This window comes from Rutidosis leptorrhynchoides, chromosome 3 (genome assembly GCF_046630445.1).
Source record: "Rutidosis leptorrhynchoides isolate AG116_Rl617_1_P2 chromosome 3, CSIRO_AGI_Rlap_v1, whole genome shotgun sequence".
Taxonomy (NCBI): domain Eukaryota; kingdom Viridiplantae; phylum Streptophyta; class Magnoliopsida; order Asterales; family Asteraceae; genus Rutidosis; species Rutidosis leptorrhynchoides.
This window is the reverse complement of record NC_092335.1, coordinates 172342279-172414367: the sequence shown is the minus strand read 5'-3', so window position 1 is coordinate 172414367 and position 72089 is coordinate 172342279. Positions and strand designations below refer to the sequence as shown.

The window sequence follows — 72089 nt, the reverse complement described above, 5'->3', positions numbered from 1 at the left end:
TTCCAAATATGTAATTTGTTTTGTTGTAAGCTTCCTAGATCGAATTTAGATGATGATTTAGTGAATTAGGTGTTTGAGTTCAAAGATGGAAGAGAGAAAAGAGAGAAAGTGATGAGGAGGATGAATGAGTGGTGGTAGTGGTGGGTTGACTAGTTGACCTAGTCAACTAGTTTGCCCACTTGACGCCAATAGTTCCTCGAGTTTAAAAGCGGGAGCGGAAATTAACCAAACGAATATTTTAAAAACGCTTTAGTAACCGAGAGATGTTACAACCATATAACGGAAATATTATGAACGTTAGTCAACGAAAGGTACGAATTTAGATAACGGAAGATATTATCTAAAAAAAAAAGACGGTGTTAAAATAAATTTAACGGAAAAATGCGGGATGTTACAATAGAGAAATTAGCACGATTATACCTGAAAGAAGTTGTTTCTAGACATGGTATAACAATCTCTATTATCTCTGATCGTGATAGCAGATTACTTCCAGATTCTTGCAGGCATTACACGAAGCGTTGGGAACTCGTCTAGATTTAAGTACTGCCTATCATCCACAAACTGATGGGCAGAGTGAAAGGACGATTCAGACACTCGAAGACATGCTACAAGCATGTGTTATTGATTTTAGAAGTAGTTGGGATCGATATCTACCGTTAGCTGAGTTTTCCCACAACAACAGCTATCATTCTAGCATTGAGGCGACACCATTCAAGGCACTTTATGGGAGGAAGTGCAGGTCTCCAAATTGTTGGAGTGATGTGGGGGAAAAACAGATTACAGGTCCAGAAATTATCCAGGAAACTACCAACAAGGTCATTCAGATTCAGCAACGATTGAAAATAGCCAGGAGTCGGCAAAAGAGCTACGCGGATGTTAGAAGGAAACCTTTAGAGTTTGAGGAGGGTGATATGGTTATGCTTGAGGTATCACCTTAGAAAGGTGTTATTCGTTTTGGTAAGCAAGGGAAATTGAGCCTAAGATACATTGGACCATTCAAGATCGAAAAACGCATTGGGCAGGTGGCCTATCGACTTGAACTACCTCCACAATTAGAAAAGATTCACAACACCTTCCATGTTTCGAACCTGAAGAAATGCCTAGATACCGAAGATCTTATTATCCTTTTAGACGAAATTAAGATTGACGAGAAACTAAATTTCGTCGAAGAACCCGTCGAAATTATGGATCGTGAGGTCAAACGACTCAAACAAAGTAAGATACAAATCGTTAAGGTTCGGTGGAACGCTCGTAGAGGACCTGAATTCACTTGGGAACAAGAAGACTAAATGAAGCTGAAGTACCCACATTTGTTTTCCGATATCGCACGTTAACTAGGTACTATTCTAAATTTCGGGACGAAATTTAATTTAATGGGTGTGTAATGTAACGACCCGGATTTTTCCACTATATATAAGATTAATATTTACATAATTAAATTTTTCCAACACGTTAAGCAATCAAACTTGTCAAGATATATATATCTGGAATGGATTTTATGCAAATGTTTGACCACCCAGTCTGTATGACGATTCACGAACGTCATAATTTGTGATAATCATTAAATAGAATATATATTTAGATATATATATTTATGACATGTTAAAATGATATTTAAGTATTTCATTAAGTATATTAATAATTGGTTATGTATATAAAATGAGACTACTAACTTAAAGACTTCGAGACAATATACATATATATAACGTTTTTCGACGTCTTAAACCCTAATTTAAACTAAATGTATATGTATTGTATTAAGATGTATTAATACACTTTTGAAAGACTTAAATACATATATCAACATAATTATACTCAACAAAGATAGCTATACTCATAATCTCATTCAATTCTATCAAGAATTCTACTCGTATTCATTCGGTATTTATACCCGTATCATACCCAGCTTCTAAACGTATTTACTATTGGTATATACATACCAAATCATTGATCTTAGCAACCCTCAATCAGTTGTTAGACATGTATAAACATGATGGAGACTTGTGGGAACCATCCTTTGTCATTAACCATGACTTATTTGTAACAAAACAAAACTATACATATCATATATCTATATCTATATTCACATATGTATGTATGTGTATATATACACATCTCATTTCATTTACATCTTAATTTTAACTCACTCTTAAACACATACTCAAAGCATTCAGCAACATTTCATCATATATCTCATAAACCACTTCAAGAATAAGCTTAAAACATCATAACAAGAATCATTCAAGAACATATCTAGATAACCTTCCAACATGAAGAAGTTTACTTCCAATCTTTCAAGATAACTCAACAACTCTTTAGGATCACTAATTCTACTTTCTTTCCAGTAGCTTTTCATCTTATAATCAAGGTAAGAATCATATATAAGCTTTAGTTCAATTCATATACTTATAACTATCTTATTTCAAGATAGAATTCTTATTCGAACTTTTGTTCATTTCAGGATTTTACTTCAAGAATTCCAAGCCATCAAGGGTATCTTTGAACTCAAGATATTCTCCTTATTTTTCCAGAAACTTTGTTCATTTGATTTGAGGTAGTAGCCTTATTCATAATCTTATTCAATACATATTCACATAGCTATCTTATTTTGAGTTATAACTAATAACAACAAGAACATAGTTTAGATTATTTCTAAACTTGTTTACAAATAAACTTAATCCTTCTAACTTGACTTTTAAAATACTTTAGCACATGTATTATGATTATATGTCAAGCTAACATAAGGATATAAAACTTGTAAATACGAAGAACACCTTAAAATCGAATATACGCCGTCTTAGTCGAACGAGGGCTGTTTTGGGTTTAATTTTAAAAACATATCTTAAACTTTGAATTAAAAGATTTTCTTTGGTGAAAAATCTTATTTTATATGGATATGAAATATATCCAAAATCCATGGTTAAACTCTAAGTGGAAGTATGTTTTTCAAAAGGGTCATCAAGATGTCGTTCTTACGACGGATATGACTATCTTCTCTTATTTGACACCTAAGCTGTATTTTAGACTATAAACTATACTTTTTCTGTTAAGATTAATAATGTTGAGTTCGATACGAAACTATGTCAACTCGAATCACTCAAAATGGATTTGTAACGAAGAAATTATGGGTAAAACAAAATTAGATATTTTTCTTAATTTTTAGCTACGGACATGATTTATAAAAATGGATGATAACCTTATCCTAGATAACTTACCTTGTATCCTACATGTATTTATACATGTCTTGTTCCTGAACTTATGGAAATACAATTTATAATAGTCGTGATTAAGTTCTACGACAATATATTATAGTCTTAATAAAGATCGTAAGGCACCATATATATATATATGACTTGATCACCGTGGATTCGTATACAAAGTTTTGACATATCATTTTGACTTCTTCTATATATATTATTGGAACGAACTATTAGACACCATTGGCAGTAATCTCGAGTTAGCTGTGGGTCGAAGTGGATTCCAAAATATTATATACTTTGAGTTGTGATCGAGCCTGAGACATGTATACAATGGGTCGCGGATTGCTTCAGACAATATACATATTATGTGTCTTATTATATTAAGACAATATATTAAGACAAGAATATTATTATTAGGTTCATGAATTTGTCAAAAGGCCAAGTCTTATCACCATCTATTCGGAAATCATCACAAGTGAGTTATAGTCCCATTTTTACTATCTAAATTATTTTGGGATGAGAATACATGCAAAATTTATAAATGTTTTACAAAATAAGCACAAGTTCATGGAACTACATTCTACGATTATTTGTTATACCGGATATCTGTACTTATTATTTTTATGCTTGGTAACCTAAGAATTAGTGAAAAACACTAATTGACGCGAATCCTAAAGGTAGATCTACGGGCACCGACCACCCCCATTTTCAAATAGTGGAAATGCTTTAGTACTTCGAAGGGTTCTTGTCATACATTTGAATAGTGAAATGTATGATGCCAGATATCTTAAGCGCTCTATGTTAAAGTCAGTTACCAGGTGACTCATCGTATGAATGATTTTTGCAGTTGTAATGATCCTGCGCATTTAATTAAATGAAATCTTGTGGCTTATTAAATGTTATGATTATTATATAGAAATTAAACCTAAGACTCACCAACATTTTTGTTGACGTTTTAAGCATGTTTATTCTCAGGTGAATATTAAAAACGCTTCCGCTGTCGTATGCCAACCCAAGGTCAAGATTTGGAGTCGGCATAATTTTTTATGTTGTTTAAACTTGCATTCGGAGTATTTGTTGTAATATATTTGATCATATTGTAATGGGTTGTGTAAAAACTTATTTATTTGAGGAGATTTTCTTTGATAGACAATCTAAATTTTGTCATTAAGACCTTTATTCAATAATATAGGTTATGGTTGTTTTTAAAAACGAATGCAAGATTTGAAAAACGTCTCATATAGAGGTTAAAACCTCGCAAAGAAACCAATTAATATGAAACATTTATAATTAATATGAACGGGGCATTTCAATTATCACCTTAACGAACTGCCACCATGGTTTCACCATAAACCACCATCAACAAACTTGAATGATAAACAACCACTTGGATTTCGTCAATGATCTTGCTTAATCAAAAACCCAAGGTTTATGTTGCTATCTATTGACCACAACGATAGAAAAAGAGAAACAATTTCAAAGTCAAAGAATAATGAAAAGAGATATACAAGTATTAAAGCATAAAGTTAAAGCAACTTAATTTACCTTTTTCTTTGTATCTTCGATCATCAATAAAGCATACAAACAAATTTTGTCTCCCACTAGAGATGGTACAGTTTTGTTGATTAAGAAAAAGAGGTGGGTTGAAGTGTCTTGGGGACCACGAAAAATTATTTCCATATCGTCAAATAATGTGAGTGTGCTGTTGTACGTTTTCCTGTTTCCAGTATCTGCTTCGTTTTGTTGTTACAATAATGAACGAGATAATGGTCGAGGTTGATGTGTATGAAGGTTAGGATAATGATGTGTTTATTTTATTTTCTTTCTTACTGGCCGACATCATCTAAGCTGAAGTCCCACACTACCACTTGATAATTCAATAGGCAAACTCTACTGGATTCCATGAATTGTATACCAATGAACACCGTTACCAAATGTGACTTAATTGAACTTGGGCTATTGGGCCAAATTATTATGTTTTTTTCAAAAGAACCGGTTAGGCTTATGCTTGTGGGCCGTGATCTAAGTTTTGTTTATGTATTGGGCTGCTGTGATAATTAATAAACGAGAATGGTGAGCTAAGAGGTTATTAGCGGGATTAGTTATTTATTACTCATGCAAGGTATTATTATTATTATCTGTGGGTAACCAGTTTGTTATGATTATTAACATGGTAATGATGATGATGGTACAGTTAAGATGAATGATATAAATGGTATACGAACACCATGATGATAAGGGTTTGATAATGATGTATAAAGGCGAAAACATTTATGGTTATGATGTAGATGATGTTAATGAGATAACCGAATGATGATGATCATGGTTCATTGGTTTAGGGTGAGTTTGGTTAAGCGAGAGGTCGTGGGTTCGAGTCCTGACTGAGGCATTTTTATTTTTTTGGGAAGCTTATACTCTTAAGGTAGTATTTATTAATAATAATAATAATAATAATAATAATAATAATAATAATAATAATAATAATAATAATAATAATAATAATAATAATAATAATAATATTATTATTATTATTATTATTATTATTATTATTATTATTATTATTATTAAAACGATTAAGAAGATTATTGTTAATATTATTACTAACACTAGTATTAGAATTTACATTATTATTATCATTAATATTATTATTATTATCATTATTAACATAGGTATAATTATCACTATTAGTATTGTTATTATTAAAAATTATTATCGTTATTATCAAGTTTACAAAAATTATCAATTTTATTATTATTTTTATCATTTGTATTAGAATTATCATTATTAGTATAAGTATAATTTTTAACATTATTATCACTACTGATATCATTAAAATTTTCATTATTATTAAAATTATCACGTTTAGAATTATTATTATTATCATTATTATTATTACTAGTATTAACAATATTTTATTTTAACATTATATTTATTATTATTATCCTTATTTTAGGATTAATATAATTATTATTTTAAAACAAATGATATTATATAAAAATATACTTAATACATATAATACAACTATATTTATATTTTTATTTAAATGAGTACATGAAACATATAAGTTATTAATGTAAAATGATATAACTAATAAATTTAGATATATATAAATTTGTTCGATTACATTTATGTGTGTTAATATATATATATATATATATATATATATATATATATATATATATATATATATATATATATATATATATATATATATATATATATGATATAGGTTCGTGAATCAGATGCCAACCTTGCATTGTTCAGTTTCGTCGTATGCATATTTTTACTACAAAATATCGTATCGTGAGTTTCATTTGCTCCCTTTTTAAATGCTTTTGCAATATATATTTTTGGGACTGAGAATACATGCGCTGCTTTTATAAATGCTTTACGAAATAGACATGTGATCGAAACTACATTCTATGGTTGGATTATCAAACCGAATATGCCCCTTTTTAGCTTGGTAGCCTAAGAATTGGTGTTTATTATAATTGCCACCAATTGACGCGAATCCTAAAGATAGATCTATGGGCACTAACAAGCCCCAGTAAGAGAATTTGAACTGCTTTAGTACTTCGATTTATCATGTCCGATGTGAGTCCCGGAATGATGGGGATATTCTATATGCATCCTATTAAGGTCGGTTACCAGGTGTTCAGCATATGAATGAATTTTAATTCGCGAGTTACGCGTGTCAATATATGAAATCTTGTGGCCTATTAAAATGATGGAAATGAATGATTATGATAAATTAATGAACTCACCAACATTTTGGTTGACACTTTAAAGCATGTTTATTCTCAGGTATTAAAGAAATCTTCCGCTATGCATTTGCTCATTTTAGAGATATTACTTGGAGTCATTCATGACATATTTTAAAAGACGTTGCATTCAAGTTGTTGAGTTCAACAAGACTATTATTAAGTCATTATAGTTGGATATATTATGAAATGGTATGCATGCCGTCAACTTTCGATGTAATGAAAGTTTATCTTTTTAAAAACGAATGTAATGTTTGTAAAATGTATCATATAGAGGTCAAGTACCTCGCGATGTAACCAAATGTAATGTATTCATCCAGATGGATTAGAACGGGTCTTTACAATAAGATATAGATAACTCATCAAAAGATCCCAGAAAAGTGAACCAAAGGAACAAATCACTGTTTATTTTTTAAGTCCTTTATTGCTGAGCTTTGTATTTGCTTTTCATGCTACATGTTTTGTCATCATCAAATAGGGGGAGATTGTTGAGTCTCCAAGATAATTAAGAATTTAATTATGACAAAACATGATTATTAACATTAATTGTAATGTGCAGCTAATATAGGTTCACTCAAATTATTTCAAGTCTGTAATTAACATTATATGTTGTGATTTAGTGTTTTATTATGCTGCCTTTTCTATCAGCACAAGATAATTGAAGATTAATGGGAACTTCAAAACCAGCAGACGGATGATGCTGACTCAGCAGTAGATAAAAGAAGAACCACCAGAAGAAGAACTAACATAGAACACTTAAACAAATTATGTTTATCAAAGACATAATTTTTTCATGTACTTTCTACATCAAACGTGTTATTCAAATGACATCGAGGACTAAGTTGAAGAGAAAAGGACACAAGTTGGCGGCTGACAAGTGACCTTACAAGACAAAAGTGGAATGCAGAAGTATAACTCATGCGTAGTTCATGGTTATACTTTGTCAATTCCTTGGGAACATAACATTATATTTGTTTATTTAAATATTGTGCCCACCCATTTTGGGTTGTTCCTGAATTAGCTTCAGACTAAAAGAAGACCACGTGACTTCTGAATTATCTGTCTGCTAAAGTACTAGCATCCAAATATCCAGTGGATAATAGAACCATTACATGGTTAATAGGCTCATTATAAATAGACAAGTCCACCAATTTAATATTTAGGAGTGTGAGATTTAAACTATCGAGTCTGTAAAATCTTGTATATGCTTTCAATGTGTCTAAGTTATCAAGGCGTAATCTACATCATCCTATTGTCTATTTTGCTCTAAGATAATAGTGATTCTTTGAGATTATAAAATAAAAAGAATAAGTTGAAAATTACTTGGACTCGTGTGTGTGTGTTTAAATAGTTTGCTTATTGTTAAAACACTTTAATTAGTAAAAGAATAGTATTCACCCCCTCTACAATACTTCTTGTCGTTAACTGAGACCACCAAACAATTTATCCTGTTAAAATAATCATATACACAAAGTGAACACTTACAAATGAAATGAAATAAATATACACAATTTAGCAATTGTAAGAATAAAATATAAACATTCGTTACAAATTATATTGTTATATGTTGTGTTATACTACCTACGTTTCATTACAAATATTCAATTACTTTTTGCTCACAATTTTAAAAAATCTCACCAACTCATTTTTCCAACAATCCGAAATCTTCTTTCTCCAAAATAACTTCTTTTGATTGGTGATAATACAAAGTGAACACTTGAAATGGGACATCCAAAATAGTAATAAGGACACTTGTGGGGGACAGAGGGAAAACTAATTAGTTGACACTAAGGGTGAATTTGTTTACTTCTTAATTGAATGGTTCAGCGTTAAATATTGAATTGTTTCGCATTCATCGTGTTTGTTTCTGATCTCTAAATGATATATGATGATGAATGGTTCAACATTCAATTTTGAACCAATCACAGTTGAAATACTCTCTTAACCATTAAAACAACTGAATTTTTTGTAATATTATACATACTCAAATCATATCCAAAACACCTGACAAACAAATATATTGATTTTTATATTCATGTAAAACGTTAATTAGGTAATTTTCTCCAATTCATAACGTTCATTCAAAATGATTATCAGATAGTTTATTTTCATTCATAACCAAGTTTATTTAGAGACTTTAAAACATTCAGATTACGAGTCATTCAGTGTTAAATCATTCAGTCTTATCAAATATAACCTAACATTAATTAAATAGTTTTAAAACAAATGTAATTACACAAATTGAATTTACGTCTGGAAGGAAACAAATACTTACGTCAACCACCAAGCTATGTAGCTTCATTTACTTATTATTTGCACATTAATTGTTTACCTGTAATTAATCTGGGGAAAAAAGGTTAGTGGACGTTGACGTTATGCTGACAATATATTGGTAATATTACACACTATTCTTAAATAAGTTTTAGACTTAAATTAACTACTTGCCTTTTTATCTATTAATCATTTTGAACATTTGTATTATTTTGTGTACACAAGATTTAACCGATAAATTGATGAACAAACTACGTTCACATTCAATATGTTATGTTAATAATTTGCTTTTGCAGTTTTATTAGTTATTATTTAAACTTTTCAAATAATTAAGATTAATGTATGAACACGATGGCACGTGATATGAACTTGAATGTTAAACATATTATTTTTACAATATACAGTTTGGAATCTTGTTGAATTATAGTTGCGTTAGTTGGGACTTATATTTGTTAGATTGAAAGATGTCTGGTATTATTTTCGAATGAATAGCAAACCATAATACATGAATTTTTAAAGAGCTAAACCCTAACAATATAAATGGGCTAGGCCCAATCAGTAAATTCATGGACAAATATATAATGGCTAACATCCCCCCGTAGTTTGAGCTGGAGTACGTCGAACGCTCAAACTAGATCTGAACTCATCGAATAGAGCAAATGGAAGGCCTTTGGTGAAGATGTCTGCAAACTGATATCTGGATGGAACATGTAGAACCCGAACCTGTCCCTGAGCAACTAAATCTCTGACAAAATGAATGTCTATCTCAATATGTTTCGTCCGCTGATGTTGGACTGGATTAGATGCAAGGTAGACGGAGCTAACATTATCACAGTAAACTAGAGTAGCATAAGTGAGTGGGCAGTGAAGTTCACGAAGAAGATTATGTATCCAACATGTCTCAGCAACAGCATTGGCAACTCCTCGATATTCTACCTCGGCACTTGAGCGAGAAGGAGTAAGTTGCCGCTTCGAAGACCAAGAGAGTAGATTATTGCTAAGGAACACACAATACCCAGAAGTAGATCGTCTGGTGGTAGGGCAACCGGCACAGTCAGTGTCAGAGTAAGCAACCAAAGTGGTAGGGGACGATGCATATAACTGTAATCCTATGTCTAGAGTCCCCTGAACATAACGAACATCCGCTTAAGAGCATGTAAGTGTTGCTCCTGTGGGTCGTGCATTAAAATACAAATCTGCTGAACTGCATAGGAGATGTCTAGACGAGTGAAGGTGAGATACTGTAATGCACCTGCAAGGCTACGATATAAAGTCGGGTCCTGCACAGAAGGACCATAGGCAGTGAGCTTGGCACCTGGCTCAACGAGGGTCCTGCACGGTTGACAAGAAGTCATACCGGCTCGCTCAAGAAGCTCTATGGCATACTGCTTCTGAGACAAGAACATACCAGTGGCATTACGTGATGCTGAGATGCCAAGAAAATAATTCAAGGGTCCTAAGTCAGTCATGGCAAATTTCCTATGTAAAGACTGAATAATCTGATGAAGCAAGCTAGTGAAGGATGGTATCAACACAATGTCATCCACATACAAGAGGAGATAAGCAATGTCAGATCCATGTTGATAAATAAATAAAGAAGTGTCACATCGGTTGTGGTGGAATCCAAGGCGCTGTGCATATCCTGCAAAGCGCTAAAACCATGTGTGTGGGGCCTGTTTAAGGCCATATAAAGATTTATGCAGTAAGCAGACATGGTCAGGATACCTGGGATCCCGAAAGCCCAGAGGCTGATGCATGTAAACCGTCTCAGACAGTGACCATGAAGAAATGCATTCTTGACATCTAGCTGATGAAGAGGCCAATTCAAAAAATTGCTAAGCTGAGAACTGTGCGTATAGTTGCCGGTTTGACAACCGGACTGAATGTCTCATCACAATCAACACCAATCTGCTAGCTTCGACTATTAGCAACAAGTCGCGCCCTATACCTGCTTAAGTTACCATTTGCATTAAACTTACGCTTAAATAACCACATGGAGTGAACAATGTCCATGTCCGATGGGCGAGGCACAAGTTTCTAAGTACTATTATTAATTAAAACATGATATTTGTCAGTCATAGCTTGTTTCCAGTTGGGGTCATAGAGTGCGTCAGGGTAAGAACCGGGAATAGGAGATATAACAGATGTGTGAAGATTAAGTCGTTGGACCGGTTTCGTAGTACCAAGGCGAGTAGGGGTAATCATAGGGTGAGTAGACTCGAAGGTAATAGAGGTGGTAGCCTCAGTGGGAGGAGGCTGTGTCTCCAAAAGAGAGGTAGTAGTTAGTAGCCACATTTGGAGGAGGCTGTGTCTTCGAAAGAGAGGTAGAAATGGGTTGCGTATTATTAGTAGCCTCATTTGGAGGAGGCTGTGTCTCTGAAGCAGGAGGGGAGTCAGAGAGATGGAAGGAGCTGGAGAAGAGATTGGGGGAGTATCAAGAAAGTCGTAAGAGGGAGGCTAAGTTGGTGTCATAGAGCTAAAAGGGAAAGATGTCTCGTCGAAGGTGACATGGCGAGACAAAATGATTTTATTTGTAGTTAAGTCAAGGCAACGGTAGCCCTGATGGTTTGACGGATAGCCGAGAAAGATACAAGGAGTGGATCGAGGCGCGAGTTTATTTGTGGTGTTAAGGTGGGGATAGCAAAGGCACCCGAAAACGTGGAGATTGGTGTAGGTGGGTTTTTGTTGGTAGAGACGAGTATGTGGTGTTTCATGATTAATGGCGGAAGAATGGAGAATATTAAGAAGATGAGCGGCCATGTGGAGAGCTTCCACCTAATAGATTGGCAGAAGATGAGCTTGAAATAGAAGAGTGCGGATGAGGTTATTAATGGTGTGGAGCATGCGTTTGGACTTACCGTTTTGTTGAGATGTATGAGGATAAGATAATCGGAATTGAATGTCGTGGGTTTTAGGTGTTGATGGAAGGCGTTGTTATCAAATTCGCCGCCGTTGTCACATTGGAAGGCTTTTATCTCTAGATAAAACTGAGTTTGTACAAAGGTGTGGAATTGGATAAATTTAGTTACTGCTTCAGATTTATTTCGTAAAGGAAAAACCCATACATAATGCGTATAATGATCAAGAAAAATAATATAATATTTTAAACCACTAATGCTAGAAACAGGAGAAGTCCATAAATCATAATGAATAGTATCAAAAGGCGCAGTAACATTAGTGCTAGAATGTAACACCTCGTTTTTCTAAACATGACGCTCGGGGCGTCATATGGAGTCCAAGAATGAGTATTTAATAGTTTGGATGTAATTAGTTGACCACATTTGACTTTGTTGTTCTTAAAAGTGGAATTGGGTCGAATCAGGTCAGTTATCGCGTTTTAACATGGTATATCGCGTTTGGGGACGTCGCGATACGCGACATACAGGATCAAAACGCGATGGCCAATCTTCCTCAATCCCTGATCACATTGTCGCGTTTCATGTGTGTGTATCACGTTTGAGTGTGTCGCAAAACGCGACAGGTTGTCGCGAAACGCGACACGTTGACAGAACTATATTCTAACTCGTTTTTAAGGGTATTTTGGGGGTGTTTTGGTAATTTCACATATGGACGGTTTTAGAGCCATAAGACTGATTCAAGGGTCAATCTTATCCTCATTTTCACACACTTCACCTCCTTCATCAAACCCTAGAGTGAGAAACCCATTTTAGTGAGAGAAATCTCCATTTGGAGAAGAAGAAGGTGGATTCGGGTTAAAGCTCAAGTGTTAAAGTTGTTCATCTCGTCAACGACATCCTTTTGGTGGTATTGGTAAGTCTCAACTCCGAATTTCTTTCTTGTGATTTGATATTCAAGTTTAGGGTTTTGAGCTAGTTTGTTGTAAAACCTATTTAGGAGGTGAAATGGGTAATTGTAACTTGTTATTGTTGTTACTTGGCGGGTTTTGGGTTGCTTGATGATTTAGCCATGATTAGGGCTTTAGATTGAGTATGATCACTATGATTAGTGATTTTATTGTTGAAAGAACCCAAATGGGTGTTGTTGGAAACTTGACTTTTGAAATGGGTCAAATTAGGGTTAAGGTGTCATATTGGGCAAGATTGGTATTTAACGCCTATGCTTGGGTTTAATTGGTATATTAGGACCATTGTCACTTGTGTTAGTGATCATTGGCTAGTTTTGGTGCGGTTTGAGCTTGTAAGTACATTTGGGTCGAAATTACACTATTTGACAATTTGGGTCGATTTGTAAATCCACCCTAATTGTGTTGTTGTACTTGTGTTAATGGAATAGGTACTTTCCATTGGCGTGTTGTGGATTACTTGGTTGCATTCATCAAGGCTTAAGGTAAGTGTTAATATCCTATGTGCATATGTATGTGTAGGATGAGTGCGGGTCGGGTGAAGTGGTTCTCGGTTATAGAGCTCACTTCACATATAGGTGGATTTGATGGACTTGGGTACATGTCAAATTGGCACGGTTGTGCGTTTTGGTTGACCACCTTTGGCGAGGTGCACACTTCGTGTGTACATTATCACATGGGCTTGTGAGCAGAATAATTATATGTGTATGTATATAATTTATTTACTTGTGGGGTGTGGGTTTAAAGTTCGATGTTGACGATACCAAACCCTAGAGTATATTGTGTTGTTGGTGAGGGTTTAAAGTTCGATGTTGACGATACCTCACATATGGAGTTAAAGTTCGATGTTGACGATACCATACGACTATTGTAGTGACGTTGATGAGGATTTAAAGTTCGTTGTTGACGATACCTCATATGTGGGTTTTAAGTTCGATGTTGATGATACCACATTAATTCATTCGATGAGGGTTTTAAGTTCGATGTTGACGATACCTCATACGTGGGTTTTAAGTTCGATGTTGACAATACCACGTTAATTGGTACGAATGGGAATTAAGTTTGATGTTGACGATACCATTCGTAGAGCTAGCCTTGAGATCTTGAATACATTTGGATGTTGTGAACATCGATGTTTGTCGTATTATTGTTATATATAATTATATATTGTTGTATTGACGTGATGTAGCTTCCCCTCCGGGTGTAGCTTCTTGGCGTTGTTCACATCGTCGTTGGTGAACTTATGTTTGTTGATGCATATTTAGTTTGTTGCTTAGTGATCGTACGGTATGCTTAGAGTAGCTTGCCTTTATGCTTGGATGCTCCGGTATGCGGTATTTGATTAATTGTGTGGCGTGTCTATTTTATGCATATATATGTATGTAGTATATTATCACTCACTAAGCGTTAGCTTACCCTCTCGTTGTTGATATTTTTATAGGTTCGGATGCTTGGCGGCTCGGGTAAGCTTGAGGATTAGAGATTGTGGCTAAGTCGCTTTAGAAGATCTTGCTTTTGGACTCGATTAGGATTTGGGTAGCGTAGTCCCAAATCACCATGCTCGGTTTTGTGTAAACATAACTAGTCGGGTCATAATGATTATAACCGGTTTATGATTTAATTAATGAACTATTGTATTAGGGAGTTTAAATTATTAACGTATGTTTTAAGTTCGTTGAACTAACTTTGGTAACAAATATGTTTTGGAAATTGTGTAATGGGACCTAAAGTATTATTTAACGCGTATTAAAAGGAAAAAATTTTATGGGCCGGTTTTAATACGGGTTGGGTTGTTACAAGTGGTATCAGAGCATGGTCTAAGGGATTTAGGTGACTTGAGATAGGTGCCTAGACTTAGACTTTTGTGTGTGCTTAATTTGTTGCGAGACTTGTAGGTGAACGGGTCCGAACGGGTTATAGTTAGTGCCTTGTTTGTAGGTGGACTAACTAGGATTTTTGGCTTGTGTTGTGATGTTATTCCCTTGCGTGTGTTTATATCGCGTGGAATTGTCGTGGTGTTGGTTATATCATCGAGCGAGGCGGTCATTGTACTAACGAGTCGATACGGCGTGTGTGCGTAATAAGGACTTGCAAACCTTATTACGGGTGCAAATCGTGTCTAGCAAGTGATGTACGACGAGTGTTTAGCAAGATGGGGCGGTATTGTGTGTGTGCTTTATACCTTCTTGATCTAATCGCTTTGCATTCCTTAGAATGGCGACGGGAAACGGGATTGAGACGAACAATTTGGAGTTTAACGCTAGAGTTGCGGCCGCCGTTACAGAGCAAATGGGTGCGTTGGAAGAAAGAATTGATAGGAGGTATTCCGAGTTTTGGAGTAGTAGTGAAATGGAGCGTTGTCTTAAGAGCTTCATAAGGACTTAACCTCCGATGTACGATGGGAAACCGGATCCTTTGATAAGCGCAACTTGGATTTCGGATGTCGAAAGGTGTTTTCGTACTATTGAATGCCCTCCCGAGAAAAAGACGAGACTCGCTACTAGTTTGTTGTGGGGTAGGGCGAGGGATTGGTTGGATGGTAAGATTGACCTTGTCGGTGGTGAAACGTTTACGGCTTTGTCGTGGAACAAATTTAAGGAGGAATTCTTCAAGGAGTTCCGGACTTCAGCCGATTTGTGGGAGTTACGTAATGAGTTGCGAAATTTGCGACAAGGATCGATGGATTTGAATACTCTCAAGACGACCTTTATAGCGAAGGCTCGTTTTTGCCCGGAGTATTTGGGGAATGATCGTTTGTTGATGGGGGATTTCTATCGGACCTTGAATGATGACTTGAAGAATAAGATTAGCTGGGGTCAACCGAAATCGTTTGCGGAGTTATTCGCCTTGGCTAGAGGTTTCGAGTCTTATTCGCGATCGAAGGTTGGTGAACCCTCAAGTGAGAGAAGGGTTGTTTCTTATGGTGCTCCAAGTAAGAAAACTAAGGGCGCGAGTGCGAGTATGGGTAACGTGGAGAAAGGTTCGACGAGTTCTCATGCGCCTAGGTGTTACAATTGTGGCGTGAGGGGTCACAAGTCTTGGGAATATTCGGTGCCAAATGGTGATGGCATGGTGTGCTTCATTTGCCAAGAAGAAGGACATCGTAAGTCAGAATGTCCCAAGTTAACGGGGACGGGTGCGGCAAGGAGACGTTAAGGTACGTTTCATTTTAATAAATATGTCCTTTGATTATTTATTAAGTGCCGTTTGAATTTGAGTTGTTAAATGCCTTGTGTTGTGCATATTGTTGTTATGGGTGACGTCCCTAATGGAAGTACCCTATGGTGACGTTTGATTGTCGAACGAAGGGCGTAAGACTTGGTGCAACCAAGCATTCCTTAGTATTTGGGAAATGTTTCTACCAAGCCATGGAAATGGGTTTTGGTGTTCAGTTGTTAAGCGTGTGTTCGCTTTATGAGGAAGTTGATGAACCATGAGGTTCGACGGGTAGGATGAAACCCTAGAGATCGAGTGTTTAAAGTCTCGATGTATGTTGGTAAAGGAGTCTACGTGACGCGACATTAGGTGCATCTTTTATACCTACTAGCGTGGTGTTCAACTCCAATTATGTTGTGGTTACATTGTACTTAGGGTACCGGAGTGAAACCCTTAGAGGTACATAAGTGACCGGGTGAAATTTGACAAACTAAATCAATTGGATGATTGCGAGGGTATAGTTCGTGTAATTTGTGGTACACTTTTCGTTCGAAGTATTTAAGGAGTGATTGAAATCCTTCGTGTGCTCAAGGTTGGATCAAGATGTGTGATGGGTCGTGCGAACCCAATTGTTGGTAAAAGTCTACCTTTGGTAGCATTGTACGGTAGTACAAGTTGTGGATATGGAACGTAGTTCCAAGTGGGGGAGTTACACTCCTGCACGAGGAGACCTTAGGGTGAGAATTCGGATAATGCTTATGGTAGGTCCAAAACTTGTGTTGGGACCTAGTTTTAGTCAATTTGTAGTAGAGTACAATTTTGGTTAAATTGTACTTATGAATTTGGATTTGAAATATCACCGGGGTGGTAATGTGGTGAATCTCGTTGGGAGATAATGGGCGTATTTGACGAGCAAGGTGAAATCCCTCGGTTAAGGGATGTGTGTGTCGGGTTCTCTTCCAAGAGAAATATTGTTTTGTACCTATGGGCATGATATGTGGTTCTTGCTCGATCTTGTTAGCAATGTTTTATGCCTACATATGGTTCGTGTGCGGGAGATTCCAAGTTGAGTGGAATGATTCTATGTATGCGTATATACTTAGTTTGCTTGTTGTATTGTGGCAAGTGCTATCCAATGGCGAGGATTCACTTTTCGTTGACCACGGTTGGAATGTGATAAGTAGTAAGTGTTATCCGTTAGGATTCGCTTTTCGTTGGCTACTTATTGGTATGTGGAATGCGTTTTCCGTTAGGAATCGCTTTGGTTTGGCCATGTGTGAGGCATGTGACGAGTGATTAATGTTTGACTTATCGCTCTTCGTCGGTCACATGTAGGTAGTTAGTTATGTGGTGAGTGATTAACGTTTGACCTATCGCTCTTCGTCGGCCACATGTGTGATTGAGGTAAGTGTTAATGTCTCGGTGGCACTTTTCGTCGGCCTCATCGGTCACGTGTGCGTTGCGATGGTTGGTGAGTGGTTAACGTATTTGACCTACCGCTCTTCGTCGACCAACATCGAGTCGAATTTTGACATTGCGTATTGTTGTTGATGTGTGATCTATTGGGTGTTTTATACGCCAATGGTGGGTTTGTGAGGACCATGTTGTGTGATTAGTGATACGATAGCCGTGTTTCGCTCACATGTTGTTACAGGTGTGATAATAGTCGATTTTGTACACCTTAGGATTAGCGTTGCCATAGTCGTTTTGAGCGCTCTTGGTTTTAGCCGTTTCTATGATGTTAGGATAGTGGCGTATTGGTTGTATTGCGCACTACAAGGGATGTTAAGTGGTAAGTGTTATCCGTAAGGATTCGTTTGGTTCGGTCTTCATCGTTCGGGTTGTTGACCTTAGGTTAAGACTTGGTTGTTTTTAGCATTGTACTCGGTAAGGGTACGCTAAGGGATTGATATCTCGGTTCGAGATTGGTTGAGTTTTCCCGATGCGAGGGATTGAGCAAGTTTTGTGCTCGGAATAGTGGATTCGATAAATCGCGGGTGACGATATAGTTGTTAAAGGTGACTCTTTGAGAAGAATCGCCTAGAGGATTAGAGGAATACATGGTGATTTCGCATATTCTAGGTGATCGTTATAGACTTTGGATGATTTGTGTGTTGTATGTCTCATAATGCGTGCAAGTGTGTATTTAGTTGAGGACCATAGCGTGTAGGTTCGAATTGGTTAAGTGACTAGGATCACGAGGACGTGATCGAATTTAAGTGGGGGAGAGTTGTAACACCCGTTTTTCTAAACATGATGCTCGGGGCGTTATATGGAGTCCAAGAATGAGTATTTAATAGTTTGGATGTAATGAGTTGACCACATTTGACTTTGTTGTTCTTAAAAGTGGAATTGGGTCGAATCAGGTCAGTTATCGCGTTTTAACATGGTATATCGCGTTTGGGGATGTCGCGATACGCGACATACAGGATCAAAACGCGATGGCTAATCTTCCTCAATCCCTGATCACATTGTCGCATTTCAGGTGTGTGTATCGCGTTTGAGTGTGTCGCGAAACGCGACACGTTGACAGAACTGGTATCTAACTCGTTTTTAAGGGTATTTTAGGGGTGTTTTGGTAATTTCACATATGGACGGTTTTAGAGCCATAAGACTGATTCAAGGGTCAATCTTATCCTCATTTTCACACACTTTACCTCCTTCATCAAACCCTAGAGTGAGAAACCCATTTTAGTGAGAGAAATCTCCATTTGGAGAAGAAGAAGGTGGATTCGGGTTAAAGCTCAAGTGTTAAAGTTGTTCATCTCGTCAATGGCATTCTTTTAGTGGTATTGGTAAGTCTCAACTCCGAATTTCTTTCTTGTGATTTGATATTCAAGTTTAGGGTTTTGAGCTAGTTTGTTGTAAAACCTATTTAGGAGGTGAAATGGGTAATTGTAACTTGTTATTGTTGTTACTTGGCGGGTTTTGGGTTGGTTGATGATTTAGCCATGATTAGGGCTTTAGATTGAGTATGATCACTATGATTAGTGATTTTATTGTTGAAAGAACCCAAATGGGTGTTGTTGGAAACTTGACTTTTGAAATGGGTCAAATTAGGGTTAAGGTGTCATATTGGGCAAGATTGGTATTTAACGCCTATGCTTGGGTTTAATTGGTATATTAGGACCATTGTCACTTGTGTTAGTGATCATTGGCTAGTTTTGGTGCGGTTTGAGCTTGGAAGTACATTTGGGTCGAAATTGCACTATTTGACAATTTGGGTCGATTTGTAAATCCACCCTAATTGTGTTGTTGTACTTGTGTTAATGGAATAGGTACTTTCCATTGGCATGTTGCGGATTACTTGGTTGCATTCATCAAGGCTTAAGGTGAGTGTTAATATCCTATGTGCAAATGTATGTGTAGGATGGGTGCGGGTCGGGTGAAGTGGTTCTCGGTTATAGAACTCACTTCACATATAGGTGGATTTGATGGACTTGGGTACATGTCCAATTGGAACGGTTGTGCGTTTTGGTTGACCACCTTTGGTGAGGTGCACACTTCGTGTGTACATTATCACATGGGCTTGTGAGTGGAATAATTATATGTGTATGTATATAATTTATTTACTTGTGGGGTGTGGGTTTAAAGTTAGATGTTGATGATACCAAACCCTAGAGTATATTGTGTTGTTGGTGAGGGTTTAAAGTTCGATGTTGACGATACCTCACGTATGGAGTTAAAGTTCGATGTTGACGATGCCATACGACTGTTGTAGTGACGTTGATGAGAGTTTAAAGTTCGTTGTTGACGATACCTCATATGTGGGTTTTAAGTTCGATGTTGACGATACCAAATTAATTCATTCGATGAGGGTTTTAAGTTCGATGTTGACGATACCTCATACGTGGGTTTTAAGTTCGATGTTGATGATACCACGTTAATTGGGACGAATGGGAATTAAGTTCGATGTTGACGATACCATTCGTAGAGCTAGCCTTGAGATCTTGAATACATTTGGATGTTGTGAACATCGATGTTTGTCGTATTATTGTTATATATAATTATATATTATTGCATTGACGTGATGTAGCTAACCCTCCGGGTGTAGCTTCTTGGCGTTGTTCACATCGTCATTGGTGAACTTATGTTTGTTGATGCATATTTAGCTTGTTACTTAGTGATCGTACGGTATGCTTAGAGTAGCTTGCCTTTATGCTTGGATGCTCCGGTATGCGGTATTTGATTATTTGTGTGGCGTGTCCATTTTATGCATATATATGTATGTAGTACATTATCACTCACTAAGCTGTCCATTTTATGCATATATATGTATGTAGTACATTATCACTCACTAAGCATTAGCTTACCCTCTCGTTGTTGATATTTTTATAGGTTCGCATGCTTGGCGGCTCGGGTAAGCTTGAGGATTAGAAATTGTGGTAGGTTGCTTTAGAAGATCTTGCTTTTGGACTTGATTAGGATTTGGGTAGCGTAGTCCCAAATCACCATGCTCGGTTTTGTGTAAACATAACTAGTCTGGTCATAATGATTATAACCGGTTTATGATTTAATTAATGAACCATTGTATTAGGGAGTTTAAATTATTAACGTATGTTTTAAGTTCGTTGAACTTACTTTGGTAAAAATATGTTTTGAAAATTGTGTAATGGGACCTAAAGTATTATTTAACGCGTATTAAAAGGAAAAAAATTTATGGGCCGGTTTTAATACGGGTTGGGTTGTTACATAGAAACAGTAAAAGGAAGACGGACTTGTTTGCCAAGTTGACAAGCACGACACAAAACAGAGGACATCGTTTTATTACAAATAATATCTTTATTGGAAAGAAGTTTGCGAAAAACATCATGCCCTGGATGACCAAGGCGTTGATGCCAGATAACCGGACTAATAGTGAGAGCATGTTGAGGAGATGGTGGGGTGACATGGTAGAGATCCCCGGTGCTGTCACATCGGAGAAGAAGACGGCGCGTCAGATAATCCTTTACAGCAAAACCAAAGGGATCAAATTTAACAGAGACAATATTATCATGGGTAAATTGACGAACGAAAATGAGATTTTTTACAATATTTGGGGTAACGAGAACATTATGTAAGTGTAAGGGTCGGTGAACATTAGGTAACAAGCTATGGCCGGTGTTGGTAACGGGAATAGTGTTACCGTTACCTACAGCGACTGACAGATATTTGTAATTATTAAAAATAGTACTAAGATTATTAATGCAAGAGGTAAGATGAGTGGACGCACCAGTATCCATGTGCCACCCAGCTGCCTCGTAATCCTGAAGAGTCATTGTGTTAAATGCACTAGGAAGTATGGTCTCGTGAGTTTGCGACTGTGGATCAACCGTGAATGTACCAGTGGTCGGGTGAGGGGCCGTGTAATAGGCCGCAGGTCCAGTGGGCTGCGCAAATAAATGTGTGCCATAGGTATTGGGCTGAAAGTGTTGAGCCATTTGATATTGAGCTATAAGTTGTGCTTGAGAATTAATAATATGCATCAAGTGCTCACGCGACATTGAGGTAAGGATTTGATTGTTTGTAACATCTACCATGATGAATTAAAATAATAAAGTGTGAAAATAAATAAATGAAGGGATGGGATAAATTTTAACGCGAAGAAAACCAATCGGGCGCTAAATTTTAACCAGAAGAAAACAAATAGGGCGCTAGAATAATCGTTCTCTGAATAATTGTTCTCCTATTTGACACATAACACTCAAATCAAAATAGTAGTATGTTTGCTTTTGACAGAAATCAACAAAGTTTATTTGTGATTTTTGAGAAACGGAAATCAAGAAAGCACCAGATAGGATTTAAGTTTAATTGTGACTTTTGTACGTTAAAGGTGGAGAGGATGAAGATACTTGAAACAATAGGATTTTGGTCAACAGTTCCGGCTGAGCTGAGATATGAATTTTAACGGAGACGTTTGATAGCAGCGGTGGTGATGGCTTTAGTGTGCAGCGGCAAATTTTTTTATTTATTTATTTATTTTTTTTTTTACCTAAGCTCTGATTACCGTGTTAGATTGAAAGATGTCTGGTATTATTTCTGAATGAATAGCAAAGCATAATACATGAATTTATAAAGAGCTAAACCCTAACAAAATGGGCTAGGCCCAATCACTAACTACATGGACAAATATATAATGGCTAACAATATTTACGTATAATTTGGTACTATATTTTAATTGGTATTCTTTCTTCTTTGCGGATCTAAATCGGAATTTGCGTTTCTGAATTTATTAATGTGATGCTTCAGTTAAAGTTTGTATTATTTGTTTGTCAATATCGGTTTTGGTTAACTGAATAAAGATTAAAAATATTATTGAAATTTTAGTAATTCTCACTTTCTTTAACAATTATCTACACGACACCTCTTTATGAACGCATTCAAGTAATATAGTTAATTTGTTTTTTTTTCGAATAAATGAACTAGCATAAAACAAAGTGGTCTTTTATCAAATGATAAAAAAAACCCAATAATACAAGTCACTAACGAAACGAAAACAAAACAAATAAAGCCTCAAGGGCACAAGAATAAAAACAACCGAAAAAAACCAAACTGCTCGGACTAAGGGAAAAAACAATAACTCCAAATTGCCTAACACAAAAAATAACCGGAAAGGGAAGGAGGAAATAGCAAAGCCTTTTTCTAAAGAATCGATGATTTATTCTCTCTGAATGTTAATTGCTTTCTGTCTATTTTATTTTTAGGTGTAATTAAGGATTGAATATTTGTCCAAAAGAATATACTCTGTGGTAAACTAGCAGTTTTGTCTTGTACGTAAAAAGCAAACAGTGCGATCAACTAACAATAATATGACTTTATTTATATTATATAGAGTATATAGTATAAAGTATACATAGTTACACTTGTTACACTTGAAAAGAATGAGACAAATAAATCAAAGAACGTATTATATGAAGAACAGCAAACAACTAAGGAAGAGCACCACAAATTCTCCTTATGACTCCTTCCTGGCCCATTAATGGCTTAATTTCACTCATCTTGATCATTGCAGATGCAAAATCAGAATTGAACTTGTTACGATTGTTGCTATATTCCGTAACGATGCTATCAGTTGATCCACCACTGAAAAGCACTTGATCTGATTCAAGTAGACCCTTCTTTTGTATCAAATTCTTGAAGTAGTTTTTGTCAAACGAATTCGGTGTCACCAAGTATAGTGCTGCTAGATTTGTATTCCCATCGATTATAGGGCAACGAAATCAACAAGTGCTAGCAAATCCAGCATCAATATTTGATCCATTGCTATATATCCTGTCGCGAAATGTAAAGCATTGAGCTTGTCCTAAAGTATGAGCTCCTGCATTGTCAATATCAATATATTATTAATTGTTTGCTAATTAATACTCTATTCATCGCAAGATAAGTCTCCACTTTAAATAATATGAGTAGAAATTTAACCTCTTTACCATTAACTATACTTTTACACGAATTCTATGTCTAAAGTAAGGGATAAAGTGAGTTTAGACTCTTAATTTTACGTAAAAGACACCAAAGACATTTAATTTGAGACGGGGAGAAACATTTAGTAAATCATAATGTTTTTTTTCCTTAAAAACAATTACTAAGTCATAATGTTTTTATAAGTTGTTGGAGGTTTTATTAAATTCTCGTGTAGGGTAAAATAATCGACAGCCGGATAAATCACTGAATCATAATATCACTTTCCGAAAGTAATTATTCGACCCTTATTGCCTGGGTTACACGAATATCACTTTGGGATAAGACAGAGATTAGTTCTTGTTATTGGCAGTAAACAAGAACTCTTTTGCATAAGAGTATTAAGGTGTTTGTGTGTATTTTTTCTCATGAAGGATAGTCCTTATTTATAGGCACCCAAAAACAAGTATTATTCCACGATGGAGATGTTTCACCTACTCCACGATAGAGACATTTCACTAACTCCGCGATGGAGACGTTTCACTAACTCCACGATGGAGACGTTTCACTAACTCCACGATGGAGACGTTTCACTAACTCCACGATGGAGAAATTTCACTAACTCCATGATAGAGACGTTTCACTAACTCCACGATTGAGACGTTTCACTAACTCCACGATAGAGACGTTTCACTAACTCCACGATGGAGACATTTCACTAACTCCACGATAGAGACGTTTCACTAACTCCACGATGGAGATGTTTCACGATGGAGACGTTTCACCTAGTGCAGGAATAATACTTCCGTAATCACTCAAATTTGTGATAATGGAAAACCACTTTCGGGTCCGGGTAATCTATCACTTAATGGGTGTACACTCCGTATCTCCTAACCCATTTACAAGTGTAGATTAAATCCCTCAATTACACTAAATTTTCAATAATCCTCCCCAATTTAGTGCAATTCGTTTCATGAGAATTAAACAAATTAAAACAAAAACTCATGCATAAATGAAAATATCTTAAAGATTGAATTTTCACCTTAGTACATTACACATTCCAAATATTCGAGAATCGGGGTGTTCTAAGAATTGAACCCTTCAACCCATTTGAATAACTGAAAATAATATACACATAAGTTTTCAAATACTCTAAAGCTATCCTGACACTTTACAAGCCATGTGTCCATATCCTTTCATGAATGTATCCAAAACTAAAAGTCTAAGCTTTGTTGAAGTGGCAAAACTTCACATTCACATAGGTAGTTCACTTCAGTCATGCACCTGCTCTTGCACTTTTTCAAATGAACTATTAAGAAGCTAGAATTCAACCTCACCTTCAGCAGGTCTGAGTACATACCTTATCTTGGGATGATATAAAATTTATGTACTCCAAATTTCTAAGTATAAGCCTTCCGCATTGAATTCAACTTCTAATTTTCATCAGAAGGGAATTGGGTATCTTATAACTAGAAATTTATGTGGACTTTAAACCCATCCCCACAGCAGACTTGTCAACCAAGTCTCTTACCAATCCCTTTGTCAAGTGATCAGCTAAATTCTGTTGTGACCTCACGAACACTATAGAAATCTTCCCATTCATGATGAGTTCACGAATCATGCTATATCTAACACCTAAGTGTCTAGACTTTCCATTATACATCTGGCTATAAGCCTTTGCCAATGTCACAGCACTATCACAATGGATAGACATGGGTGCTATAGGTTTAGGCCATAATGGTATCTCATGGATCAAGTTTCTAAGCCATTCTGCTTCTTTACCAGCAGCAGCTAAAGCAACAAACTCAGGTTCCATCGTTGAGTTGGTAATACATGTCTACTTCTTAGAAGCCCATGAAATAGCACCTCCCTCAAGCAAGAACACCCAACCACTCGTTGAAGAATGATCTTCAATATTGGTTATCCAACTCGCATCAGAATATCCTTCTATTACCGAAGGAAACCCATTATAAGATAAACTATAGTCCATAGTTTTCTTCAAGTACTTCAGTACCCGCCTAATTGCTTGCTAGTGATGAGTACTAGGATTACTAGTATATCTACTCAGTTTTCCCACAGCAAAAGCAATATCCGGCCTTGTACAAGTCATGGCGTACATCAAACAGCCAATCACCTAAGAATACTCAAGTTGTGATACAGCTTCACCTTGATTAGGCATAAGCTTCTCACTTGGATCAATAGGGGTACTCACAGGAGTACATTCAAAGCAATTGAATTTTTTCAACACCTTCTCAATATAATGAGATTGACAAATCGAAATTCCTTTACTTTCACGTTTGATCCTAATGCCAAGGATAACGTCAGCCTCCCCCATATCTTTCATGGAGAATTTTGATGACGAAAATTCTTTTGTTAAATCAACCTGACTTTGGTCAGTCCCAAAGATTAACATGTCATCAACATATAGACAAATTATAACTCCTTTACCAGAATCATCAAATTTGCTATATACACATTTATCTGCTTGGTTTAATTTAAAATCACTAGATAAAACCACTTCATCAAATTTCTGATGCCATTGCTTAGGTGCTTGTTTCAAACCATATAAGGACTTCACAAGTTTGCACACCTTGCCTTCATTACCTGGCATGACAAAGCCTTGAGGTTGGTTCATATAAACCTCCTCATCCAATTCACCATTCAAGAATGCTGTCTTCACATCCATCTGGTGAATGACCAGATTGTGAATTGTAGCCAAAGCAATCAACAGTCTAATGGTAGTGATACACGCCACGGGAGCATAAGTATCAAAATAGTCAATTCCAGACTTTTGTCTAAAGCCTTGAATGACTAACCTTGCCTTGAACTTTCCAATAGTTCCATCCACCTTCATCTTCTTTTTGAAGATCCATTTGCAACCCAAAGGTTTGCAACCAGGAGGTAGATCAGCTAACCAGGAGGTAGATCAGCTAACACCCAAGTGTTATTGCCCATGATAGAATCCATCTCATCATTAATTGCCTCTTTCCAGAATGCAACATCCTGAGACCTCATTGCTTCATCATATGTTTTGGGATCATCATCAATATTGAAACAATACGAATATTGGGTAGAAATATCATCCCTGGAACCTTCAACTAAGTATAGTTGAAAATCTGGTCCAAATGATTTAGGTTTCCTTTCTCTTTTGCTTTTTCAAAGCTCAAGTGACTGATCAACAGCCTTTTTAGATACTTCATCATTACAATCCTTGCTGATTCCATTGTTACTTGGAATCATATTATTTGGTCTATTTATAGATGAAAATCGATTTTCATTAAAGATTGCATCCCTTGAATCAATCACGGAATTGATTGAGACAAACTCATTAGGCTCTACTACATAGGACCTATATGCCTTGGAATGTTCAACATATCCAACAAATATGCAATCTATACCTCTTTCACCTAAACTTTTCTTCTTGGGATCAGGTAGTCTTACGACCGCCCTACAACCCCATACCCGAAGATAATTCAAGTTAGGTTTCCTTTTATTCCAAAGTTCATAAGGTGTAATCTTGTTTCTTTTGTTAGGAACTCTATTAAGCAAATAACAAGCTGTTAACATAGCTTCTCCCCAAAATCCTTCACTTAAACCTGAATAGGATAACATGGAATTAACCATTTCCTTAAGGACCCTATTCTTTCTTTCAGATATACCATTTTGTTGTGGAGTATAAGGAGCTGTGGTCTCATGGATAATACCAACGGATTGGAAATACGATTGGTCAATATATTCACCTCCCCTATCTGTTCTAAGTCTTTTAATCAAAGCCTTTTATTGTAATTCTACTTCAGTTTTAAATATTTTAAATTTATCTAATGCTTCATCCTTAGTATGTAACAAATAAACATAGCAAAACCTAGAAGCATCATCAATAAAAGTCACAAAATATTTCTTGTTCCCTAAAGTAGGAGTAGCATGCAAATCACATAAATCACTATGTATTAATTCCAAAATTTCAGTATCACGATGTACATTTTGAAATGGTTTCTTAGTGATCTTTGTTAACATACACGTTTTACACTTTTCATTGTTCATGTCAAAGGTCGGTATTAATCCATCTTTAGACATATCTTGCATTCTTTTAAAGTGTACATGTCCTAGTCTAGCATGCCAAAGAATAGAATTATTTATGCTAGTAGTAGACATACAAGCAATATCAACACTTACATGTTTAATGTTTAGTCTAAACATTCCATTACTTAGATAACCAAATCCAACAAATAAACCATTTTTAGATAGAACAAACTTGTCAGATTCAATAACTTGCTTGTAGCCACAATTATTCAACATACTACTTGAAACCAAATTTTTCCTAATTTGTGGTACATGCAAAACATTAAACAAAGAAACAATCTTTCCATAACTAAAACTTAAATCCACACGACCACGTCTATGAATAGAGGCTGTTGACTCATTTCCCATATGAAGAATTGATCCATCAGTCACCGATTCGTAAGTCTTGAACCAACATCTATCCTTACATACATGAATAGTAGCTCCAGAGTCAACCCACCACGCAACATCATCATCCTGCACAAAATAAATCTCAGATATATACGAAACATAATAATTCTTAATTGAATTATTAAATATATTCTGACCTTTCGGGGCTTGGTTGTTCGAACCATTGCCCGAACCATTTGTGCTAGATCCCTTAGCATTGTTAGTGCCAAAAATAACCTTGCAATCTCTCTTCAAGTGTCCAGATTTACCACACTTCCAATAAGTCAATTTAGACTTCTTATTAGGATCAACTTTGTTATTACCTTGATGTTTACATTTTTCCTTTTTGTCATTATTACTAGTGAACTTTTTATGTTCCACCATATTGACAACAGACGTACCAGCAACTTCGTTGCTCTTTGGCTTGTCATTATCCTGCAACCTGAGGGATTCCTCAATATGCAGATGACTACCCAACTCAACAAGAGTTAACTCCTCCTTATGTTTCAAAGAATGTTTAAATTCTTTCCAAGATGGAGGTAGTTTATCAATTATGCTTGAGACTTGAATAGACTCATCCATGTTCATCTTATGTTGTGTGAATTGACCAAGTATACGAATGAGCTCATTGTATTGTTCCAAGACCGGTCTAGAATCGACCATCTTGTAATTATTAAAATTACTCACAAGGAACTTTTTACTAGAAGCATCCTCAGACATATACTTGGTTTCTAAACAGTCCCATAGTTCTTTAGCAGGTTCAACATTTAGGTAAATATCAAAAAGGGAATCAGCCATACCATTGAGGATTAAACCTCTAGCGATGTAGTCATCGTTCTCCCACTTGCACCTTTTCCGAATTTGTTCAACAGTGGCATCATCACCATGATCTTCAGGAATTGGTGTGCTGATTACGTACACCATACTCATACTGCTTAGAAAGAAGTGCATCTTCTTTTGCCATCTCCTAAAATCAATTCCCTCAAACTTATCAAGTTTGGAGAAATTCCCCGTCATGTGTTTCATCGTAGCCGCCATCGATTATAACAAATAATTACTTTCGATTGTTGGAGGTTTTATTAAATTCTCGTGTAGGGTAAAATAATCGATAGCCGGATAAATCACCGAATTGTGGTATCACTTTCCGAAAGTAATTATTCGACCCTTATTGCCTGGGTTACACGAATATCACTTTGGGATAAGACAGAGATTAGTTCTTGTTATTGGCAGTAAACCAGAACTCTTTTGCATAAGAGTATTAAGGTGTTTGTGTGTATTTTTTCTCATGAAGGATAGTCCTTATTTATAGGCACCCAAAAACAAGTATTATTCCACGATGGAGATGTTTCACCTACTCCACGATAGAGACGTTTCACTAACTCCACGTTGGAGACCTTTCACTAACTCCACGATGGAGACGTTTCACTAACTCCACGATGGATACATTTCACTAACTCCATGATAGAGACTGATAATGCTAAAAACGAACATATATTTCATAGCATTATTCCTCAAGAAAGACAAGCTTTTAGTTGCAATTGTTCTATTTACAAGTGATATTCGTTTAAATAATATAAGGTGAAGACAAAAGACAGATTCGACGAATTGAAGATGCAAACGACCAAAAAGCTCAAAAGAACAAAAGACAATCAAAGAGGTTCCAATTATTAATAAGAAACGTCTCGAAATTACAAGAGTACAAGATTCAAAACGCAAAGTACAAAATATAAAATTGTACGCAAGGACGTTCGAAAATCCGGAACTGGGACCAGAGTCAACTCTTAACGCTCGACGCAACGGACTAAAAATTACAAGTTAACTATGTATATAAATATAATATAATATATAATTAATTATATTAATTATATATATATTATATTTATAAATAAAAACCGTCGGCAGAGAAAGACTCCAAAGTTGTGAGCTGGAATTTCAAACTCCGCGACTCGCGGAGTTTGAAGGCAAAATATGCCGCGAGTCGCGGAGCCCCAAATTGAAAAACTGCCTATAAAGCCAACCGAATTCTGATCATTTTAAAATAATCTTTTTCTTCTTCTCTCATATATACGTAAAATATATATATATAATTTATATTTTAATTTTAATTTTAATTATAATTCTAATAATAAAGGTATGTTAGCGAATGTTGTAAGGGTGTAAGTCGAAATTCTGTCCATGTAACGCTACGCTATTTTTAATCATTGTAAGTTATGTTCAACCTTTTTATATTAATGTCTCGTAGCTAAGTTATTATTATGCTTATTTAAAACGAAGTAATCATGATGTTGGGCTAATTACTAAAATTGGGTAATTGGGCTTTGTACCATAATTGGGGTTTGGACAAAAGAACAACACTTGTGGAAATTAGACTATGGGCTATTAATGGGTTTTATATTTTTTTAACTAAATGATAGTTTGTTAATGTTAATATAAAGATTTACAATTGGGCGTCCCTATAAATTACCATATACACTCGATCGGACACGATGGGCGGGGTATTTATATGTACGAATAATCGTTCATTTAACCGGACACGGGAATGGATTAATAGCCACTAGAATAATTAAAACAAGGGTGAAATTACATTCAAGGGTAATTGGTGTAATTGCTAACAAAGTAGTAAAACCTTGGTTTACACGCAGTTGATAACCTGGTGTATTCATTAAACAAAGTATTAAAACCTTGTTACAATTCGAATCCCCAATTAGTTGGAATATTTAACTTCGGGTATAAGAATAATTTGACGAGGACACTCGCACTTTATATTTATGACTGATGGACTGTTATGGACAAAAACTAGACGGATATATTAAATAATCCAGGACAAAGGACAATTAACCAATGAGCATAAAACTAAAATCAACACGTCAAACATCATGATTACGGAAGTTTAAATAAGCATAATTCTTTATTTCATATTTAATTTCCTTTATTTTATATTTAATTGCACTTCTAATTATCGCACTTTTATTTATTGTTATTTAATCGCACTTTTAATTATCGTACTTTTTAATTATCGCAATTTTATTTTATCGCACTTTTATTGCAATTTCATTATCGTTATTTATTTTACGCTTTAAATTAAGTCTTTTATTTATTTAATATTTTACATTAGGTTTTAACTGCGACTAAAGTTTTAAAATCGACAAACCGGTCATTAAACGGTAAAAACCCCCCCTTTATAATAATAATATTACTTATATATATGTTTGTATTTTTATAAAAGTAAACTAATATAGCGTTGAGCTTTGTTTAAAAAAGATTCCCTGTGGAACGAACCGGACTTACTAAAAACTACACTACTGTACGATTAGGTACACTGTCTATAAGTGTTGTAGCAAGGTTTAAGTATATCCGTTCTCTAAATAAATAAATATCTTGTGTAAAAATGTATCGTATTTAATAGTATTTCCTGCAAAAATTTAATACTATTTTGTATACACCCCCTACGACATCAAGTATTTTTGGCGCCGCTGCCGGGGAACTCTCTTAAAAGCCGGAAGCGCAACGCTAATATAAAAAAAAACGTTTTAAATATTCAAAAATATAAAAAGAAAAACAAAAATATAAATATTTTTAGGAGTTTGATAAATATTTAAGTTTTATAAAGTTTCTTTGTTTTTATTTTATAAAAACATAAGTTTTATTTAAGTATTTTGTTTTTATTTAAAAACATAAGAAAAATATATATATATATATATAAATCTATTTTTTTATTGTTATAAAGTATTTTATTTTTATCTTAGTTATTAAAGATAAGTTTTATTTAGATTACATAAATATTTTAATAAGATAATATAAACAGAAAAATTAAAATCAAAAAAAAAAACAAAAAAAAAACGCGTAAATTTTAAACTGTTTCAGATCTGAATTTCTGAACCCCGCGACTCGCGGGGTTTGAAGCTTTAAATACCGCAAGTCGCGGAGGGGACCTGACACACGGACAGGAAGCCCTAATCCTGCATTTATTACGGATTATTATTAATTATTATTATTATTAACCCTAATTATTATTATTATTATAATTAAGTTTATTTTTAATTTAAGTTTTATTTAATTTATATTTTAGTTAAATTAGTTTAATTAAATTGTAAAATTAATAGTTTTATTAAATAAATAATATAAAAATAATATTTTTATAAAAATTGTAATTTTTACAACTTTTTGTATATTTTTATATTTTGTCCCTTTTTAATCATTGTAGCGTAATATTTGTATTTTTCGCTCATATTTAATTTTAAACTTAGTTTTTGCCATAGTCATTTTTACTCCTACATTTTTTGGCTTTGCCGTAGAATTCCTTAAGTGCTTTTTTTTAGACTAAGATTTAGGTACTTTAGAATTTTGCGACGCCTTTTTAAGTTTTAGTTTCTTTTTAAGTTATTTCCATTTGGGATTTAGTTTTTCCTGTAAGCTTTAATATTTTTAGACGACTTTTACCTATGTATCAATTATCATTCCAATTAGTAATTTCAATTTGCGATTATAATTTTAAGTTAGTTGTAGTAATAAGGTTAGGTTAGTCAAGTATTTTTAAGTTTTATAAGTTTCTTTTATTTTTTCGTCACCTTTTATTTTTCAACCATTTTTTCTTTTTCGACCTTTTTCGACGAACTCTTTTTCTTTCTTATTTCTCGCTATTCTAGTTTTAGGACATAGATTTTTATTCTACTTCTTATCTAAATTTCTTAAAATTACGAAAATTTATTTTAAGTGGTTAAATTAATAGACATCAAAATTTTCTGGTTCGTAGTAATAGTTGGATTTGTACGTGGACCGGGTTATTTGGCTATTCGAAACGTGGGCAAAATCAGAAAAGTCTATTGATTGGATAACTTATTATAATTTTTCTTTCCTTTTTAAAACTAATAGGATATTCAGTGAATGCACCGAGCAAGACGTTCAACACCTTTTGTACGTTCACCACCTGTAACTAGATCAAGACATTTAGCAAATATTACCGTCGTTGATTTTTCTTTAGAATCGTCATCCAGTCGACCAAGTACTTCAATTCAAATTTCCGATAATCCATTTTTTGAACCCGACCTCACAATTGAGAATCCGGAGAATATTCAGGAACGGTTCGTAGATCCTGAACCATTAAACTTTCCTCCGGAGCCACCAATCATTCAAACAGAGATTGTTGAGGAACGAACCATTAAATCAGAATCATCTAGTGATACCGATTCAATAAATTCAATTATGGAGAATCTGGAACCTTTAAGTATGGAAGACCGAATGAGAGCTAAACGCACTGGCCAAGGTCACGCAATTACTCATCCAGACATTAATGCACCAGATTATGAAATCAAAGGAAAAATTCTACACATGGTGACTAATCAATGCCAATTTAGTGGTGCGCCGAAGGAAGATCCAAATGAACATCTACGTACCTTTAATAGGATCTGCACACTATTTAAAATCCGAGAAGTGGAGGATGAACAGATATATCTCATGTTATTTCCCTGGACTTTAAAGGGAGAAGCCAAAGATTGGTTAGAATCGTTACCTGAAGGGGCGATTGATACATGGGATGTTTTAGTTGACAAATTTCTTAAACAATTCTTTCCTGCATCTAAAGCCGTAAGACTTCAAGCAGAAATTGTTACGTTCACACAGAAGCCAAATGAAACTCTATATGAGGCATGGACAAGATATGGAAAGTTGTTAATAGGATGTCCGCAACACGGTTTAGACACCTGTCAAATAGTACAAATATTCTACCAAGGATGCGACATCACTACAAGAAAAGACATAGATATAGCAGCTGGTGGTTCTATTATGAAGAAAACCGAAACTGATGCTTACAAAATTATTGATAATACTGCTTCCCACTCACATGAGTGGCACCAAGAAAAAGATATCATTAGATCATCTAAAGCAGCTAGAGCCGATTCTAGCCATGACTTAGATTCCATTTCCGCAAAGATAGATGCTGTGGAGAGACGAATGGAAAAGATGACTAAAGATATTCACTCAATACGAATTAGTTGTGAGCAGTGTGGAGGACCACATTTGACAAAAGATTGTCTCAGTATTGAATTAACAATGGAACAAAGAGAGAATATTTCATACATAAACCAAAGGCCTGGAAATAATTATCAGAATAATTATCAACCGCCAAGACCAATTTACAATCAAAACCAGAATTATAACAGAAATATTCCATACAACAACCAACAAGGTCCTAGCAATCAACAAGTATCTAATAACAATTACAATCAGCAAAGACCTAATTTTCAAAACAAACCACCACAACAAACCGATGATAAAAAGCCGAATTTAGAAGATATGATGACGAAGCTAGTTGAAACTCAAACGCAGTTTTTCACATCTCAGAAACAAACCAATGAACAAAATGCTCAAGCATTTAGAAATCAACAAGCTTCGATTCAAAATTTAGAACAAGAAGTAAGTAACCTAGCAAGGTTAATAGGTGAAAGAAAACTGGGAAGTCTACCTAGTGATACAAATGCTAACCCCCGGAATGAAACAGCTAAAGCTATTACCACAAGAAGTGGTACAACACTTAAACCACCTGAAATACCTGTAGCTTCTGATGAAGCCATTCCTACTCCACAAGAACCACAACCTGATCAAGATAAGGAAAAAGAACCGGTAGTTGAAAAGGTTAATGAAGATAACACAGTTAAGGATAAACCTTATGTTAAACCATATCAACCACCACTTCCTTACCCGAGTAAAATGAAGAAAGAGAAACTTGAAGCCGAGCAATCCAAATTCTTGGATATTTTTAAACAGATAAATGTAAATCTTTCTTTCATTGATGTGATTTCAGGAATGCCTAGATATGCTAAATTCTTGAAAGATCTAATTTCAAATAGAAAGAAAATGGAAGAACTCTCAGTTGTTACTATGAATGCTAATTGTTCAGCAGTGCTGTTGAATAAGATACCAGAAAAATTATCTGATCCAGGAAGTTTCACAATTCCATGTTTTCTGGGTAGTCTTAGTTCAATAGAAGCATTGGCAGACTTAGGCGCTAGTATAAATCTAATGCCGTATTCACTATACACTAAACTAGACCTTGGAGAATTGAAACCAACCAGAATAAGCATACAACTAGCCGATAGATCAATAAAATATCCTAGAGGGATAATGGAGAACATGCTAGTTAAAGTTGGTATTTTAGTATTTCCAGTAGATTTTGTTGTTCTGGACATGGAAGAAGATTCTCAAGTTCCTCTCATATTAGGAAGACCATTCTTAAACACGGCTAAAGCAATGATAGACGTGTTCGGTAAGAAATTGACCCTAAGTATAGAGGATGAGAGTGTTACCTTTTCAGTTGATAGAGCAATGCAACAACCACAATCTACAGATGATACATGTTATTATATTCAAACTATAGATGCACATGCAGAATTATTAGAAGAATTTCCAGAATTACAAGGAACAGGAGAATGTTCTTTAGGAGAAGGTAATGAACCAATTGATGAAGCTGAAATGTTAGCTACACTTATAGCTAATGGATATGAACCAACAACAGAAGAAATTCAAATGCTAAAAGAAGAAGACAGATATCGATACAAATCATCGATAGAAGAACCTCCGAAATTAGAGTTAAAGCCACTTCCAAACCATTTGGAATACGCTTATTTACATGGTGAATCTGAATTACCTGTAATAATATCATCTTCTCTTACTGAAAATGAGAAATCACAACTCATTTCTGTGTTGAAAGCTCATAAACCAGCCATTGCATGGAAGATTCATGATATTAAAGGAATAAGTCCTTCGTATTGCACACATAAAATCCTTATGGAAGAAGGTCATAAAACGTATGTGCAACGCCAACGAAGACTAAATCCTAATATGCAAGATGTAGTTAAGAAAGAGATTATTAAACTGCTAGATGCAGGTTTGATATATCCAATTTCTGATAGTCCATGGGTAAGCCCAGTTCAATGCGTGCCTAAGAAAGGTGGCATGACTGTCATTACAAATGAGAAAAATGAGCTTATTCCTACTAGGACTGTAACAGGATGGCGTGTGTGTATTGATTATAGAAAATTAAATGACGCCACCAGAAAAGATCACTTTCCCTTACCTTTCATAGATCAAATGTTGGAAAGATTAGCCGGAAATAGTTACTATTGTTTTCTAGATGGATTTTCCGGATATTTTTAAATTCCAATAGCACCCGAAGATCAAGAGAAAACCACATTCACGTGCCCTTATGGTACTTTTGCTTACAAACGCATGCCATTTGGACTTTGTAACGCCCCTGCAACCTTTCAAAGGTGTATGATGGCGATTTTTCACGACATGATAGAAGAATGCATGGAAGTATTCATGGATGACTTTTCAGTCTTCGGTGATACATTTAAATCATGTCTAGTTAATCTGGAACGAATGCTAATTAGATGCGAAAAATCAAATCTAGTACTTAATTGGGAGAAATGCCATTTCATGGTTAAAGAAGGCATCGTTCTTGGACATAAAATTTCAAAAGAAGGAATTGAAGTGGATAGAGCTAAAGTAGATGTAATTGCTAAACTTCCACATCCCACCAATGTTAGAGGAGTTCGGAGTTTTCTAGGGCATGCCGGTTTTTACCGACGTTTCATAAAAGATTTTTCTAAAATTGCCACTCCTATGAATAAACTCCTAGAAAAGGATGCTCCATTCATCTTTTCAGATGAGTGTATCAAATCTTTTAATATTCTTAAAGAGAAACTCACTAATGCGCCGATCATGATAACACCAAATTGGAATCTACCATTTGAACTAATGTGCGATGCAAGTGATTTTGCAATGGGAGCCGTTTTAGGACAAAGGATTGAAAAACGATTTCAACCTATATATTATGCTAGTAAGACGTTACAAGGAGCACAAACGAACTATACAACTACTGAAAAAGAACTCCTTGCTATTGTCTTTGCTTTTGACAAATTTCGATCATATCTCGTTCTAGCAAAAACGGTGGTCTATACCGACCATTCTGCTCTTAGATACCTATTTTCAAAACAAGATGCTAAACCAAGATTAATCCGTTGGATCTTACTCTTACAAGAGTTTGATATTGAAATCCGAGATAAAAGAGGAGCAGAAAATCTCGCCGCTGATCATCTTTCTCGTCTTGAAAATCCTGAGTTAGAAGTTCTAAATGAATCGGCCATACAAGACAACTTTCCTGATGAATATCTATTGAAGATAGATTATAATGAAATCCCATGGTTTGCAGACTATGCAAACTACTTAGTTTGTGGATTCCTTGAAAAAGGATTATCGTACCAAAGACGAAAGAAATTCTTCAGTGATATAAAACACTATTTCTGGGAAGATCCACATCTGTTTAAAAGTTGTCCCGATGGAATAATACGCCGATGTGTATTTGGAGATGAAGCTAGTAAAATATTAAACCATTGTCACACAGGACCAACAGGAGGGCATTATGGGCCTCAACTAACAGCAAGAAAAGTTTATGAAGCTGGATTCTATTGGCCTACAATTTACAAAGACGCACATCTTCTTTGCAAATCCTGTGATGCATGTCAAAGGGCCGGAAAAATAAGTCAACGTGATGAAATGCCACAAAATGTCATCCAAGTATGTGAAGTATTTGACATTTGGGGTATTGACTTTATGGGTCCATTTCCGAAATCTCATAATAATCTATATATACTCGTAGCCATTGATTATGTATCTAAATGGGCGGAAGCACAAGCTCTCCCAACTAACGATGCACGAGTTGTAGTCAACTTTTTAAAACGTCTTTTTGCAAGGTTTGGAACACCGAAAGCTTTAATAAGTGATCGGGGTACTCATTTCTGTAATAATCAACTTGAGAAAGTTCTTAAAAGATATGGAGTAACTCATAAAATCTCCACCGCATATCATCCACAAACAAGTGGACAAGTTGAAAACACCAACCGAGCTTTAAAACGTATTCTAGAGAAAACCGTAGGATCAAATCCGAAGAAAAATTGGAGGATGCACTCTGGGCTTTTAGAACAGCCTACAAAACTCCAATTAGAACCACACCTTTTAGACTTGTTTATGGAAAAGCATGTCATCTTTCAGTAGAAATTGAACACAAAGCATTTTGGGCTTTGAAGACATGTAATCTTGATTTACATGAAGCCGGACGTCTACGATTAAGTCAACTAAACGAATTAGAAGAATTAAGACATGAAGCATACGAAAATTCGTTAATCTATAAAGAAAGAACGAAGAAATGGCATGATAAAAGAATCAGAAGTTCAAAAGAATTTAAAGAAGGAGACAGAGTTCTTCTTTTCAATTCACGATTCAAGCTATTTCCTGGAAAATTGAAATCAAGATGGTCTGGACCATTCATAGTCAAAAGAGTTTTCCCATACGGAACGATAGAATTAATAAATTCAAATGGGATTGAATTTAAAGTTAATGGTCACAAAGTTAAACATTACATACATGGTCTGATGGAAGTCGACAACGAAGTTAATCACAATTTCGATACCACAGCTAACTAAGTGTGGGGAGAATCAAGTCTTTAAAGGATAATATGTATTTCTGTTAGAGTTAGATTGTCTGTTTTCATGTAGTTCTCGAAAATGGAACCCGAATGGTCTTTCCCTAGCAGACCCTAAAGAACTAGTCTTCTCCCCCCATTCTGAATTTTTATTTTTTTTAGGTTTTTACAAAATGAAGACTGCCTGTGAACTAAACCATGGTCTAATGCTACACGCTTTGATCACTAAACGTAATAATGACATACTCCCGAGTGAATTAGTATCAGTAATCAGAGAAAGAATGGACGGAGTTAGAAGAGAATCCAGATGCGAAGATAATAAGTTACAATTTGGTAAAAGAAAATCAAAATCCGCAGCAAAAAGAAGAGCACGACACCTAGAAAGATGTCACAAATGCGGAAAATGGTCACATGGAGGTAAATGTTCAAATAATCAAACCTATTCAAATACCGAATTTGTTACTTTATGCAGAGACGGACCGTTCATATGTTTAGAAGAAAAGACACTGAATGCTCGAGGTTACGCCTATGTAGCCATGGAAAACTAATTAAACCGACTATCTTATGAATGGGATAGATCATATAACTAAGAAATCTATCTCACAGGTATGTCTGTACAGTTTTTATTTTTATTTTTATTTTTAACCTTTTGATAATAAACGCTAATTTGTTCGCTAAAAAGTATTAAATTGGTATTGAATAAAATTAGGTTTGGCGACCGAAATTATTGATATCATTCAAAAATTTATTACATCACTGCGAAATTTAACGTTTATTCTTAAGGTATAAATATCTTTAATCAATCAACCCAAAATATTTTAAAAATTCGTCATGAGTTAAATTAGGTCTTGGAACCGAAATTACTTTACCGAAAAGAGGGGCGCATATTTTTGATAATATTTGATTGATTAAAGTGGGATAAAAAGACAAAAAGATTTTTAATTTTATTTTTACCATGTTTTTAAAATTAATATTTAAATCTTAAATTAATATTGTAAACTTTGTAAAAACAATATATTTAAAATTGTAAATATTTGAAAAATTAATATAAGTTTGGTGTGAATTTTTAAAGTATGAATTTTTAATTTTATGCATTTTAAGTTTGGTGTGAATTTTTAATATTAATTTTGAATTTTATATTTAAGTTGTGTGAATTTAAAAACAGAAATTTACTTTATCTTATTAAGTTAAAAATATGATTTTTAAAATTCGTCGTAAGTTGAAGACTAGGTCTTTGAACCGAAATTGCTTTACCCAAGGGAGGGACGAGAACTTTTATTATCATTGTTTTTAATCTTATTGAATTAAAGTATGCCAAAAACATTAAAAAACCCAAAAATCTTAGCTTATAAAACAATCGCTACAAAAAGACAAATTTTAAAATTTTGTCGAGGGACGGACTAGGACATCGATCCGAAACGACCTCGTCCTAAATAACAAAGGAAACAAAATTTTAAAATTAAGTAATTAATTGTTTTATAAATTAATGATTATAAAAAATATATATATATATATATATATATATATATATATATATATATATATATATATATATATATATATATATATATATATATATATATATATATATATATATATCAAACTCCGTGACTCGCGGAGTTTGAAGGGTTATTCACCGCGAGTCGCGGAGGGACCGAAAATCAGAAAAAAAATAAAAAGAGCTGAACGATCAGTTTCAGTCCACACAACCCAAAACTCAAAAACACAGCGAAATACCCACGAAAAAACCCGAAAAATACACCCCAAAATCAAAATTTTTAACCGTTAATCATCAAATCTTTTGCTAAAATCATGTTGAGAAGGATGCTATCTAAGAATTACTCAAGAAAAACGGTAAATTTCTACACCTAAACACCATTTAATCCGAAATTTGGTGTTCTTGAGTCATTTTTTTCCCAATTTGATTTTGATGCTTTTTAGTGTAATTAGGCTTAAATTGTTTATGTATTATGCTTGTATAATCTAGATTGATGCTGTTTAACATGATTAGAAGCCTTAAACTTCAAATTTTGAGTAATCTAGGGTTTGTGTTCTTGAGCAAATTTGGGGCTTTTTGATATAAACAGGTTATGGCCGATTTTTGTCATGAATTGTTGCTAAAATAAGTAGTGTAACATGTTTAGGTAGTTAAATGATCCAAACTTTGAGCCTAAATATGATTTTGAGAATTAAAGTGGACTTTTTCAAGTCTAAAATTCATGAACTTGATTTTTGAAAGATAATGCCATTTGAGACTTGTTTAATTGCTAGTAATGATTATTTTGACATGTTATTTGAGTTGAATGCTTATGAACTTGGCGAACATTTTCGTATATGCTTATTTGCAAAAGTGTAGATTTGATAAAAATGTGAAAATGAGCTTAAGTTTGATATAAATTGATCATGTCATTGTAATTATTTTGATTGATGATTTTGCTGACACTAATGCATATTTGGATGCACAAAAATTGTGTTTGATGTGTTTTGCAGACTGAAAGGGGTGAATCTTCATCCCAAGCTCGCAATGCTCCTGCTGAGAATATGGAACAACAGGAGGTAGATAACTACTACAAGCAGGATATACCTCATCCAGTCATGACCTTTTCTGATATGCACTTGGAAGAGTTGCACCCGAACCTGAGATTTGACAGACTTTGGATAGATTATCCAAAATATCAAAGGGGTTTGCATACTCTTCATTCTAAGGTTGTTGAGGTACCGAGGGTCATAGAATGGGGACCCTTAGAAGCTGTAAAATTGGCCGGGCCAATTAGGGAATTACTTGTACAGAGGTATGGTAATTCTACTTTTAATGACTGGGTACGTTTATTCACCATGCGTAGACCTGTATATAAAGTATGGTGTGAAGAATTGTTATGTAGTATAGAGTTGAATGATCGGGTAGCTAGTTTAACCGATCGTTCTTTTATTAGATTTTTGTTAGGCGGTTCGAGGCGCCACATGTCTTTACTGGACATGGCTCAGGCTTTACGTATATATACGCCTGAGGAGTTAGCATCCGCTGATTGTAGAGGGTTGATACTAAACGGTAGAAAGATAGATGAAAATTTTGATACACACGGTGTGTGGAGTCAAATGACAAGCCATCACCGTTTCAAAGGGGGAAATTACTCTTATTTGGATATAGATAGAGCCGAATTAAGAGTGATACATAGGTTTTTAGCTAATTCGATTACACAAAGGGGTAAGAACAAGGAAAAAGTAAATGAACAGGATTTGTTTTACCATATGTGTATTCGAGACCCACAAAGCGCTGTAAGTATACCATATTGTGTGGGTTATTATTTATCAGCTATGGTTCGGGGGATGCGACCGCATAGCATAATAGGAGGTGGTATTTTTATTACTTTGATTGGTGAATATCTCGGTGTGGATATAAGTCGGGGGGGATTATTAGTAGAAGAACCAGAACCCCGCGATACTATAGGTTTAAATGTATACCATGGTGTGAAAGTTTTGAAGAGGCGAAATAACGCCGCAGTACGATACCATGGTAGACATCCACAGGTGGAGAGAAACCAACAGCAAGGTAATGTAGGAGGGGGGAATGAGATGCAAGAAATGCAAAGGTTTATAGCTTCTCAGGAATACGAAAATGCTAGACAGAGAGCATTTGAAGATTGGCAAGTTCATCAGAACCAAATCATAGCTCATTTCCAACATATAGGTAGAAACTATATTCCTACACCGAAACCCATATTCCCTCCCTGGTCTATAGAGATGCAGCCACCATATCCTACGTATAACCCTGCCGAAGCATTCTATAGCACCTATGGTTATGCCTGGAACCCCTATTGGTACCAGTATCATCCCTAGTATACTTATTTTTTTTTTTTGTAATTTGTAATTATTGATACGTTTAATACTTTTGTTAATATTGTAATCATTTTTATAATTATCTAACTTTTATTCTTAGATTTTAATAATTTTTGAATGTGGGGTAATATACCAAACTTCAAAAATATGTATATATGTTTGCAGTTTATCTTATGTACACAACAGGGTAAAACAACGCATTTTCAAAGACTGGCATTAAGTTCATCAAAAGCAACTAATTTTGACGACAAGATGCAAAATATATGTGAAATAACAACAAGACGGAATGAACAAATGATGTGCACCATTTATCATTCAGCAAACAAACGCCAATATATTTGGAAACTTTGGTAAAATTTAATCATTTTCACACAAATCACCCTCAATAATTTAAATTGTTACTGATTTCTTGCAAATGAGGGCATTGCAAGATCTTAAGTGTGGGAAGGGGTTAAATTCTTTCGGATTTTAAAAATTTTTACTTTATACACTTGGTTACCATTAAAAATACTAGTAAAGCAGTAGTTGTATTAGAATCTAGTGCTCTCTGATAATAAAGAACAGCCCTGGTCTTATATACTGACTACCCAATTCTAGTAAAATTTTTCAAAATTTTCAATTAAATGAACTAAAAATCATGTTTATACATATTTATGAACGATAAAACTAGGTTTTAACACCGAAATTATTGTTACCTCAAAAAGGACATAAATTGAGAAACAAACCAAAATGTTAAAATTCATTTAAAATGGAATAGAGGACGATAAAAAGGAAAATAAAAGCCAAGTGTGGGAAAATTTACCAAGTTATCTTAAACATATGTCACATATATCTGTAACAAATAACTGAAAATACTTTTGCTTTGGACTAAACTAAACTGTTTTACCCGATGAAAGAAAAGAAGAGATGGACCTACACGATGAATCAATTCCATCATTAAAAGGAAGTAAAGTCTTCCGAAAAAGACACGCGCTTTTTTATTTAAGTCATGAAGTTGTCGTCCAGACCAGCTGTAGGTTGACGAAAAATCTAGAAAAGTCATCACTAAAATCAGCAGGAAATCCACGGACCTCAGCATTAAACAGGGTCGCCAAGTGGTCAGATTTATCCTAACCATGAGAAGGATTTATCTCGTACAATGGGGGGCACCATGCAAATTAGCCGGATAAGACTAATGAATCAGATCCCCAGAAAGGATAATCTCCTTAAAGATTAAAAATCAGCTTTTAAGACTGATATTACTCAATCATAGAGATTGACCTTAAAGATTGAGAATTCAAACTCATGGAATTCAATGATATCTAAACTCGAGCTTGAACGAGAAAATATTTTGATCAAAATTACAAACCGATTTGTTTTCTGAAAACCCTATTTTCAATGCGTTCATTACCATTGAACGTAAAATCCTAGGAATTCACCTGGAATTCATTAGGTCACCTGAACTAAATCGGGTGTCAACCGTAAGAACGGTGGTTGCATAGCATGGTCAAAGACAGGACCTTGTGCCATACCGAAAAATTATAAGGGTGAGCTTTACTATTGCTCCTACCAAGGATAGTAATTGCGTCCGACACGTTATAGACCATAATTAAAAGCATGTCAGGGGACATTGCCTTAACAGTTGCTTGTTCAACGCTTTCCTTTACAACCGGACGGTAGTTTACCGAAAGGTAATATACGGGACAAGTAAACTAGACGTGTTGCTTTCCAAATACAAGGTTAGCAAGTGGGTGACACAAAACCATAAGTTTTGAGCTAAAATATTCAAATCTGAAACCCACCAAACCCACAAAAATATTTTGCAAACACCGGTAAAGGGTTATTCCGGAAAACTTATCTAGGGTAAAAACTAGATTTCAAAAGATCAAATGTTTTCATAAAGATCCAATTTCCTTAATGGATCTAAATTTTTATAGTCATGTGGGACTGTAAACCATATCGTTACTACCATTGTTCATACCACCGTATAGAAATCACTGATGTACAAAGTGTGAAGAATAAAGAAGTGATTCTAGTATTTCAAGACGATATTGCTTGAGGACAAGCAACGCTCAAGTGTGGGAATATTTGATAATGCTAAAAACGAACATATATTTCATAGCATTATTCCTCAAGAAAGACAAGCTTTTAGTTGCAATTGTTCTATTTACAAGTGATATTCGTTTAAATAATAAAAGGTGAAGACAAAAGACAGATTCGACGAATTGAAGATGCAAACGACCAAAAAGCTCAAAAGAACAAAAGACAATCAAAGAGGTTCCAATTATTAATAAGAAACGTCTCGAAATTACAAGAGTACAAGATTCAAAACGCAAAGTACAAAATATAAAATTGTACGCAAGGACGTTCGAAAATCCGGAACCGGGACCAGAGTCAACTCTTAACGCTCGACGCAACGGACTAAAAATTACAAGTTAACTATGTATATAAATATAATATAATATATAATTAATTATATTAATTATATATATATTATATTTATAAATAAAAACCGTCGGCAGAGAAAGACTCCAAAGTTGTGAGCTGGAATTTCAAACTCCGCGACTCGCGGAGTTTGAAGGCAAAATATGCCGCGAGTCGCGGAGCCCCAAATTGAAAAACTGCCTATAAAGCCAACCGAATTCTGATCATTTTAAAATAATCTTTTTCTTCTTCTCTCATATATACGTAAAATATATATATATATATAATTTATATTTTAATTTTAATTTTAATTATAATTCTAATAATAAAGGTATGTTAGCGAATGTTGTAAGGGTGTAAGTCGAAATTCTGTCCGTGTAACGCTACGCTATTTTTAATCATTGTAAGTTATGTTCAACCTTTTTATATTAATGTCTCGTAGCTAAGTTATTATTATGCTTATTTAAAACGAAGTAATCATGATGTTGGGCTAATTACTAAAATTGGGTAATTGGGCTTTGTACCATAATTGGGGTTTGGACAAAAGAACGACACTTGTGGAAATTAGACTATGGGCTATTAATGGGTTTTATATTTGTTTAACTAAATGATAGTTTGTTAATGTTAATATAAAGATTTACAATTGGGCGTCCCTATAAATTACCATATACACTCGATCGGACACGATGGGCGGGGTATTTATATGTACGAATAATCGTTCATTTAACCGGACACGGGAATGGATTAATAGCCACTAAAATAATTAAAACAAGGGTGAAATTACATTCAAGGGTAATTGGTGTAATTGCTAACAAAGTAGTAAAACCTTGGTTTACACGCAGTTGATAACCTGGTGTATTCATTAAACAAAGTATTAAAACCTTGTTACAATTCGAATCCCCAATTAGTTGGAATATTTAACTTCGGGTATAAGAATAATTTGACGAGGACACTCGCACTTTATATTTATGACTGATGGACTGTTATGGACAAAAACCAGACGGACATATTAAATAATCCAGGACAAAGGACAATTAACCAATGAGCATAAAACTAAAATCAACACGTCAAACATCATGATTACGGAAGTTTAAATAAGCATAATTCTTTATTTCATATTTAATTTCCTTTATTTTATATTTAATTGCACTTCTAATTATCGCACTTTTATTTATTGTTATTTAATCGCACTTTTAATTATCGTACTTTTTAATTATCGCAATTTTATTTTATCGCACTTTTATTGCAATTTCATTATCGTTATTTATTTTACGCTTTAAATTAAGTCTTTTATTTATTTAATATTTTACATTAGGTTTTAACTGCGACTAAAGTTTTAAAATCGACAAACCGGTCATTAAACGGTAAAAACCCCCCCTTTATAATAATAATATTACTTATATATATGTTTGTATTTTTATAAAAGTAAACTAATATAGCGTTGGGCTTTGTTTAAAAAAGATTCCCTGTGGAACGAACCGGACTTACTAAAAACTACACTACTGTACGATTAGGTACACTGCCTATAAGTGTTGTAGCAAGGTTTAAGTATATCCGTTCTCTAAATAAATAAATATTTTGTGTAAAAATGTATCGTATTTAATAGTATTTCCTGCAAAAATTTAATACAATTTTGTATACACCCCCTACGACATCAGAGACGTTTCACAAACTCCACGATGGAGACGTTTCACTAACTCCACGATAGAGACGTTTCACTAACTCCACGATGGAGACATTTCACTAACTCCACGATATAGACGTTTCACTAACTCCACGATGGAGACGTTTCACTAACTCCACGATAGAGACGTTTCACTAACTCCACGATGGAGACATTTCACTAACTCCACGATAGAGACATTTCACTAACTCCACGATGGAGACATTTCACTAACTCCACGATAGAGACATTTCACTAACTCCACGATGGAGACATTTCACTAACTCCACGATAGAGACGTTTCACTAACTCCACGATGGAGACGTTTCACTATGGAGACATTTCACCTAGTGTAGGAATAATACTTCCGTAATCACTCAAATTTGTGATAATTGGAAACCACTTTCGGGTTCGGGTAATCTATCACTTAATGGGTGTACACTCCGTACCTCCTAACCCATTTACAAGTGTAGATTAAATCCCTCAATTACACTAAATTTTCAACATAAGTCAAATTATATTGTGCAGTAAATAATCACCTGATAGTGCAACCATGTCCCTTTTGTTAAGTCCAACATCATTAAAGGTGGAAATAAGTGATTGCAGTGGAGCTGAGAAACCAGGAAGAGCACCACTTTCGGCTAGAACAATGTTAGCTGTGATTGAATCTCTTCTTCCTAGCTTGACTGACCAAGATGGACCACCAACCATTTCAGATGCATCACGGGCAGCCTAAGTCAGTACATCAGCACATGATACAACACCAGGACATAGTTTCTCAACCTCGGACTTTGCAGCTTCTATTACTTCGTAACCTCTAACAGAATTCTTGTTAGGAACTGCATTCTTTTCGATTACTATCGAAGGACCATCATCTAGTAAGATTGACGCATCACAACCCTGCATAATATGTTCAAAAACGTTACATACTATATATTCAAATCAACTGAAAACCTAAATATATATGCAGATTTTATGTATGGGTGAGTTATACTTGAGTGCATTAATTGATAAAACATAAATGATTAAGTGTTGAATCATTCATAATCTGATTGATTTAAAGGTTCTTATTCAACTTCGTTAAAATGATGATGACTTATTTTATTAAAAATTAACGTGTTAACATTTATTTACATGAATAAATAAAAGATGTAATTGTTTTCTACGATTATATATTTTAAAAAGGTTATTCAAAGAAAATGAATGTGTGCTTAATGCTAAGAGAATATCAAATTTCAATAAACATATTTTGGTTTCATCTAGCCCTACTAATATTTGTCATCCGGAGTTTACAAATAAACACAATGAATGGTTGAGTATCATTCACCACTTAATCATTCATTCAAGAGGCATTCAAACAAATCCTCAGTTATTACCTGAACGAAGCAATCATGGAAGTGAAGATGAAGTAACGAAGCTGCCATGCGACGTTCACTAGATATGGCTGTTCGGATGGAGGTCCTGATTGTACGTAATGCGCTGGGACATGTATCGTCGTAGAATGTGGTAGATAGCTGAGCTTGAGATGGTGTATAGTTGGTAACAATGAGAAGTAGTAATAAGCAGATGGGTGCAAACGTATTTTTGGAAGCCATTTGATCTGATAATAACTGATAGATTATGTGAAGGAATTGTGAAATGGAATGTTAAAGAAAGGGATATGGGGATGGAATTTATAGTAAGCTGTAAAACGCTTGATTGATAGTTTAATAAGATTTAGTTGTATTTGTTTGATAAATCATATATTGACTTTTTTTATTCTTCGATTTGGATATATAGATAGATAGATGCATGGATTGATCAGCTGGCATGCAAGAAAAGGTTTGACTTTTTCACGAAGTCAATAAAGTATAAAAATTAACTCTATTAAAAGGTGTAAAGTAAAATGTTGAGTTACTTGTAGCGACCCGACAAAATCGTCATTGACGGCGCCGTCTACTTAGGTCCCGTTACGTGGTCATAAGTCTTTAAACAACGTTTGACTAAAAGTATGTCGCATTCATTTTATAAGTAAAGATGTTTCAAGTGTTACAAAGTAGTTCAAAGGCTAGTTACGTTACAACGTTTTAAGTACGAATGAAACATATGCGACACAAATTTAAGTAAAGTCAAAAGACGCTCCGTATGCATGTATACTCGACATCCAAGCAAGTATCAAAAAGTAGAGTGCGGAAGCATGTATCATTTAGCGTTCAAGGACCTGAGAAAACATATAGAAAACTGTCAACGAAAAACGTTGATGAAATCATAGGTGTAGTAGTAAACGTTGTTTTTGAACCATAAGATTTTGTATTGCCATAACGTTGATTATCAAAATCGTTTTCATTCCAAAGTTGTTATACGTTTGTGGAGCACCCAATTATCAAGACTTATTTGTTCACGAACCCCGTTATCATAGTGTTAGAACCTACACTATATACTCGAAAATATATTTCATCCGCTAACGGTAGCGAACCGTCCGAATGAGGGCTTGTCAAGCCCATGTGATCACACAACATAAGTTCAAGTTTACACCCTGCAAGTGTAACTAATGATAATTGAATTGAGGCCTTTTTGTTCTAACTCCACGTGGAATGTTTGTTTCCGTACTTGTGTTCAAAGCATAAAAGTATTATACGTATATGTTTCTCATCCCACAGTTTAAAGAGTAAAAGTTGTTGAAAATGTGGGACTATGATCTCACCTTGAGTGCACGAGTAAATAAGGTACTTCACAAAGTAACGTGTGCAAGAACGAATGCTAGTCTTGACCTAAACAAGTAGGTTGTAGCAATAACGGTAAACACGGTTGGTCAAAGATGTTCAATTAGTCATATGGCTCGTTACGACTCGATTAATGTAGCATGTGAATCAAATTGTCAAGTTTCATGCAAGATTCAAGTATAAAAGCATGTTAGAAACGATCGCATAAGTATTCGGTTAAGTTTGATTAAAAGTCAAACTTGGTCAAACTTGGTCAAAGTCAAAGTCAACGGGGTCAGGTTGGGTATCCGACAACTTTTCTATGAAATATAAGCATATATAAGTATGTTGGTCAAGTTTCATGTTAATCGGAGATGTATAGCATAGCGGGACTTAAACGAAAAAAAATAAAAAATTTAGACAGCAGCCATCAGATGCAATGCATCTGCAAGTGATGTGCCGCATCAGTAGCAGATGCGCTGCATCCAAGGCAGATGCGCTGCATCCCTACCTGATTCAGTGAAATTGCTTAAAAATTTTACAAGTCTCGGACCAAACTTCAATTTATCATAACTAATGAACCGTAAACACCTAAAATGCATACCATACATCGTTGGAAAGGTAATTTAACGAGGAATAAAACTAAACACTTTTCATCACACAAAAATATCATTTACAAAAACCAAATCCTCGTCAAGTGATCATTAAAGGTTTATTATTAAGGTTTCAAGTTCGTAAAACGTATTTTATGATTCGGGAATCCAATTTACACATACGATATGCCGTTCCGAAGGTATTTAAACATACATTGCAACTAAACACTTAAAAGCAACATTGTCAAGCATTTAAGGTATCAAAATTCACATTGAAGACCACCAAACTGTAGTGACCCGAACTTTTCCATGTTTATATATATTAATTGAGATTGATATTTACATGACTAAATATTTCCAACGTGTTAAGCAATCAAACTTGTTAAGACTTGATTAAATGAAATAAGTTTCATATAGACAATTGATCACCCAAGTTGACCGGCGATTCACGAACGTTACAAATTTGTAAAAACTACATGTTGTGGTATATATATACATATATATATATGGTTGACATGAGATTATGATGAGTAAGTATCTGACTAAGTATATTAACAATGTGTGATATACATAAGAAATGAGATTACTAAGTTAAGAAACTCGAAATGATATATATAACGATTATCGTTATGATAACGTCTACTAAATACATATGTATCATATTAAGATATTGATACACTATATTTAACATGATAAAATGATATTTAAATATATCATTAAGTGTGTTAACAATGAACTACATATGTAAAAACAAGACTACTAACTCAAGAATTACGAAACGAGACTTATATGTAACGATTATCGTTGTAACGATATTTTAATGTATATATATCATATTAAGAGATATTCATACATCATAATATCATGATAACATAATAATTTAACATCTAATTTGATATAATAAACATTGGGTTAGCAACATTAATTGAGATCGTTAACTTAAAAGTTTCAAAACAACACTTACATGTAACGACTAACGAAGACTTAACGACTCCATTAGAATGTATATACATGTTGTGTTTTGATACGTATTCCTACACTTTTGAAAGACTTAAAGACACATATCAAAGTACTTCTACTTAACAAAAATGCTTACAATTACATCCTCGTTCAGTTTCATCAACAATTCTACTCGTCTGCACCCGTATTCGTACTCGTACAATACACAGCTTTTAGATGTATGTACTATTGGTATATATACTCCAATGATCAGCTCTTAGCATCCCATTTGAGTCACCTAACATATGTGGGAACCATCATTTGGCAACTAGCATGAAATATCTCATAAAATTACAAAAATATTAGTAATCATTCATGACTTATTTACATGAAAACAAAATTACATATCCATTATATCTAATCCATATACCAATGACCAAAAACACCTAAAAACACTTTCATTCTTCAATTTTCTTCATCTAATTGATCTCTCTCAAGTTCCATCTTCAAGTTCTAAGTGTTCTTCATAAATTCCATAAGTATAGTTTCATAAAAATCAAGAATACCTCCAAGCTTTCTAATCCATTTCAAGTAATCATCTAAGATCAAGGAACCTTTGTTATTTATAGTAGGTTATCTTTCTAATTCAAGGTAATATTCATATTCAAAATTTGATTCAATTTCTACAACTATAACAATCTTATTTCGAGTGAAAATCTTACTTGAACTGTTTTCGTGTCATGATTCTGCTTCAAGAACTTTCAAGCCATCCAATGATCCTTTGAAGCTAGATCCATTTTTTTTAATTTCCAGTAGTTTTATCCAGAAAACTTAAGGTAGTAATGATGTTCATAATATCATTCGTTTCATACATATAAAGCTATCTTATTCGAAGATTTAAACTTGTAATCACTAGAACATAGTTTAGTTAATTCTAAACTTGTTCGCAAACAAAAGTTAATCCTTCTAACTTGACTTTTAAAATCAACTAAACATATATTCTATATCTATATGATATGCTAACTTAATGATTTAAAACCTGGAAACACGATGAACACCATAAAATCGGATATACGCCGTCGTAGTGAAACCGGGGGCTGTTTTGGTTTGGATAATTAAAAACTATGATAAACTTTGATTTAAAAGTTGTTGTTCTGAGAAAATTATTTTTCATATGAACATGAAACTATATCCAAAAATCTTGTCCAACTGAAAGTGAAAGTATGTTTTTCAAAATAGTCATCAAGATGTCGTTCTTTCGACGGAAATGACTACCTCTTTAGTAATTGACATGTAACTTAAATTTCTGACTATAAACCTATACTTTTTCTTTTTGGATTCTTAAATTATAGTTTAATATGAAACCATATCAATTTGATTCACTCAAAACGGATTTAAAATCAAGATGTTATGGGTAAAACAAGATTGGATATTTTTGATCTTTTTAGCTACGAAAAATGTTTAACAAATCTATACAAATCATATCCTAGCTAACTTATATTGTATTATACATGTATTCTAATATATTATGTAATCTTGGGATACGATAGACACGTATGCAAATGTTTTGACATATCATATCGACCCATGTATATATATTATTTGGGACAACCATAGACACTCTATATGCAGTAATGTTGGAGTTAGCTATACTGGGTTGAGGTTGATTCCAAAAATATATATATTTGAGTTGTGATCTAGCCTGAGACGTGTATACACTTGGTCATGGATTGATTCAAGATAATATATATATCGATTTATTTCTGTACATCTAACTGTGTACAACTAGTTGTAGGTTATTAACGAGGACAACTGACTTAATACACTCAAATCTTTAAAACATAATAAAAATGGTTGTAATTATATTTTGATCATACTTTGATATATATGTACATATTTGTATAGGTTCGTGAATCGATCCGTGGCCAAGTCTTATTTCCGAGGAAGGAAATATATGTGAAAGTGAGTTATAGTCCCACTTTTAAAATCTAATATTTTTGGGATGAGAATACATGCAGGTTTTATAAATGATTTACAAAATAGACACAAGTACGTGAAACTACACTCTATGGTTGAATTATCGAAATCGAATATGCCCCTTTTTATTAAGTCTGGTAATCTAAGAATTAGGGAACAGACACCCTAATTGACGCGAATCCTAAAGATATATCTATTGGGCCTAACAAACCCCATCCAAAGTACCGGATGCTTTAGTACTTCAAAATTTATATCATATTCGAAGGGTATCCCGGAATGATGGGGATATTCTTATATATGCATCTTGTTAATGTCGGTTACCAGGTGTTCACCATATGAATGATTTTTATCTCTATGTATGGAATGTGTATTGAAATATGAAATCTTATGGTCTATTGTTACGATTTAATATATATAGGTTAAACCTATAACTCACCAACATTTTTGTTGACGTTTAAAGCATGTTTATTCTCAGGTGAATACTAAGAGCTTCCGCTGTTGCATACTAAAATAAGGACAAGATTTGGAGTCCATGTTTGTATGATATTGTGTAAAAACTGCATTCAAGAAACATATGTCGATGTAATATATTTCTATTGTAAACCATTATGTAATGGTCATGTGTAAACAGTATATTTTAGATTATCATTATTTGATAATCTACGTCTAACGACCCGCCAAAATCGCTATTGACGCGGTACGTTATCTATGGTCCCACAGCGAGGGTTCGACCTCTATATGATACGTTTTGATAAAACATTGCATTCATTTATATAAAAAAAATAAAAATACTTTCTATACATAGAAAGTTTACCAAAATATAGACATATCCCAAATATATATGACAACTTATACAAAATGACTAAATCATCAATTTATTTAATAACAGATTATAACAATAATATTTGAATGCAATGTCTTTTTGAAAATATGGCATAAAAGACTCCATGCAGTACCTTGAGCAAATAGCAAGCAGACAGCGGAATCACTTTTTAAAAACCTGAGAATAACAAGCTAAAAGTGTCAACCAAAAGGTTGGTGAGTTCGTAGGTTTATCGTAACAACAGTTATCAATAGTTTCAATAGACCACAAGATTTCATAATCATAAACATAATACACTCGCAAGTGTATGTAAAGCATTCTAAGTGGTTGAGCACTTGGTAACCATACTTAACATTTAATCAACGTCGCATATTCCCTTTATTATGAAATCTCACTACACTGTACCAAATGTAGTCGCGAAACGAAGTACTGTGCAACCGTTGAATACTGGTAGTCCAACCCAGTTGGGGTTGTCAGGCCCGATAGATCTATCAACAAGATTCGCGTTTACAATACCACATGTAAATAGTAGTTACCAAGCTACAGGGAAGTATGTCAGTGGTACAACTCAACGTAGAATATATTTTTAAGTACTTGTGTCTATTTCGTAAACATTTATAAAAGCAGCGCATGTATTATCAGCCCAAAAATATATATTGCAAAAGCAAATAAAAAGGGAGCAAATGAAACTCACCTTTGTAGCCTAATAAACAATTCACGTAGATGTAACCAATACTCGGAATGCAAGTAACCGTAGACCTCATCCTAAAGAATATATGTTGGCTAATAAATGACTAACAAGCTAGGTCAGGTCGTAGGGTTCGTATAGTCCTATCGCTCAAGTCCGACTCACAAATTTAGCAAAATCAAGCAAAAGTCAACAAAAGTCAACAAAAGTCAAAAATAGTCAAAGTAAGTCAAATGTAAGTCAAACACAGTCAACATAGTCAACAAAAGTCAACAATATCATAATATAACTCAAGTTGGTCAAATAGTCAAGCATAGGTCAAACTTAAGTTATCCATTTTTATATAACAAAAAAAAAATATTAATTACATATATGTATTTTTAGGTATTTTGCAGCTGATTTCGGGTTCCACCAAAATCGATTTAATACCTGGGGTCATGACCACTGAAAATTATGTCGTCTCACCTTTCTATAGACAGTTTATTTAACAAAAACGGAGTTAAGGTTGAAAACTTATGACCTTGCGAAAACCGCTCCTCGATCATGAAATGCTGATTTTGCTATTAAGAGTTCAAAATCAGCGACAATTGCCCATTTTCACGCTCGTTTTGAACCAGTTTAGACTCGACAAAATTACACATATAATATATCGTTTTAAAGCTTGTCGTAAAGAATTTCAATACCAATTAATATTTTTTATCCAAACTTAACCAATTTCAAATTACGAGTTCGCAAAGTAGGCCTGAAAGTCATTTTTGACACTTTCACTAAAATAATAAAATTTTTCCATTGACAACACAAATTCTAAACCATAATACCTGAGCATGTAAAAATCATATCACAAGCCCAAAATAACATTTTAGACGTGTTGGTGACTTTCGTTTTTCAAAATTATGCATATGGGTCAATTTATGCACGTTTGACCCGAATAAGTCATAAAACTTTCTTTAAACCAAATTTGACCCAAACTCATTTTTAAAGCACCAAAACTTGCAAACATACTTAAATCAATATACGGGATGTGTAACATACCTTTGGTTCTCAAAATTTCGCATATGGGTCAAAGTAGGCTCGTATGACCCAAATGGGTCATAAACACCCATTTTGACCAAAACATGCCACAACTTATTTTTTAAACACCACAACCTTTAAACTTACTTAAATCGACGTTTGGGACTTTTCTACACTGACCGTTACCCATCTTGACCCATTAAACCCATTTGGTCAAACAAAGTCAATTGCACATAATATTTAACTTAAATAATGTAGTCAACTTCCAGAATTTTTATAAAAATAAGTACAGGTCTGTTTGACTTGAAATACGCGCCAAAATTTCTGGGATTTAGTCGACTATAACATATCCAAAGCACAACCTCTAACCTTAAACAGAAAGCTCGCAGTGATTGAAAACGTACCAGGCTGTAATGCTGAATCATTTCGGTACTCATGTATAAACTTTGAAAAATCATATCAAATCCAAAAAGTATCCAAATGACGCGTTTTCGGAGTCTAAACTTATTAATTTTTCGATACGCACGCAACTGTGAACCCAGAATTCTGAGATCAGGTCGCACGCATCCCAATGAAACTGTTCTGTCTAGTTTTAAATAATATAAAATTCTAACTCTGATTTAGCCATAGATTTTGACTCTTTTATCGGAATTGGACAATATCTAAATTTAAACCAAATGTTTTTTTTTCGCAAGCAATACAACTATATACCTCTCCGGACCTGAATATATAGCATACTTTCCCAGATTCACAGTTTTAATTACGAATTTTTAAACCGAAATAAATTTTTAAGCAACAAAATCACAAACCTTTAATTAACCATAACGAGGGCTTTACATATCCGATTAACATGAATCTTAAGTCTATCTTGGGTGTTTTTCAATTATCTATACATCTAACATCAGTTCACAAACTCAATCATAAAGCATTCATCTCAAAAAATTCGGATTCATAGCAAGATCACATGAAAACTTCAATTTAACATATCGGGAGCATACGATAACGAAATCAATTGATTCTTGAGCCTAAAATTAATAGTTTTTTAATAGTAATCCATCTACATACTTATATTTACAGATAACAAAGTTAAAATTCCAGAAACATGGCAAAAAAATTCGGATTTCATGTAATATCATGTTAAACTTCAATTAATCATACCGGAAGCAATTCTAAACGAAATCAAGTGATTCTTGAGCCTAAAATTAATAGTTTTTCACAAGGATTTCATTTATAAGTATTTCATAAACTGAAAATATCATGTTCATATCAGTAGCATACCATTCAAATTCGTGATTCATCAACAAGTCAACAAATGATCAAATTACCGAACAATATCATGCATACATACAAGGACTTGAGCACTAGACGCTATATCTACCATAATATGTAACAAAAATATGAAAACTAGAAAATTGGAGTTTTTAAAACTTACTCAAATCAAGAAATTGTTGGTATGGATGAGTAGAGCTCTTCGAGAGGAGTCCGAATATGTAAACAATTTTATGATCAAGTGATTTCTTAAAGGTGTTTATAAGGAAAGAAGATCGATGATGATGATGAATAGTAATGGGTGTTTTAAGGAGAGAGTCTATGTACGTGTGTGTTAGATGAAATGAATTAGGTTTAATAATATAGATGGGATAAAGAGTCACGAGTGATAAATCTATCTCAATTATTGATATCACGGACGTAATAATGTGTAGTCACGGGTATAATAATTAAACACAGGTATTACTATGTAATCACGAGTTATAATTAAATTTTTATCCCATATCTAAAACCCAATGTATTTTATCTTAATATGATTCAATAATTGGTAAATTTTTATATTTATAAAATACATTTACATATATATTGTTCGAAACCTTTTAAATTCTTGACATCGTACCTAGTTGGTGTTTTTCATAAATACTTATTTAATATATTTTTAAACTAAATAATATATGTCTTTTATTGAAAATATAAGTGTTTAGAATAATCTCCCGAGTTTAATTTAAGAGTATACTAATTAATTAAAATGATTTTAGAACTCAATTATTGTAAAATATAATATTTATATTAAGTACTCATACGTTTCGTTCTCTGGAAAAATTATTTTATTTTATTTATTTATTATTTTTTTTTCTGGTTACACTAATTGTAGTGTTTTATTTAACACCTATAAAACTTATGTAATAATATATATATATATATATATATATATATATATATATATATATATATATATATATTTTAAAAAAAATTGCGTGGAAAAACGTTGAATTTAACAGACAGTTGTTAAGTTTTTAACGGAAAAAGTCGGGTTGCTACATTACCTACCCTTTAAAGAAAATTTCGTCCCGAAATTTTGGTTGGTGTGGTTAAACAGCGTATAGGAAACAAGTGAGGACAGATTGTTCATCTTGATGTAGTAAGATCGACCATCTTGTAGTTAAGTATGAAAGTTGGGTAAAACGGAATCATGTTCCTTTGATGACGAATACCTTCGGATGAACTGTTCGGAGTACAAGTATGATATGACAAATACGGAAAATCATATGTGACTTCAAATGATGTCACATATAGAGTCTTAGTATATTCAGATGTCAGTAGAGAAAATAAAGGAGTCATGTAATATGATACATGGTGAAGGTAAGATTGATCAAACTTTACCACCATCACGTTCCATTAGAACTTCCGCATGACTTACTGTAATATAATCATGCGATCAACTGTCATCATATTGCACTAACTGATGCTTCTATTCCAACATTACTCCAGATTATTTATGGATATAAAACTTAAGTGTCGTTTTCCAGAATTTATAAATCAAAATGATTTCAAAAAGGGGTGCACTAAAAATAGTACGAGAATATAATATTATAATTGATAATATTGAAAGGGAACGTCATAAGAATGTCTTGGAAAATATGAAGAATCTTTGTACGTCGGAAATGATGCCTTTCGGTTCACAAATCGAGATGATCGGAATTTCTTAATCGAAGCACATAAGCACATAATATATCACAAACGATAACTCACGTAGGAATGTCGGGAATTTCGAAAGCCCTGAATGACGCTTTCTGGCTTCACTAATCTGGGGGTTAAAAATGAACTCGCATGAGCAGGAAAAGTCTTGAAATCGAAAGGAGAAATACTTTCTCACCGATAGTAGTAATAATGTTATATTAAAGTCAGGATATGCACATAATCACATATAAGTGTAACGACACGGTTCTAGACTAGATCACTAATGTATTCTAACGGTCCAGGTCAGACACACTAATGCATCTAATTCCCTAAAATCACCGCTCTGATACCATCTCTAACGACCCGCCAAAATCGCTATTGACGCGGTACGTTATCTACGGTCCCACAGCGAGGGTTCGACCTCTATATGATACGTTTTGATAAAACATTGCATTCATTTATATAAAAAAAAACATACTTTATATACATAGAAAGTTTACCAAAATATAGACATATCCCAAATATATATGACAACTTATACAAAATGACTAAATCATCAATTTATTTAATAACAGATTATAACAATAATATTTGAATGCAATGTCTTTTTGAAAATATGACATAAAAGACTCCATGCAGCACCTTGAGCAAATAGCAAGCAGACAGCGGAAGCACTTTTGAAAAACCTGAGAATAACATGTTAAAAGTGTTAACCAAAAGGTTGGTGAGTTCGTAGGTTTATCGTAACAACAGTTATCAATAGTTTCAATAGACCACAAGATTTCATAATCATAAACATAATACACTCGCAAGTGTATGTAAAGCATTCTAAGTGGTTGAGCACTTGGTAACCATACTTAACATTTAATCAACGTCGCATATTTCCTTTATTATGAAATCTCACTACACTATACCAAATGTAGTCACGAAACGAATTACTGTGCAACCGTTGAATACTGGTCGTCCACCCCGGTTGGGGTTGTCAGGCCCGATAGATCTATCAACAAGATTCGCGTTTACAATACCACATGTAAATAGTAGTTACCAAGCTACAGGGAAGTATGCCAGTGGTACATCTCAACGTAGAATATATTTTTAAGTACTTGTGTCTATTTCGTAAACATTTATAAAAGCAGCGCATGTATTATCAGCCCAAAAATATATATTGCAAAAGCAAATAAAAATGGAGCAAATGAAACTCACCTTTGTAGCCTAATAAACAATTCACGTAGATGTAACCAATACTCGGAATGCAAGTAACCGTAGACCTCATCCTAAAGAATATATGTTGGTTAATAAATGTCTAACAAGCTAGGTCAGGTCATAGGGTTCGTATAGTCCTATTGCTCAAGTCCGACTCACAAATTTAGCAAAATCTAGCAAAAGTCAACAAAAGTCAACAAAAGTCAAAAATAGTCAAAGTAAGTCAAATGTAATTCAAACACAGTCAACATAGTTAACACAAGTCAACAATATCATAATATAACTCAAGTTGGTCAAATAGTCAAACATAGGTCAAACTTAAGTTATCCATTTTTATATAACAAAAAAAAATATTAATTACATATATGTATTTTTAGGTATTTTGCAGCTGATTTCGGGTCTCACCAAAATCGATTTAATATCTGGGGTCATGAGCACTGAAAATTATGTCCTAAAATTAATAGTTTTTCACAAGGATTTCATTTATAAGTATTTCAAAAACTGAAAATATCATGTTCATATCAGTAGCATACCATTCAAATTCGTGATTCATCAACAAGTCAACAAATGATCAAATTAACGAACAATATCATGCATACATACAAGGACTCGAGCACTATACACTATATTTACCCTAATATGTAACAAAAATATGAAAACTAGAAACTTGGAGTTTTTAAAACTTACTCAAATCAAGAAATTGTTGGTATGGATGAGTAGAGCTCTTCGAGAGGAGTCCGAATACGTAAATGATTTTATAATCAAGTGATTTCTTGAAGGTGTTTATAAGGAAAGAAGATCGATGATGATGATGAATAGTAATGGGTGTTTTAAGGAGAGAGTCTATGTACGTGTGTGTTAGATGAAATGAATTAGGTTTAATAATATAGATGGGATAAAGAGTCACGGGTGATAAATCTATCTCAATTATTGATATCACGGACGTAATAATGTGTAGTCACGGGTATAATAATTAAACACAGGTATTACTATGTAATCACGAGTTATAATTAAATTTTTATCCTATATCTAAAACACAATGTATTTTATCTTAATATGATTCAATAATTGGTAAATTTTTATATTTATAAAATACATTTACATATATATTGTTCGAAACCTTTTAAATTCTTGACATCGTACCTAGTTGGTGTTTTTCATAAATACTTATTTAATATATTTTTAAACTAAATAATATATGTCTTTTATAGAAAATATAAGTGTTTAGAATAATCCCCCGAGTTTAATTTAAGAGTATACTAATTAATTAAAATGATTTTAGAACTCAATTATTGTAAAATATAATATTTATATTAAGTACTCATACGTTTCGTTCTCTAAAAAAATTATTTTATTTTATTATTATTTTATTTATTTATTATTTTTTTCTGGTTACACTAATTGTAGTGTTTTATTTAACACCTATAAAACTTATGTAATAATATATATATTTTTTTTAAAAAAAAATTAGCGTGAAAAAATGTTGAATTTAACAGACAGTTGTTAAGTTTTTAACGGAAAAAGTCGGGTTGTTACATTACCTACCCTTTAAAGAAAATTTCGTCCCGAAATTTTGGTTGGTGTGATTAAACGGCGTATAGGAAACAAGTGAGGATAGATTGTTCATCTTGACGTAGTAAGATCGAGCATCTTGTAGTTAAGTATGAAAGTTGGGTAAAACGGAATCATGTTCCTTTGATGATGAATACCTTCGGATGAACTGTTCGGAGTACAAGTATGATATGACAAATACGGAAAATCATATGTGACTTCAAATGATGTCACATATAGAGTCTTAGTATATTCAGATGTCAGCAGAGAAAATAAAGGAGTGATGTAATATGATACATGGTGAAGGTAAGATTGATCAAACTTTACCACCATCACGTTCCATTAGAACTTCCGCATGACTTACTGTAATATAATCACGCGATCAAATGTCATCATATTGCACTAACTCATGCTTCTATTCCAACATTACTCCAGAATATTTATGGATATAAAACTCAAGTGTCGTTTTCCAGAATTTATAAATCAAAATGATTTCAAAAAGGGGTGCACTAAAAATAGTACGAGAATATAATATTATAATTGATAATATTGAAAGGGAACGTCATAAGAATGTCTTAGAAAATATGAAGAATCTTTGTACGTCGAAAATGATGCCTTTCGGTTCACAAATCGAGATGTTCGGAATTTCTTAATCGAAGCACATAAGCACATAATATATCACAAATGATAACTCACGTAGGAATGTCAGGAATTTCGAAAGCCCTGAATGACGCTTTCTGGCTTCACTAATCGGGGTGTTAAAAATGAACTCGCATGAGCAGGAAAAGTCTTAAAATCGAAAGGAGAAATACATTCTCACCGATAGTAGTAATAATGTTATATTAAAGTCAGAATATGTACATAATCACATATAAGTGTAACGACACGGTTCTAGACTAGATCACTAATGTATTCTAACGGTCCAGGTCAGACACACTAATACATCAAATTCCCTAAAACCACCGCTCTGATACCATCTCTAACGACCCGCCAAAATCGCTATTGACGCGGTACGTTATCTACGGTCCCACAGCGAGGGTTCAACCTCTATATGATACGTTTTGATAAAACATTGCATTCATTTATAACAAAAAAAAAAAATACTTTCTATACATAGAAAGTTTACCAAAATATAGACATATCCCAAATATATATGACAACTTATACAAAATGACTAAATCATCAATTTATTTTATAACAGATTATAACAATAATATTTGAATGCAATGTCCTTTGAAAATATGGCATAAAAGAATCCATGCAGCACCTTGAGCAAATAGCATGCAGACAGCGGAAGCACTTTTGAAAAACCTGAGAATAACATGCTAAAAGTGTCAACCAAAAGGTTGGTGAGTTCGTAAGTTTATCGTAACAACAGTTATCAATAGTTTCAATAGACCACAAGATTTCATAATCATAAACATAATACACTTGCAAGTGTATGTAAAGCATTCTAAGTGGTTGAGCACTTGGTAACCATACTTAACATTTAATCAACGTCGCATATTCCCTTTATTATGAAATCTCATGATAGTGTTCCAAATGAACATATATTTAGTAGCAATATCGTTCCAATATGTAAAGTTTTTAAATGTAATTTCCTTATTTTTAGTTGTAATAGTTAAATAAATAAGTGCGAAGACGAAAGACGCAAATCGCTCGAAAATGAAGATTTAAAGACAAAAACGAAGATTTGAAAGACCAAAACGTCCAAAAAAGCTCAAATGTACAAGATACAATTCAAAAGGTTCAATTTATTGATGAGAAACGTCTAAAAATGACAAGAGTACAAGTTACAAAACGCAAAGTACAAGATATTAAATTATACGAAAGGACGTTCGAAAATCCGGAACCGGGACATGAACCAACTCTCAACGCTCGACGCAACGGTGTAAAAATTATGAGTCAACTATGCACAAGAATAAAATATAATATTTAAATAATTCATAATAAGAATAATATTAAATAATAAAAAGTTGTTAATTGAGCATAGTTCAGGGGTCATAAGTGAAAATTCAATTTATAAATTCGCCTATAAAAGGCTATGTAAACGTAATTGAAGCAGACCTTTTTTTTCTATCATATTGGGATCTATATATCGATCCATCTATCTATTATCAATATCAATTATCAATATCTATATTCTATATCTCTATCATAATGTTAATGTAATCAGATATAACAATAATCTTAATTTTAATTTTAAATTATAATAATAATAAGATTTATGATAGAGATCGTTTGAGTATGTAAGTCGAAATTCTGTCCGTGTAACGCTACGCTATTTTTAATCATTGTAAGTTATGTTCAACCTTTTTAATTTAATGTCTCGTAGCTAAGTTATTATTATGCTTATTTAATCCGAAGTAATCATGATGTTGGGCTAATTACTAAAATTGGGTAATTGGGCTTTGTACCATAATTGGGGTTTGGACAAAAGAACGACACTTGTGAAAATTAGACTATGGGCTATTAATGGGCTTTATATTTGTTTAACTAAATGATAGTTTGTTAATGTTAATATAAAGATTTACAATTGGGCGTCCCTATAAATTACCATATACACTCAATCGGACACGATGGGCGGGGTATTTATATGTACGAATAATCGTTCATTTAACCGGACACGGGAATGGATTAATAGCCACTAGAATAATTAAAACAGGGGTGAAATTATGTACAAGGACACTTGGTATAATTGATAACAAAATATTAAAACCTTGGGTTACACTCAGTCGACATCCTGGTGTAATTATTAAACAAAGTATTAAAATCTTGTTACAGTTTAAGTCCCCAATTAGTTGGAATATTTAACTTCGGGTATAAGGATAATTTGACGAGGACACTCGCACTTTATATTTATGACTGATGGACTGTTATGGACAAAAACCAGACGGACATATTAAATAATCCAGGACAAAGGACAATTAACCCATGGGCATAAAACTAAAATCAACACGTCAAACATCATGATTACGGAAGTTTAAATAAGCATAATTCTTTTATTTCATATTTAATTTCCTTTATTTTATATTTAATTGCACTTCTAATTATCGCATTTTTATTGTTATTGTATTTAATTGCACTTTTAATTATCGTACTTTTTAATTATCGCAAGTTTATTTTATCGCACTTTTATTATTCGCAATTTCATTATCGTTATTTACTTTATGCTTTAATTTAAGTCTTGTATTTATTTTTAATATTTTACTTTTGGTTTTAACTGCGACTAAAGTTTTAAAATCGACAAACCGGTCATTAAACGGTAAAAATCCCCCTTTATAATAATAATATTACTTATATATATATATTTGTATTTTTACAATTATTGTGTGTAAAAAAATATAGTGTTATACTTCACGAGCTCCCTGTGGAACGAACCGGACTTACTAAAAACTATACTATAATACGATTAGGTACACTGCCTATAAGTGTTGTAGCAAGGTTTAAGTATATCCACTCGATAAATAAATAAATAACTTGTGTAAAATTGTAGCATATTTAATAGTATTTCGCACTAAAAATAATACTATTTTGTATACACCCCCTACGACATCAAGTATTTTTGACGCCACTGCCGAGGAGCGCCGAAGCGAAACGCTATATAAAAAAAAAGGAATCTAGACAACTAGTTACCTTATTTTAAGATATATTCGAAAAATAAAAAAAAAATTAAAAAAGAAAAAAAAATCTCGTTTTTTAAAAAAAAAAAAAAAAAACGTTTTTTTTTAAGAAAAAAAAATTTCGTTTTAGAAAAAAAAATTTACACTAAAAAAAAAAAAAAAAAAATTTACGAAAAAAATAAGTTTTTTTTTTTTTAGTGTTTGCCCCCCCTTCGATTAGTTTTTTACCCCATTCAATTAGTTTCGCCCCCTCTCGAGTCGGAGTCAAGTTCCGCCACTGTTTGTAGTTATTCAATCAAACAATATTTTAAACCAATAATTGGTTGTTTCTATAAAAAAAAAAAAAAAAAAATCACAAAAAAGGATTTCAATTGGCTTGTTCCAATTGTGGGTTATCTCGGCCAACATAAAGTAGAAAGCAAGTAAGAAGCAATTTGGTGACAATTTTTGATTTCTAATTCTTTAAATTATCTACATTTAAATTCGTACAATTTGGTGACACCCTATGGCCAACTACTCTCAAAAATCTACCGTAAAAAAAAATTAAAATAAAAATAAAAATAAAAGAGTGATAGGATCAGTAGGCTAGCTAGTTCACTGGGACTTGTGACTACCTACACAAAATTCAATGAATCACACACAAAAACCAATATTCAACCCCATGTGATTTACAAGTTCAAAGCATTCAAAGAAAGATTCTGCCAACCCATTTTTGCCTACTCCGTAATATTTTCTTTTTATTAGTTGTAAGTATTGTACTAAAAAAAAAATTTAAAAAAAAAAAAAAAAATTTAAGTTTTATTACCTTTAGATTTTTAGAATCTAGTTACAACTTTTAGTATTAAGTATAGTTTTTGCCTTAGTATTTATTTTTACTTCTAGAATTTTTAGGCTTTGCCGTAAAATCCCTTAAGTGCTTTTTCTTTAGACTAAGATTTAGGTGCCTTAAAATTTTGCGACGCTATTTTTCGTGCTACTTTCTTATTTTTATTTATCTTTCGACGCCGTTTACCTATGTATCAATTACAATTCCAATTAGTGATCTCTATTTGTAGTTTTAATTTTAAGATAGTGATAGTTATAAGGTTAGATTAACCGCGTGTTTACAAACCACTCTTCGTCTTTTTCATTTTTCGACACTTTTCGACGCGCAATCTTTTTCTCTCTTATTTCTCGCCATTCTAGTTTTTAGGACTTAGAATTTTTTCTACTTCTTCTCTAAATTTCTTAAAATTACGAAAATTTATTTTAAGTGGTTAAATTGATAGACATCAAAATTTTCTGGTTCGTAGTAATAGTTGGATTTGTACGTGGACCGGGTTATTGGAGCCAAACAGTCCTCAATTATATTGAGATCAAACGAATCCTGCCCCTCTGCTGCATCTTTTGGGTATTCGAAACGTGGGCAAAATCAGAAAAGTCTATTGATTGGATAACTTATATAATTTTTCTTTTCTTTTTAAAAACTAATAGGATATTCAGTGAATGCACCGAGCAAGACGTTCACCGCCGGTCATACGTTCACCACCTGTAACTCGATCAAGACATCGTTTAACAAATATCCCCGCCGTTGATTTTTCTTTAGAATCGTCATCTAGTCGACCAAGTACTCCAATTCAAATTTCCGATAATCCATCTTTTGAACCCGATTTCACAACTAAGAACCCGGAAGATATTCAAGGACAATTCCAAGATCCTGAACACCAAACAGTTAAATCAGTATCCTCTAGTGATTCGGATACAACAAATCCAATCATGGAAAATCTAGAACCTCTAAGTATGGAAGAACGAATGAGAGCTAAGCGCACTGGCCAAGGTCACGCCATTATTAAACCAGAAGTTAATGCTCCAGATTATGAAATTAAAGGACAAATTCTACACATGGTAACTAATCAGTGCCAATATAGTGGTACGCCGAATGAAGACCCAAACGAACATCTTCGTACGTTTAATAGGATCTGTACACTATTCAAAATACGAGAAGTGGAAGACGAACAAATTTATCTCATGTTATTTTCCTGGACTTTAAAGGGAGAAGCCAAAGATTGGTTAGAATCGTTACCTGAAGGGGCGATTGATACATGGGATGTTTTAGTTGAAAAATTTCTTAAACAATTCTTTCCGGCATCTAAAGCCGTGAGACTTCAAGGAGAAATTGTTACGTTCGCGCAAAAGCCAAATGAAACATTATATGAGGCGTGGACAAGATTCGGAAGGATGTTGAGAGGATGTCCTCAACACGGATTAGATACTTTTCAAATAGTGCAAATCTTCTATAAAGGCGTAGACATCGCTACAAGAAAAGACATCGACATAACAGCTGGTGGTTCCATTATGAAGAAAACCGCAACTGAAGCTTACAAAATTATTGATAACACAGCCTCTCACTCACATGAGTGGTATCAAGAAAAAGATATCTTTCAATCATCTAAAGCGGCTAGAGCCGATTCTAGCCATGACTTTGATTCCGTTTCCGCAAAAATAGATGCTTTCGAAAGACGAATGGAAAAGATGAATAAAGATATTCACGCAATACGAATCAGTTGTGAGCAATGCGGTGGACCACACTTATTGAAAGATTGTCACATTGAACCAACATTGGAACAACGAGAGAATGTTTCCTATATGAACCAAAGGCCTGGAAATAATTATCAAAATAATTATCAACCGCCAAAGTTAAACTTCAATCGAAATCAAAACATTCTTTACAATCCAAACGGACCCAACAACAACTCGTACAACCAACAAGGTCCGAATAACCAACCAACTCAAAACAACACTTTCAATCAACAAAGACCTAGCTTGTATAAACCACCACAACAAACCGAAGAGAAAAAGCCAAATTTAGAAGAAATGATGGCAAAGCTAGTTGAATCTCAAACACAATTTATTACATCTCAAACCCAAACGAATGAGAGGTTTGATCAGTCATTAAGAACTCAACAAGCTTCCATTTTGAATCTAGAAAAACACGTAGGTACTCTTGCTAGCATGATGAGTGAGAGGGAACAAGGAAAGCTACCGAGTAATACTGAAGTAAATCCTCGGAATGAGAATGTTAATATGGTGTCAACAAATTCTGAAAAACCAGCACCAGAAGATGGGAAGATTTTAGATGTGAGTAACAATGAAGAAGTTACACCACCACCACCACCACCACCCGAGTATGTAAAACCAGTGGTGACACCATACAAACCACCCCTCCCGTTTCCAAGAAAAGGAGTTGAGTATGAGCAAGTAATAGGTAATAAAGTTTGTGATACCTCTGGAAAGAAGAAGAAGAAGAAGAAGAATAAGAAAGTGCAAGAAACAAAAATCATAGAAGTAAACCCGGTAAAGACAGTTCCACCAAAACCTCCACCTAGGGTAGGTGATCCGGGTGAATTTATTGTTCCTTGTCTACTTAGCGATTGTGTCATGTATGATGCACTAGCAGATTTAGGTGCGAGTGTGAGTGTTATGCCTCTTTCCTTATATAAGAGATTAGGTGTAGGTGAGTTAAGTCTAACGGATATGAGTGTTCGACTCTTTGATCAAACCATTAAGCACCCAGTTGGAATTGCCGACAACCTACCCGTTCAAGTAGGCAATTTAACCTTTCTAGTCGAATTCATTGTCATTGACATAGAAGAGGACCCAAACATTCCTCTAATATTAGGTCGACCATTCTTAGCGTCCACCGGGGCGTTCTTTGATGTAAGAAACGGTAGAATGACACTTAGTAGTGGTGACAAATCGATCACCTTTATGATTCGAAAGTCTAAATCTCCACCAACCAAAACCGTTGAACCAGCAAAAACGATTGGTAAGAACCATGTTGTTTTACCAACTCCAACGGTAGTGCTTAACAATAATAAAACGCCTAAGTGTGGGGAAAATGAAGTAACACCTAATGATGACATGATAACAAAGAACCCCGTTGTTGATACGAAATTAAATGACCCCGTTATTAATAGTTCAATGAAGAAACTTATTAAACGGATTCGCGATGCTATAACCAAGGGGAACTTTAAGTTATGTAACCGGTTAGTATCCAATCTATCGCCTAAAGAAAAGGTGAAGCTAGTTGAAATTGTGGATATTACACAGGAATCCGACCAATGGCTTAAAGAGAAAGTCACAGATATGCAAGTTGATTATGGACCAAGAGAAATTGACGATGAAGTTAATCACAATTTTGACACCACAGCTACCTAAGTGTGGGGAGATTCAAGTGTTCTAAAAAGAAAATGCTATCTAGAGTTAGTTGTTCTGTTCTCGTGTAGTTTCGAGAATGGAATCCGAGTGGTCTTTTCCACTAGCAGACACTAAAGAACTAGTTTTCTCCCTCCATTCTGAATTTTTGTTTTGTAGGTTTTATATAAAATTAATATGTTTTTTTTTTAAATTTAAGTTTTGTGTGAATTTTAAAAACAAAATTTACTTTAATTCATTAAGTTGAAAAAAATGATTTCTAAAATTCGTCGTGAGTTGAAGACTAGGTCATTGAACCGAAATTACTTTACCCGAGGGCGGGGCGACAAATTTTGTTATCATTATTTTTAATTTTATTGATTTAAAGTATGCCAAAAATATTATACTTTATAAATTTTTGAAAAGTGGGGTTATAAACCAAACTTCAAAAATATATATATATATGTTTGTATTTTATCTTATGTACAAAACAGGGTAAAACAACGCACTTTCAAAGACTGTCATTAAAGTTCAGCAAAAGGTACTAATTTTGACGACAAGACGCAAAACAACAAATATGATATAACAAATGAAGGAATGAACGATGAGGCGCCATCTATCATTCGACGAGCTTTGTAATTACAAACTCGGTATTTTTAATCACTTTTCTACGCTAATCACCCTCATGAATTTAAATTATAGTCTGATTTCATGCAAATGAGGGCATTTCATGATCTTAAGTGTGGGGAAGGGTTATAAATTCTCTCAGGTTTATACTTGATTTATTTGCCAAATTTTGTGAAAATTTGAAAAATTTTCAATTAAATGAAGTCAAAATCATGTTTATACATATTTATGAACGGTGAAAACTAGGTGATAATACCGAAATTATCGTTACCTCGGAAAGGACATAAATTGAGAAACAACCTAAAATGCTTGAATTCATTTAAAATGGAATAAAGGAGAATAAAAAGGCAAAGAAAGAAACTAAGTGTGGGGAGAATGTACCAAGTTATTCAATTAAAAACTATCTATCACATATTTTTGTACAAACAATTGAAAATACTTTTGTTTTGAACGATAATCAACTATTTTATCCGATGAAAGAAAAGAAGAGATGGATCTACACGATGAATCAATTCCATCATTTGAAGGAAGTAAAGTCTTCCGAAAAAGACACGCGCTTCTTGATTTAGGTCATGAAGTTGTCGTCCAGACCAGCTGTAGGTTGACGAAAAATCTAGAAAAGTCATCACTAAAATCAGCAGGAAATCTACGGACCTCAGCATTAAACAGGGTCGCCAAGTGGTCAGATTTATCCTAACCATGAGAAGGATTTATCTCGTACAATGGGGGGCACCATGCAAATTAGCTGGATAAGACTAATGAATCAGATCCCCAAAAAGGATAATCTCCTTAAAGATTAAAAATCAGCTTTTAAGACTGATATTACTCAATCCTAGAGATTGACCTTAAAGATTGAGAATTCAAACTCATGGAATTCAATGATATCTAAACTCGAGCTTGAACGAGAAAATATTTTGATCAAAATTGCAAACCGATTTGTTTTCTGAAAATCCATTTTCAATGCGTTCATTACCATTGAACGTAAAATCCTAGGAATTCACCTAGAATTCATTAGGTCACCTGAACCAAATCGGGTGTCAACCGTAAGAACAGTGGTTGCATAGCATGGTCGGAGACAGGACCTTGTGCCAGACCGAAAAATCATAGGATGATCTTTACTATCGCTCCTACCAAGGATAGTTCTAGCATCCGACACGTTAAAAGACCATAATCATCTGCATGTCACGGGACATTGCCTTAACAGTTTCTTGTTCATCGCTTTCCTTTACAACCGGACGGTAGTTTGCCGAAAGGTAATATACGGAACAAGTAAACTGGATGTGTGCTTTCCGATACCGGGATAGCAGTGGATTACACGAACCTAAATGTTTTTAGCCAAAATATTGATCCACAAATATATTTTGCAACACCAATGGTGGATCAAATCAGAAAACTTATCTAGGGTAAAAGCTAGATTGAATTTTCAAAAGATCAAATGTTTTCATAAAGATCCTATTTCCTAAAGGATCTAAATTTTTATAGTCATGTGGGACTGTAAACCGCCTTTCAAATGTGCACTTTGCTTTGGAAACCGAAAGTAAATCGGCTATTTAATTGCAAGTGTCGTTGACCTAAACCCAAGGCAACTGTGGATGACACACCCACCTTTAACCATCATTACTGTCATTGTTTATACCGCTATATCAAAATCACTGATGTACAAAATGTGATGAATAAAAAAAGTGATTCATGTATGTTTTTCTTTCAAGTTCTGTATTGCTTGAGGACAAGCAACGCTCAAGTGTGGGGATATTTGATAGTGTTCCAAATGAACATATATTTAGTAGCAATATCGTTCCAATATGTAAAGTTTTTAAATGTAATTTCCTTATTTTTAGTTGTAATAGTTAAATAAATAAGTGCGAAGACGAAAGACGCAAATCGCTCGAAAATGAAGATTTAAAGACAAAAACGAAGATTTGAAAGACCAAAACGTCCAAAAAAGCTCAAATGTACAAGATACAATTCAAAAGGTTCAATTTATTGATAAGAAACGTCTAAAAATGACAAGAGTACAAGTTACAAAACGCAAAGTACAAGATATTAAATTATACGAAAGGACGTTCGAAAATCCGGAACCGGGACATGAACCAACTCTCAACGCTCGACGCAACGGTGTAAAAATTATGAGTCAACTATGCACAAGAATAAAATATAATATTTAAATAATTCATAATAAGAATAATATTAAATAATAAAAAGTTGTTAATTGAGCATAGTTCAGGGGTCATAAGTGAAAATTCAATTTATAAATTCGCCTATAAAAGGCTATGTAAACGTAATTGAAGCAGACCTTTTTTTTCTATCATATTGGGATCTATATATCGATCCATCTATCTATTATCAATATCAATTATCAATATCTATATTCTATATCTCTATCATAATGTTAATGTAATCAGATATAACAATAATCTTAATTTTAATTTTAAATTATAATAATAATAAGATTTATGATAGAGATCGTTTGAGTGTGTAAGTCGAAATTCTGTCCGTGTAACGCTACGCTATTTTTAATCATTGTAAGTTATGTTCAACCTTTTTAATTTAATGTCTCGTAGCTAAGTTATTATTATGCTTATTTAATCCGAAGTAATCATGATGTTGGGCTAATTACTAAAATTGGGTAATTGGGCTTTGTACCATAATTGGGGTTTGGACAAAAGAACGACACTTGTGAAAATTAGACTATGGGCTATTAATGGGCTTTATATTTGTTTAACTAAATGATAGTTTGTTAATGTTAATATAAAGATTTACAATTGGGAGTCCCTATAAATTACCATATACACTCAATCGGACACGATGGGCAGGGTATTTATATGTACGAATAA

The 72089-nt window shown here is 33.8% G+C and overlaps 1 pseudogene; it reads right to left on the bottom strand.

Moving 5' to 3' along the window:
• Positions 1-23119: 23119 nt before the first annotated feature.
• On the bottom strand, positions 23120-48012 carry LOC139897007 (lignin-forming anionic peroxidase-like; annotated as a pseudogene).
• Between the last annotated feature and the right edge of the window lie 24077 nt (positions 48013-72089).